Source organism: Phragmites australis, chromosome 8 (genome assembly GCF_958298935.1).
Source record: "Phragmites australis chromosome 8, lpPhrAust1.1, whole genome shotgun sequence".
NCBI classification, from domain to species: domain Eukaryota; kingdom Viridiplantae; phylum Streptophyta; class Magnoliopsida; order Poales; family Poaceae; genus Phragmites; species Phragmites australis.
Window position 1 is genome coordinate 4,608,336 of NC_084928.1, and position 71,487 is coordinate 4,679,822.

The following is a 71,487-nucleotide window of genomic DNA, read 5'->3' on the forward strand; positions in this document are numbered from 1 at the left end:
AACTATCGACTACGACTGAATAGAAAGAGGCATATCAACCATATATAAAGCGAAAACCTAGACCCTCAGGGAAAGAGAAAACTTATGCATCACAACTCAACGCAAGTATAAGATCATAAGAGATACTCTGCGATATCATCCTTAGTTTAACTTAGATCAGATCTATTCCCTATAATAGATCAATTTATACACATTATTTATACTAAGGGAATGTACACACATCACCATCCATACAAGATGTGATGGCCCAAATCTACCTATATCATGTGTCTTAATTCGTGTTCAATCCTTGATCTTAAAGCTACCCCAATCAATTACACATATTGTCAAAAACTTATATTCGACAGCATATAGCACCAACAAATTACAGCATTGCAGTAATTACAGTGATTTCACAAGGCTAACATGGCAACACCACTCGTATTATTCGTCAGCATCATATTGCTCACTCAGTAAACAACAAACAGCAGGTATGAAAACATTATCTCACGTTGTTCCGATACAGAATCAGTTACAATCGAATACAGGTTCAAATGTCTGTCAAAACTGTTAAAACAACGTAGTGACAAAGAACAACGAATGATTTCTTCATAAATAGGGTGGTACAACAACAGCTTGCGCTTCTTGGGAGTGTCTTCATATTCTCAACTCGTCTAACCTGTTAGACTTATTCCAAGATTTACCTTGGTAAATTTTCTGTTTCATCCTCCGCTGCGTTACACAGTTTGCCTCCTCCTGGAAGGGGTTTGTCCCATCAAAAACTTCCTTTGAATTTCGGACTTTCTTTGTCTTTCCTCGATCATACTCCTCATCCCTGGAAAGAGGTGAAGTGAATGTAAGTTCAGTTAGGTATTTGTTTCCTTCAAAGATGGATTAGTCTGAAGCCCAATACAAAATCAGGGAAGAAAAACTTGCAGATGAAAACAAGAAACACGACAGAACAATAATAGATTTATTCAGGATAAACCGCAAAATAGAAACTCACAACTCATCTAAGATGTAGCCAATGCTCTTGCGTTTTGAACGTTGCGACTCTGCAACCTTGGTATTTGGCACGTCAATGTCATCCCAGCATGGAACTGAAAAGCATGTAAACAAATTGCAGGTTAAAATTGGTGGCACAACAGTACATTTCATCTCTAGCACAGAACGTGCATCTGCGAAGAGAAAATGTGCTAACCAGTAGCTTCCATCAAGTCTGTCGCACGAATACTGACAGGTTGGGAAACTCCCAACTTAGCATCTACTTGTATCTCTGATTGTGTCTGATCTGCAGAAGTGCTTGGACCCAACTTTGAAAGGTCAGCCCTAGCAAAAGTTGAACTTGTACCAGCACCAACACAGGCTCCTAAAACCTTCTGCCTGTCTTCGGGACTTGCACTAGCATATGCACGTTTCCCCCGGCCGGAAGTACATTCTACAGCTTCAGATGGCACAGTTGCCGATGTTGATGTCGACTGCTCATTGATGCTGTCACCTAAACAAGCTATAGATCGTCTTCTAGTTCTCTTGCATTTCGTTTTCTTTCCTAGCTTTAGTGAGGCTACCAACAGTTGTCTGGACCCTAACCACATGTTCACAACAGGATACCTCACAAACTTTGACTTCAAATTCGCCTTTTTAGCTATAGTGCCATTGCATGAATCAGCCACAGCAACCTGCACAGAACCTCCAGAGCAGATCTGTCTTCCACAATCGACTTGTGAAAGTCCTGGTGCAATGTTATTCTGCATGAAGATAAATGCACCAAATGTAACAAAGATCAACTCATGTTTATCAAAACGATGGTAACTTATGATTTAGTCTATCTGCAAAGCATGTGTTTAAAAGGTATATGTGTAATAACAGAGGAACAGAAGATGGAAAGAGAGGAGGGTAGGACGGGGCTGATATACCTGGCTCAAAGGAAGTGCTTTTGCAGTTTCATTAGCTTGCTTCTGAGACTTCTGCAAGTCCTTCACTTTCTCACTGGAAGTTAGACATCCATTGCTAGGCATGACACCATTTGAAACAATAGCATCCTGTAATGTTACATGAAATAAAATAAGCTGTGAATTAATTGTAATTACAAACAAAATAAAGTGACCATTATAAAGCAAACCTTCTTTGACAAAGTCCGTGCAGTAAACCCTGTGTCTGTGTCATTTACATGGGCAGCTGACTTGGAAAATGTAGCTGTTTGAGGTTGAGAAGTTTGTGTATCTGTTTTAGACAATGTAGCAGCACCATTAGCCATGGGTGAGACAACAGAAATAATTTTCCCCGTGTCAGCCTTTGGTTGCAGTCCCAGCAAAGACCTGTGTGGTTTACCACTAGTATTGATAAGCGACACAGGTTGATGTGAGGAAGATGTCTCCTTCTGGCCACTTTCAGCAAATCCCACTGATTTAGTGGGCAAGGTAGCAGCATCATTTTGACGTATAAGAGTTTGCTGTGCGGAAGGCAGGACACTGTTTTGAGAAGCTGCAGCACCTTCGGTTTTTAAATCATTCTTTAAGCAATGGTCTGGTGAAATTTTGCCGAAAATGCTAGAGTAGCCATTGCTTATGTTGTGCATTATCTTATCACCAAATGGAGATGAGGAGCCATTCAATTTTGGTGTTTTTACACCACTTTGGATTATACCATTCAGACACGAGATTTTTTCAGGAGTTTTCTTTGCTGGCACATTAGCAGTGCCATTATCTTTGCGCACCATTGAGTTTCCAACACTGTCACGTACATAAAATAACATATAAGCCTTCTGTTTCAATACATCAGCCTCCCGAACTTGGCGTACCTGCAGTTGATGTCAATAAGAATCAGTACAAGGACTCAGAGGAGAAACCAGAGTCTGCAAACTAGCTATGGGGCTCGAAGTGAAAGTAGTACCCATGATGCAATATAGCTCAAGCACACGATAGGAACAATTTTTTGTTTCCTCACTAGAAATGCAGAGTACATAATCCATAATTCTTATGTTGCTAATTTAGCCAATGTGTTCTTCTCCAACACAGTGAAACCAAGATAGTAATGTATCAAAGCGGGATAGTAGGTGACATCAACGACAGGCAACCACGAATAAGTCTCGGGTAACACTTCAGAAAAAACCAAATGGCTACATTGGGCTAAGTGGCATGGACATGGCCAACAAAGAAATAGAAAACTCAATCATAGTTGTTACGGCAGTGTGGTGAGGCATGGCAACTCATCACCTTCACACCTTTACGGTGCATATAGCGCGTGGCATGGCGACGCCATACACACATCGATGTGGTAAATACACACATTAGTCTAGGATATTAGGAAATTATATTGGCAAATGGCAATGTAAATGCAGCTCAAAAGTTATCTAGGATATTAGGAAATCAAAATAGCCATGCTCTGAAAATGTGTGCTACAATGCTATCAGAATTCAGAACTAGTGCTATACTAGTATACTGCTATCAGAAATTCAGAATTCACAATTGCTAGTGCTAGTGCTAACTGAAGTGCCACCAGCCTACATGAACTGGTGCGACATATGGTATTGAGCAATACTACAGAAGTGTTAAAACAGAGAAGAGAGAACAGAACACAAAACACTTGGTTAGTTAGTTGAGGACTTGAGGGGCTGGCATGCACAGAAGATCTTGTTGCATCCAACCTTCCACCATGAAAGCAGCCCAACTTGGCCCAATCAGTCTCTCTATGCAGCCCCAAAACAGCCACCCCCACCCCTCCCCCATCCCCTTCATTCCCTTCCCCCAACTCTGTGTGTGCGAGCACAAACGAGGAGCGCAGATCTCCATCACTACCAACTTCCCCCTCCATCTCTCTCAACAGCGACAGATCAGATCTCGTTGGGCAACGGCGGACACTGCAAGCCACAGGGGCAGCGGCGGACAACGAGGAGCGCAGGGAAGACGGTTGACGGCAACGGTCGATCCTGTTCGTGTATGAAAATAATTGTTTGGAAACCTACAATTAATAAGTGCTATCAACGTTACAAAGTATTAATACACCATTATTTTCTTTCACCTATATCCAATAACTAAAATCAATCTATATCTACTATAATAATTAGATATAGAATACAAGTGTTATGCATGAGCTTTTGATATCTACTGTTCACAAGTCTTAATCATACAGCTCAAATTCGTACTTAGACCCCAATAATTACAATACGTAATCAAATTCCTTGATCTCCTCCCCCCAGGCAACAACCAATCTCCTCCCACGCCTCGCATGGTCTCATCAACCTCCGAGCCCGCTTTGCCATGCTGCGCATCGAAGGTTAGCTTAATCTCATGTACTTTCCTTTCACTTCCTTTCTATGTCATTTACTTTCCCTGTGTAAAGATGTGCATGTTTTGCTATCTTCAGTTGAGAACAATGTTCACCTAAACGCTAGACGTAGACAGTCAGTTACCCCGTGACTAGCGACTAGGCTGTATAGACAGCAACTAGACGGACTTGACTCCTTGGTTCAGGACGAAGCCAAGCGAGACATACGATAGACGAAGGAAGCGCCCACCCAGCAGGAGGGCTAAAACCTGTAGTTTTGTACTATAGCAGAAAAAATGCAAACAAATATATTTTCAAGTGAGTTTTGAGGCATACCTTCCAAATACATTATCATCGAGTTCATCAATCAATAATCATCATAAGACATAAGATGACCCACACACACAAGGAGATGATGCCCAGGCTACAGGTGATGGACCAGTGCCTGAGCTAGCTATGGTGGTTGCAGCACAGGTTGCTAGAGCGCACCATCTGAGGGGAGCTAGAGCATAAATCCGGTGCAGGAGCATAGATAGATCCAAGGATTAGGGCTAGTACTTGTCCACGGCAAGGGATTTATAGAGCGAAGGGGTGACAGTGCGAGCACAGATGACAGCGTGGGCGCGTCAACAGGCGACGGCTTGAGCACAGCCATGGGTGACGGCTCGAACAAGGTTGTAGGCGCATGCGACCGGCAACAGCGCGGGCGCAGGCAACAGATCAAACAAGGCCACGGGTGTGGGTGACAACGCGGGCGTGGGCGCAGGGAGCTGCGACCAGCAGCACCGCCATAGATGAGAGGAGAGACTAATGGGGAATTGATGGATTATTTAGGTTTCGTGCGGTGCGGGGAATAGTTTCGAGGCCAAATTTTGGTCCCGCGAACAACCAAAACAATCCTCCCACGCGGACCTGCCAAACTCTGCATCGCCAAGACAGCCGCCTAGTCACGCGTGTAGCCTACTAATCGCTTCCAGCCACCATCTTGATTCACTGACTAGTCCGTCTTTAACCAGAGTTGACCATCTAGACGATCTAGCCGTTTAGAGTTGCGTCTAGGCCCTAGACTAGACGCCAAGAATTCGACTAGCGACTAGTCATCATCTAGACGCGTTCGACGATCGTCTACACGAAGGGATGGATCCTCATATTTTTGTTTTCAATTATTTTTTCCCATGAAAATTATTGTCATCGTCACAATATTATTGATTCCACGTGTGTGTAAGACGTGTGTGGTTACTAGTCAGTGAAATGCTTCATGTGGTGGATGGATTTCAGATTAACTTTGTTAAGCATGATGGTGCTAGGAACTATGCAATCTCTTTGGAAGATATCCCTCATCTAAAAAGTTCCTATCCCATTTGGATGGGGACAACAGAACTGAACATGAAAATGCTTGTCCTAAAGGCATTGACTAACCTGGTGCATGAAGACATTAAAGTCGTCCTCATCAATGTTGTCGTCCACAGCCAATGCAATTGCATATTCTTCATGCTTGTGGAGAGGGTTTCCAACCAGCGAAACCGAAGCACGAGGGAGTCTTTCTGACCCTCTTCAACAACCATCTCGGGAGGTATTAATCGCAAGGGATCAATAGCAATGTTAGCCATAGACGTCTCCAACTCCTGTTGAGGTCGAAAGAGGCAGGAAGATCGAGGTTTGATGGGAGATGATCAGAGTTAGGAGTGGAGGGGTCAAATTGTGGAGAGGGGAGGGCTTTCTCACTCGGAGTGTTTGACGGAATGTGGCTATTATTAGAAGGTGAAGGTGTTGAGGTACAAGAAACTAGGCCTCCCCAATCAGCAAAAGAGTTGAGGCAAAGATCCTTACGATCCGTACGAAACAATATGAATCGTTGATGAAGTTTTTTCTTGATGCAAATTTTTGCTAAATGACCATAGTTAAAACATTTATTGCACCTTATTTCCCTCTTACAGTCTCTGACAAAGTGACCTAAGCCCAAGCATTTGCAACATCATCTAGTAGAGGAGAAACGCTTTGGTAACCTGACCTCTGGGCGCTGCTACACCTAACCAGAATCCTCCGCAAAATTGCCTTGCTTAGAGATAGGAGCTATGGGCCTTTTTGCTTTGTTCGAGAAATCCCTTTAAGATAGGGATTTAGAAGATCACGGTCCACAGATATCCTCCGTGCCGGCAAGACTGACCAATGAGAAGAAAATGTGCTTTGTCTCAAGATATCACTTAGAGCAAGCTTCCTACCAAAAGGAGCTATAGCAGGTTGAGTAGACCAATGAGAGGAGAGCCTGCCCTGGGACAACGATTTTTGTAAGTCTAGAGAAAACTTATTTTCAAGTCTTTGTGGCTTAGTGAATAGAGAGAGATGTATGTGAGGGGTGTGGTACTTTGATAGCCCACGGTTGTCGCATTGGTTGCATGTTTTCAAGCACTCGACGTGGATCATGCGCGAGTTCGGGAGTTTGTTACTCTTGGAGACCATTGTTTCCTAGACGGCTTGGTGGAGCGATTGCCGGTTATCTCCTCAAATGAAGCTTGTGAGGAGACCCAGAAGCGGTTGCGGAACTCACCATCTCTGAAGTGGAGGAAGAGTTGACCATAGTGAAAACCCAAGCTCAAGTGTGACCAAGCTTAGTGAGGAAAAAGATTGAAAGAGACCAAGCTCAAATGCGATCGAGCTTTCTCAACAGAGACGTGGGGATATCGGTGGATATCCGAACTTCGATAACAAATCAAGTGTCTTTGTGTCTTCTTTACATTTGTGCTTATTCGCTATAGGCTTGCTTGCAATTCGTTCTATCTCATTTTGTATATCTTGTATAGAATTAAATTGCATGCTTATATCTTCATTTATGATATCAATTCTTGAGCTCTCTTGCATAATTTGCTTAGAATTGTTGTGCTTGTCTATCACCCTAGGATTTCATTCCATCACACTTTGTTTAGGGTGTTAGAGCACTAGTTGAACCTAGCATTTCAGGTTTACACTGAACCCGAAAATTCCGGATTCTGTATAGGCCTTTTCAAAATCTCTGAACCCGAAAGTTCCGGATTCTGTATAATCTGCTGTATAGTTTTAAATTTAGAAGAGAATGACTATTCACCTCCCTCTATGCAACATTATTATCCTTTCAATTGTATCAGAGTCAGATCTCTCTTTAAGGGCCTTACCAACTAGAGTAAAAATGTCGCCTAATGAATTAGTGCATATTATCATCTTGAGATATTTCCATATACTATTATTTTCTTACAATTGGTAGTGATACAAATGGTAATATTTGTTGATCAACTTCATTTCAATCTTTACTTCTACGTGATTTCTTTCCTTGTGAAAGATTTACTTTAACTTCTATGTTAGAAAATTTGCCTTTAACTTCAATAAAGATATAATTTTCCAAACCTCGATTTTTTGGAAGCTTGCTATCTCAATGCGTGTATCTTCATCTATATTCTTACTTAAGTTTTTGAGCATGAATGTAATTCATTTTTTTATATGCTCAAATCATTGCTTAGTTCACTTGTTGAACTTTACGAGTGATCATTTGTTGATCTTTTTGTCTTAGAAGTAATTTGGACAACTCTTTGATATTTTGCCTTTCATTGGTATCGTCATGTCTTCCATATTTTTTTTGTCCAAATTATATCTTTATTGAATCTTGAAAGTGACGAGCACGTTTGTTTGATTTAAATACTAATATCTAGCATGTTTGTTTTCCTTGATCCAACATATAGAGTAAGTCTCTCTTAAGAGCTTTTAATAGCTATAAGGTGTATAGAGTTTTCTTTTGTTTCAATTGATATATCAATTAGTATACACTTTCAATTGTTATCTAACTATCGGTATGAACTTCAATTGTTATCAATTCCATATCAATATGCGCTGTTTATTGGAGAGTTTACTCTATGAGGTGAGATTTTGCTAACCTCTTATGACCTAATGAGTTTAGAGAATAAATTGTACTTAAATGAGTTTTAAGTACAACAGAGATGCATTGGATACTTAGGCTAATCATAATGAAGGTCTTTCCGAAAAGAAGATCATTTTAATTGGGATTCATAAAGATTATCTTTATCTTTCAATTGATATTCATAAAGAATATACTCTCCTTCAACCTCAATTGGAATCAAAAGGACCATATCAAAGTAAAGCTAAACACGTATAAATAATGATCTACTACATCAATTCAATGTCATTATCGGTAACTTGTTCTTAATTCATGCATTTAATATCAAATATTCAATCTTGTGAAGATTGCATCGTAGCATGAAAATAGCTTGCAAAAATCTGCTTTTCATGCAAGTGCCTAAAACCCTCTTTATTACAAATATAAGCAATTTGAAGTAGCATATTTTTGTGAGAACTATATAATCATATTTATGATTTATCCAATCTCAAATATACAAAAGAATTCATATCAGATGCTTCAGTTGCTCTTATATGCCACATTGATGAAATTGACAAAATCTTTTGCTTTGGATTTATAGTCCAATTTAAATTGTCTCTATTGAACATATAAGCTTAGGAGATGTTAACTCTATGTGATAAACAAAAAATTCGTTATAATGTAAACAGTTTTGCTATGTTCAACTTTAAGCCTAATCCAGTGCACTTGTGTTTTGGATTATTCATTTCGAACTAATGCTTGACTTGTCTTCAATTGACATATGTTTCAATAGGTATGCCTTAGATTTTAACTGGTATCTTTTGCAATTCCATTTAATATATATTTCAATCGGTTTCCTTTTATCATCTCTCTTTTGGCATCTCTTTAAATCCCTTTGACTCTTTGTATGGTATGATCTCCTCACATGATTCATAAATGGATAAGTGCATTTCACTCAAATTATAAGAAATGCACATATCATGGGGGAGCTCATACCATACATAGTCATGCACTAGCTTCTGATGATTCCTTTTGTAGGATAGAGCTAATGTGCTTTGGAGTAAACTCTCTCTTTTTAGTAAGTACTTAAAATTCTTGCCAAATTGACATCAATTGGGAGAATTCGTTTCGATGATTCTATTTTGGTATTAATATCAATTAGGGAAGAATTTAGATTAGATATTATATTTTGTAAGAGAGTTTTGCTCATAGGGAAGAATTTATAATAGATGCTATGTTTGTTCAGAGGATGTCAATTGGAGGAGTTTTAAAAAGCAAAACCATGCAATTCTTTTTTGTTTTTGAGTTTTTGCTTTGCATGAGCATACTCATTTTGATATATATTTTGTCATGCTTCGTATGTATAAAGGAAACTCCATTCAAAATTTGAAATAGATAATATATACAATTATATTCAATATTCATTTACACATGTATAGATTATGGGGGAGTTTTCTATATATATATATATATATATATATATATATATATATGTTTAGTTCTACTAACATCAAAACATTAGTGATGTTTGATACTAGTATAACTAGTTTTGATAACCTCACATATCTTTGCGATGTTTGATGTTTCCAAAACTTATTCTTTATATACATTCATCTTCGGATTAAATGTATACTTAGAACTTTATTTTTTTCAAATATAACCATCTAGTAAGATTATCATCAATTACTAAAATAGGAAAGACTGAAAATGCATCTAGCCCCTAACTGTGGTTTTAGTAATTAATGACAATACCTATAGACTAACAATGGTGTTGAGAATTGTTAGTAGGTTTACATAGGTGGTGCATGGAGGAGATACATTAAGATGGATGAGTTCTAAGTGATGCTCGGGTAAGTTAATGATAATACCTATGAACTAATAATATTGTTGAGAATTATTAGTAAGTTATTCTATAGGAAGATGCATAAGTGATAAAACATAGATTCGTTGAGAAATACTATGAGATCAAGAAATGCATCGATGTCTTTGAGTTCTTAATGATGCTCATAAGGAGAACAAGAAGCTCAAGAAGTTTGACAATAAACGTAAAGGCAAAGTTACTTGCGGAAGATCAAGTAACTAAATGTATAGCATTATCAATAGAGTTTTATGGACTAACATATATGCGATGTGCTTGAGAGGTGAGTGGGATTAGGTTTCATATTAAGATTGACAATAAACGTGAAGGATAAGTTATTTAAGGAGATCAAATAACTTAAGGTATAGAGTTGTCAATTATGTTTTATGAACAACACATGTATTTTGTGGTTGAGAGCAAATTAGGGTTATGTTCCATAAGAAGATATGAGTTGAATTGAGATATTCAATACGCCAAGTTGAAAAAACAAGATCAAGACAAACTTAGTGGAAACTTATATGCTTGATGCATGTTGTTCATGCCTCAGTGGTGAACAAGTAAATTCATTGAAGGTGTCGGATACAAAATAGCTTCCTCTGACAGGACAGTGAAGGACAAGCAATACTCGAGTGCGATGGACCATCCGATGGTGAAGGACAAGCAAATGGCTTGGCGCCGAAGGACCAATGCGATGGTGAAGGACGAGTGAAGACTCTGCGCCAATGGACCGTGCGAGGCCATGAGAAGCTATGGGTGATTCGCATCAATCACATGACGATCAAGAAGGGAAGCGCAGATGAAGATCGTCATCAAGCTCAAGTGAAGAGCTGATGACGAGCCTTGAAGAGCTACGAGAAGCATCGAGATTAGGATGATGTGTTCGTCAAGTCCGATGGAATTGCTTAAGGCAAATGTATAACTAGAATAGTTTTTCTAGTTTTACCGGTCTCAAAGAGTTTGGTGGGAGACCGGGTTATAGTATCGATTGCCTACTATCAATAGGGACTGCCTAAAGCGTTGCTCGATTGTGGTGTCGAGTGCTCAAACCATGTGCTTAGTGCGGGATAGGTTTATATTGAGAGTTCGCTTTAGGAGTCTGGTGGCGGAAGTGTGTGGAAGTATCGGATGTGTGGTTCCGAAAGTTCCTAGGGTGCCTTGAATGGCTTAAATTTGTGTGCAATCCAAAAGTTTCGGGTTGTACCTGGAAGTTTCGGGTAGCCGAAACCTTCGGATGAGCTCCGAGCAGGGGTGCTTTGTTTGGGCTCTGTGAGGAGATCCGGAAGTTCTGGGTGGGTCCGGAACATCTAAATTCTTGTGAGCTTAACCGGACCCTCTGGATGGAGTTCTAGTTAGGGATCCTCTGATGTTGTGGGCGTGTGCAACCCGAAAGTTCCGGGTTCTACCCGGAAGTTCCGAGTTAGGCCAAAATGTCTTGTAACAGCTAGTTTCTAGCCGTTGGGATTCTTGGAACCAAGAAGTTCTGAGTTGTACCGGAAGCTCCGGGTTGTGCAAAATCTGCCCAACGGCTAGGTTTTGAAAGTGGGGTATAAATGCCCCTTGGCCTCCTTGCGTGCATAAGGTTGCTTAGTTGGCTTTGTGCTAGTGGTGTGAGGTGTTTTGAACTTGATGTTCCAAATTTGAGTGCTCCTCTTCCCTCTAGCAAAATTTGGTGAAAATCAAGCCTTAGTGTCTTAGTGAATAGAGAGAGGTGTGTGAGGGGTGTGGTACGTTGGTAGCCCACAGTTGTCTCATTGGTTGCGTGTTTTTGAGCACTCGGCGCGGATCGTGCGTGAGTTCAGAAGTTTGTTACTCTTGAAGACCACCGTCTCCTAGATGGCTCGATGGGGCGATTACCGGCGATCTCCTTAATTGAAGCTTGTGAGGAGACCCAGAAGTGGTTGCGGAACTCACCATCTCCAGAGTGGAGGAAGAGTTGGCCATAGTAAAAACCCAAGCTTAAGTGTGATCGAGCTTGGTGAGGAAAATAGTTAAAAGAGACCCGGCTCAAGTGCGACCAAGCTTCCTCAACGGGGACGTACGATATTGGTGAATATCCAAACTTCGGTAACAAATCAATTGTCTTCGCGTCTCCTTTACATTTGTGCTTATTCGCTATAGGCTTGCTTGCAATTCATTCTATCTCGTTTTGTATATCTTGTATAGAATTAAATTGCATACTTGTATCTTTATTTCTGATATCAATTCTTGAGCTCTCTTGCATATCTTGCTTAGAATTGTTGTGCTTGTCTATCACCCTAGGATTTCATTCCATCACACTTCGTTTATGATGTTAGAGCACTAGTTGAACCTAGCATTTTAGGTTCTATGCTGAACTCGGAAGTTCCGAGTAAAACCCGGAAGTTCTAGATTCTGTATAGACCTCTTCCAAATCTCTGAACTCAGAAGTTCCAGATTTTGTATAATCCACTGCATAATTTTAAATTCGGAAGAGAACACCTATTCATCCCCCTCTAGACGACATCATTGTCGTTTCAAACTACAGACTAGTGAATCCTCACTGTTGTAAAGACATTTTGAGGAATCAATGAGAACTTAAGTGTGCATTTCAGAAAACTAAATCTTGATGATACACCAAGTGTATGTATTTTGTGAGGCTTCAATGAAGCTTTTGAAAAGTACAGAACAAAATTCTGGACAAAAAAATTCTGAGTTAATGGAGTGCAAGACTTAAATATGGTAATTATCTTGAAAACGGAAACAAGTAGTTTGAGAAATGTTAATTACATGGACTCTAAATGAGTCTGCAAGCTAATGCTAGCAGTAGCACTGTAAACAAAAAATGAATGAGTAAAGCTCATGGAAAGAGTAATGCCATACTAGACCTGGTTATCATCAAGATTGTGCCACATCCCACTGGACGTACGAACGAAGCAATAGTAATGACCTGATTGAGTGTTCCAACCAGCATGAACTAAGACACCATAAAGACTGTATTTAAAATCTGTACCCTGCACAAATGATCATAATGAGTAATAATACCAAGAGAGCTAACTGAAAACGCTAATGAATAAGAGTACCAAGAGAAGCTAATTGAAAGTGTTCAAGGTAATGCAAGAACATTCAGAACAAGTTGCTCACTTTAGAATCACTAACAAATGGTGTCAAGTCGAGAATTGGTTGGAAGTCCACTTTTTTGTCAATCTTTTCACGAGGGTTGAACGGGCTGAAACGCTTCAGATGAATTGTCAAAACATTTGGAGTTTTATCAATTGTAAACCTCTTCTTTGCTACAACTTTCTGCCTGCAGCGTTCGCACTGGTATTGCTTTTGACCCCCATCTAATAGCTCTTCCTCAGTGAAATTTTGAAGTGCCCGCACCAAAGTAGTGGCCTTGGCAATATCAAGACTGAGATCCAAGAAAGGATCAAATTTGTTGGAACAATGTGAGCATCGTGTGCATTTCACCTTGAACAACATATACATGGCCAATCAGTGATGACTATGGAAATGAGGTTTCTTATGCCAGTCTCGGTGTAACTAAACAAGGCACAGAACATACCTGACTTCTAAGGCGGCCACCAAATATTTTGTGAACTAAGCTTTTGTCATAAGCACTTTGAGACTCGCTTGGTACTCCAGAAGGTAAACAGCATTTATGCATGGACTCCAGCAAATTAACCATTAATTCATGTGCATCTTCTTGCCTTGAATTGCGGAAACTACGAGAAATGCCTATTTTGCAGTCAAAGATCCCATTCTGATCATTGGATAAAAGCTATATGAAAGAATTTCCAACAGTTAAAATGGAAAGAGGCATTCCAGTTAATGAGCAGAGAAAAGGATACAGCGCAAGTTCTTGACAAATAGTGATGGTGTCACTATTTTTCCCGTTGACTGAAGAGCAGTCTTGACGTGATTCTGAAGAGCACATAGTGCACAAAATCCAGCAGTGCGACCTTAAGGGAGGAGAAAAGGCATCAGCAACAGCTAGAGGAGAAATACCTTGCAGTGGAAATAGATGACTATCTTTATGCTTAATTAACAGGATGCATCAAAGCAAGCACTCGTTTAGTTTTCCTAAAAAGGTTATGTCATGCAAAATATTACTGCAGCATCATTGCTACTCCATAGTCCCCACAAAGAAATACATCAAAGGACAAGAGCCCGATGGCAGGGATTAAGATGATATACAAATCAGTACATATTATCATACATTCATATTAGTAATGTTTTCCACTATACAGGAAAGGATGCAGTATGGCATCCCATGTGAAATCTGGACGTGGCAGGTAGGTGCAAGCGTCAGTGAGTACATTTCCTGTCAATTTCATGCAGTATAGGTACAAGTGCAAAGCATTTTCTCACTATCACACTATACCGTAACTAAATAGGGAACAAGCTTTATAGGCAAGAATTTGATGCCTCCCGCTAAAAACATTTATTATGTGCTTCTAGTATACACACATATGCAAGGCACATGCTCAACTACAAAATATGGACCTCACATTGCAGTGAAACAGTGAACAAACATTCAATCCAGAAATAGACACATATTATCTACACTTTGAGATTATTAAATTTGGAAATACAGGAAGATCAATTAATAGGTAACACTCCACACATGAGGTGGAAACAACTTCAAAAACAGTAGGATGGTCTGCCAAAATCTACTGGAGTAGACCAAAATACAAGATTAGTGGTCTAGAAAGGTATCAACTATCAATTGATATTCTGTACAGAGTTCAGACAGGTGAACATTACAGTAGTTTCTTTTTGAAAAATGGACTTCTTATCCATCATCTCTGTTAAAGTATGGCCTTTTCACCCCACGCTGCATAACTCACTGCTCCAAACTCCAAAGTAGAATGATGAACTTTTGTAAGAATTTTCCAGTGGATGAAATAGGTGAAATTTTGTCTCAGAAAAGATGGGATTGCACCTCTGATCGGTTGAACCAGATTCAAGCCAAGAAATAGTGAAATTGTCCCAAGGGTGTAAAAGGAATAAACATGTCTTGATGGTGTAAGATTGTAGGTATTGTTGTCTTTGGCGTCATAGCACTACTCATGAATCAGTAGCGTAGAATTGGTAGTATATCTTAACTTTTAGCTGCATGTAATAGTCAGTTCAGTTACTGCTATTTTCGAAATCCACAAGGTCGCATGCGACACTGTCATCTGATGCAACATGTTGAGCCGGCCAGTTGACGGTAGCAACAACACTTACATGAGGACTTGTGCTTCCCGCTCTGCAAATAGGCTGCGAATGGCTCCGTGTATGTCAAGCATTGCAGAACAGAGTTGAGGTAGCAGGTGTTCCCAAGATTTTGCAAACCAGCACCCTGCGAGACATCAAGGGACTGCAATTTAACAAAGCATTGCCCACCTACCCAAAATCGCAGCTCCTTTTAATTCCAATTACCCAAATTGATAGTTCCGGTGGCAAACACACCATGCACTACTGCTATACCGCCCAAACCCCTATCAAAATCGCAGCTTTAATGGCCCAAACCCCACAAAAGAATGTAACTTTCTGCACTCACAATTCTCCCTAGGTAGATCCTGGCGACGCTGAGCTCCGGATCCATCCCGCCGGCCTCCCCTTTCTCCGGCCTCCTCGCCTCCCCTTCGCTTCTCCCTACCGCCGCAGCAAACGGATTCAGCGTCTCCATCCGGAACCCACCTCCCCCGACAGCCAACGCCGAGTGCGGCCTCCACGCGAGGTGGAACTCTATCCTCCTGTGCAGCACCCCCTCCGGCGCCGGCGCCGTCGACACTTCCGCCATACCTAGGGTGACGCGCCTTAGCTGCACCCGTACAGTACTACGAGATCCGGCACGCGAGGGGTTAGCACTTCGCCTGAATTTTTGGGGGAATTTTTTCGGACTAAAACTTGCTGGTTCGATCGATAGGGAAGGGGAGGATTGGTGTGCGGCGCTTCTTTTTTTTCGGCCGCCGTTCGCGACGCGAGGGGGAGGAGGATGTGGGAGGCGGTCAGCGGAGCTATAAACCCTATACCCCTAACGGATGGACGGCTGGGATCGGAGGGGTAGGGGGGACGACGCGATCTGGAGCGTTGGGTTGTAGGAACCGAACTATATATTTTTGTGGCATATCTACACTTCGAACATTCTACAAAGAGCAGTGCTTCTAAAAGTAAAAAAGAAGAAGAAAAGAATTTCGAATTTACAACTATTTATTCTTTGACTTGTTCGATGAAAAAGTCTCCTTCCTCTCGGTGAAAAACCAAAATATTGATCCCTCCATGTTTATAGTCAATACATTTTCATTCTAATTTTGAATATACACAAGGATACAAAATGTTTATATGTTGTTTTTCCCTCTCTTTTTTTGTCAAACTACACATGTGCTTGCCGTAAACCTTTAATCTTAGCTTTCTTCTACCCATATCTAAAATCAATTGAGCATGTCGGAATTTCACGTGGACTTAGCAGTAGTACAATCCCCCTTCACGGTCTCCCACCAAAAAAAAAAGTGTATGATTATGTCCTTTGACTAATAGCATTACTATATATATTAGAGCAGTGTGGCTTGAAGGCCAGCCACGGCGTCCACGTCGTTCAATTTCCCTCCTCATCCGATCGCAGCATCATGTGGTCTTCGTTGCGTTTGGGGCCGGGGTTAGGTGGGGGCTTGCGATTTTTTTCAGCGGCTACTCGGTACGGGACGCGTATCGGGCGTCAGTTCGTGCCTCTGCTCCACCAGTGTTGTCCTGCGATCCACCTTGGCAAATCCCCCTCTCCTCCTACCAGATCTGTCGTGCATGTATGACGCCCTCTACCGCGTCTCCCTTTGCTAGCAGCCGTCGAGGAAGGGGAAGCCTAGGAGCATCGCCAAAGTCACCCCGGGGACCTCTTCGCTAGCTTGCTTGGATTGGATATGTGAGGCTAGAGCTGGGGAGAAGCTCACCATCACAAAATCCATCGTCATCGTCCACCTTCGCCCCTGCAGAGCGCTGGTGATGCCACCCTCCCCCCTCCTCACTCTCTGTAGCTCTGCCTGCTCACCCATTCGAGAAACCGCCACTTCCTTCTGCACTCCTCGCTGCCACCACTGAATCACTCTCTCCAGTCCTCTCCTTCCTCCCCGACAGCAGCAGATCCTTTCTCGTCAAGGATAAATGACCAGTTGATTCAATCATAACCATCATTTTCTTTCCATTTCTTCTCTAGCTACTGAATGAGCCCCTTTCTCTATTCCTCTAATTTCTCGATGTGTTTGTGCTTTGCGATCATTAAGCGAGTTGTTGCATGAACTTGATAATCAAAATGTGATTTGGGCTTAGTTACCTTGCCGTTGTACTATTGTTTCTTGCAGACCACCGTGGTTTATTTGTTGGGCCATGGATTCCCATGTTTACTATTGGCTCATCCATGCTAGCCTGTAACTAAAGAAGTTTATCGATCTTTTACCTTCACATAGATTAAGCTAGCCCATGTTTAGGAAAAGCTGATAATTTTATTAGTTGGTATATTGCTCATAACAATGTAAGCGTCATGTAATCAGTATCCAAATTTTTGCTTCATTTAGGGATAAGAGATTTGCATCCATGATTGATGAACTTCAAGAGATGTTGTAACGTATTCGCTTGGGGATGAAACTAGCACGATTGTTATTACTTAGTTGTAAGTTATGGTTGCTCTTTGATGCAAGGGTGACCTCTATTATTGTTAGTCAGTGAATTCCCTCTTTTCTTTTTGGATTGAATTGACCATGGTTTTCTTGAAATGGCATGTAGTTGGACACCAGCTACTTCTGCAACAAGCAACTAAGATCAAAAGGTCTGGTTTGTTAGATTTTTGCTTCTGTGAGATATAAGCATTTGCATGTTCTTTAAAGATCAAGACTTATAAAGTCCATGCAGTATTGTGAGGGCTATGTCGAGGGTATCAACGGATTAAGGTGCGTGAGACTCCTGAATTTTTGTTTTAAACAGATCATGCAATTAAATTATTCACTTTTTATGGAGCAAGCAGTAATCGTGGTCTACATTTTGTATTATGATATGAAATTAGTTGCCAATTGAGCTTATTCATAAAATACTCTCTGAGGAAAACTACTTCGGTGTTAGACTGCATTGTAATTTCTTCATACCAATTTTAGTTTTCCTAAGAGTGTTAATTATGACAAAATCTTGCACTTGCTCATGGGCCATTTGTCAACGATCATAACTTAATGATCAACAATGCATTCATGATAGCTCACGAGACCTCATGTGTTCACCTGATTTGATTTCGTGAAACATCTGTTTAAGAATCATTTGTATATGTTGCAATCGTCATTGGATATTTCATTTACTTAGCTATTTGCTAAGCAGAAGAAATAATTGTTCCTTCTTTGAGTTGCATCTTAGCTTTCCTCACTATCTTAAAGTCCAATTTTCCTTTGATCTAGATGCATTGTTGCATAGAGCATGATTCATGTTGATGAACATAAGGCTAAATTTGGAGAAGGTTGCATAAACAGTTGTTGCGTCACGGAGGTAAAATTGTTCCTTCTCGGTGATGCATCTCAATTTAATCTACTATGTCACCAAATTTCTTTTTTTCAAAGATTCTATCTCATCGAGTTCCTTATGCTCCTCCACGTCGTCTCATCCACCTTTCCACCTCTCCTCACCCCCACCCTAGGCAGCCGTAGTGCCCTGACTTTCACGGAGATGTAGCTGCAAGCCCAAGCACCCAAGGGGCCATAAACCTCTTTGGTGCTAATTGTGGTGAGGAATTTGCCTCAAGGTACATTTGGGTTCCTCTCCCGTGATCCCTAATATGGTTTACGCTGATTTCTATTTTATGTGGTCTTCTTTACATATGTAACTTGACAATGTAAATTAATTTTGGACTTGCTTCGGTGACCACCAGAACAAGGTATTTTGATCTAATCACACTAGCCACTCATTTGTTGCAATGCATCAACAGTACAAACACTCATGCTGGCATTTTTTTCATGCTTCTATCATAGAGCTAATGGGGCTACCATTAATTAATAATGTTGCATTACTTTGTTTTTCCGTGTGATAAAGCCTTGTTCATCTTGGCAGAACATGGAGGTTCACTTTTTGGACAGAAGGGTAGAGGGCAACAAGATTTCACATTCTAATGTGCATCTCGAAGCAATCAAGAGAAATTATTGATATATATGTAATCTCTACTTGCTATTGCTTTATCACCTTGATCAATTTGTTAAGTCTGACCTGAGAAGATGCGTAGTTTAAGTCAACAAAAACCGAGGGTATACCCTGTTATCTAAAAAACGAAGAATGCATTTATAGAATCAACTTACGTTGGCAATCGCTTTTCCTCACTTTATGGAAAGATCACATCATCTGTATATTAAAAGGGGGAAAGAGAAGAAGGAAAGTTCAGTATGTTTATCAGCAATCAATCATCGCAAGTAGGATGAACTATCCTCATTCACAGCATAGATTACGACAACATCTAGGCAAGCGACGGCGTACAGTCAAGCAACGACGTACATGTTGCTCAAAACTTTACTAATAACAGAGCTGAAAATTCAAGGAATCATAAGTCAAGCAAAGGAATGTGCACATAAGTAAATAAGATGATAGGCTCTTCAAAGGAATGTAAAATGAACGGTACCTCAATTAATTGTTAGGTTCTAAGAGAAAAATGGAGATATTTTAGATGAATCAAATAGCTATTGTTATACAATTGTCATTAACTAACTTAAAATACAGTCGGTAGCACAAGATCTATTATTACAAAAAGTAATAGCTGTGTGTGGGAAAAAAACAGTTACAAAAACAAAAATCAACCAAAAAGAAATAGGTTGAACTATTGCTACAACAATACATTGTGCTGTCATTAGAACTTCAACACGCACATGATTAGTTATCAAACAAGTCCCGAATTAATCTGGACAATTTATCACCAACTTAACTGGAATTGAAAAATAATTAATTGTTTACTCGATTGAAGGCAAGCAAATTTTGTGGCAATTAGTTCATCCTAGAATGAACAACCCCAAATCAAATGGAAAATAAATATGTTAAGCAGAACATTCTGTATTGTACTGACAAACAAATACTAGTTGACCTTGATGCATACTTTCTGGATCAATACAATGAATAACCACACATCACAATTATAGTGAACCAAAAAGGTCAATATTTAGGAACAAATGAATAAGAACATGACAGAATTGTAAAATGAATAGAGTAGAACGTGTCCCTTCTCTCCTAAGAACATGTCCCTCATGTGCACAAAGCTATTTATCCACTTCAAACTGGCACTCGAACCGGTTGGACCATTGAAAGGAGCACCTGAACGGTTCAATCACCGGTCCGGTCCTAATAACTATAATATAGATACTCCGAAGAACAACTAATTTAGTGTGAACATTTCAAGTGATAGATTCTGAATCAAACAAAAAGTATTGGTTGCTCAAACAAAGTGCGAGAAGGTTTGTACAATATAAATTACAGAGAAGAAGCTAGATGGGACATGTGGTGGGCAAAAAGGCAAGACACGAAAAGAAAAGAGAGAAATTGGCATCTCACTATGCAGTATACTTGTTTAATCATTATACTACTTTACTGAACAAAAATAATAGCTGAAATTGGCATCTCACTGTGCAGTACTCACGCCATGGCACCCATGCGTTTTCGCACCACGTGCAATGCATCTTCAGTGTAAGATCTAGTATTGGACATTAATTTTACCATAGGAAAATAATGAAATTAAATAACCTCCCAAAAGCAAATTGTATTGGATCTCATCTGTTGTTACGGAAAGATGAGGACGACAATGTTGTGCACCTTATGGTATGCCTCTTGATATCATCCATGCTATTGTCCATTGATGAGCACATGGCTCGAGGAAAACCTCTGGCGCCTGGAACTCAAATGGCAACTCATGCTCCCGAGAGAGGGCACAGGGGATGAGAGAGCTAATTCCAGACATGTATGAGAGGGCACGGGGGAATCGCTCACCTGAGAAAAGGAAAGGGAGGTTGTCATTGCGAAGGAGGGGCGTCTGATCGCCGTAGTGTCGAGTTGAAATCACTGCTGCGAAGGAGGGGTGCAGCATCGATGTTCGATCACGACGGACGATGGGCTGTCGCGGCAGCTCGAAGCAGCGCGGCGTCGAGGTGGGATGGGGTGGCGGCGCGACGAGCGTGGGGGAAGGGCGCGCGAAGTGGCGGCGGTGATGGACGAGCACGTGAGAGTGTGCGCGTAGTGGCAGTGGTGAGAGACGGGTACGAGAGGGTGTGCGCGGAGTTTACGGCGACGAGGGATCCTCTGCTGTTTGGAAGGGCACATGAGGGGGCACGATGAGCGTGGTAGGGAAGGGAAGGGCGGCGGTTCATTTGTTTTTTTTCATGGGAGAGTGGAGGCATGGTTTTTTATTAGATGGTGGGTAAAATAAAACTGAGGATATATATATTAGAATTTTTTTTAAGTAGGAGAGATTGAGGATTTTGGATATTTTAATGACAACCATGAATTATCTCGAAACGAAACGGTAGCTAGGAGCAAGACGCACGCAGCCCGGCCCGTTCCATGCATGGAACCGGTCTCCTTCCAGCCCCGGAGCAACATGCACGCACGCGCGCGCGCGCGCACCCACGACGACCCGTTAAACAACCCAAACGCCCAAACCAACCCCCCAACCCCCAGTGTATCACCACCGGGCTCCGCCTCTGCTACTGCGCGTCACGTTCTCTCCCCTTCCCCCTCCCCCTCCCCCTCCTCCTCCCCCTCCCGCCGCCGCTGGACGGTTCAGCGACCCTGCGGCGCGTGGCGACCTTCGGTTTCCCGTTCTTAGTCGGTCCCTCCCTCGAGGGAGAGGAGGCGGCGGCGGAGGCGCCTGCGGCAGATGTCGCTGTTCCGACGGCTGTTCTACCGGCGGCCGCCTGACGGGCTGGTCGAGATCTCCGGCAACATCCTCGGTACGTGCACTTTCTCGGTCCAGTACTCGGTGATTGTGCTATTTTAGCTGGGTGTGTTTGTGTGAACCCGCGTGCTCTCTCGCTCTCGGCTTGGACTTGTTCGTCGGGGGTTTCTTGGAACTAACGCGTCCCGCGACACGGAGAATCCTGTTACTAGTACGCACTTGTTCTGGCTTTATTCCCCATATCAATTATGAGAAAAAATTTGGTTCATTTTGGGTTAGAGCTGCAGATTTGCTTCGGAGAATGGAGATAACTTTGCCCAGATTTTGTGGCTTTGTGCTGGTGGGTTCGGTTCATCTTTTGACTTGACGAAGGGTCGCGGAAAGGCCATTGCTTAGCTGTTGCTAAACTATGCGCTTGACCAGAATAGGGACACCGAATTGACCAGAGTAGTTGGTTATTATGTTGCCATTTTAATTGATCAGATTAGTTGGTCGTCATCTTGCCATTTTAATTGATCAGATTAGTTGGTCATCATGTTGCCGTTTTTTCCCCTTCAGGATCACGTCCTCGTTTTGATGTGGATCAATTCCGTTGGGCGCAGCTTTTACAAGATTTAGCATTTTGGATGCAAATTTGAGCTTTATATGCTTTGGAGCACGGGTTGCTTCTTATGTAGCACATTGGTTAATCTAGATGAAGATGGGGAGCTTTGAAGCTTGAAGGGCCATTCTCATGCAAATACGTACCTGAAGAAAAAAAGGCAATTATTTGGGAAATGAACTTTTGCTCATTTAGGAAATATGTGTCATCAGGAAGTTTTTCAGAGACACTATCAATCAGCTTATTGTGTCCACTTAAAATTGTCACGGCTTCTTTTTTTTTTTGTCTGATGATGAAATTGGCTTCCCAAAACTTTTTTTCCCATTTGATATCCGCTTGTAGCTTATGGCATAACGACTACATTTTCTTTCCTCAAATATGCATTCATCATTTTTAAGTCAAATAGACTTTTAATTGAGGTCAATTTTGTTCCTGACGTGCTTATGCAAACATTCGTCAACTCCCATCGAGCATGCTTTGTACATTTTTTATAATCACTGTTTAATAATAGAATTGAGATTGCTCCGTCTCTGTACTCCCTATCAGATGCTGACTATTGATCGCTTCTTTGCTTTCCAGTTTTTGACCACTGCTTCTCTATGGATCTATTTGAAGAAGATGAGCTGAGGCCATATATTGGGGGCATCTTAAAGCAGCTACTTGGCGGCTACTCCATCGACTCATTCATGGTATTCAACTTTGAGGGAGGCAAGAAGGACAACCAAATTGCTAGCATTTTCTCATACTACGACATGAGTGTGATGGGTTACCCACGTAACTATGAAGGATGCCCCTTGCTCACCATGGAGATGATTCACCATTTCCTGAGGTCTAGTGAAAGCTGGCTCTCATTAAGCCAGGACAACTTCCTGCTTGTACATTCAGAACATGGTGGGTGGCCAGTCCTTGCTTTCGCATTGGCAGCCTTACTGGTTTACCTCGGAAGGTATAATGATGAGAGGAAGGCTTTGGAGATGGTCTGCAGACAGGCACCAGATGGGTTAGCTGAGCTATTCTCACCACTTGACCCAGTGCCTTCTCAGCTGAGATACTTGAAGTATGTGTCAAAACGGCACGTATCACAGGAACTGTGGCCTCCTGTTGACAGAATGCTGAATTTGAATTGTGTAATAATCAGGAAGGTACCAAATTTTGATGGGCATGGTGGATGTAGGCCAATATTCCGGATTTATGGCCCAGATCCCCTTGCGCCTAATGACAGGAGTACTAAAGTTCTATTTTCAATTCCAAAGACAAGCGATTTTGTCCAGCTTTACTCACAGGTATAATTTTGTTTGGTTATCAAGTTACCATTAATCACACATTGGTCTTTTACAGTATGCCTGTGATGTTTGTCTATAATGCATTGGCTCAGAAGTTCAGCGTTTAACATTGTTGCTGATCTATTCTAAAAATACTTACAAGCTTACAAGTTTAGTTCAGTTATGTTTCTACTGAGATTATGAATAAGTTCAAACTTCAAAGCGCTTAATGTTTATCTTTTGATTATTTACTTTATCGGGTTCCATTTTTCCAATTCGTACAGAAGATGTACATTTGACTTAAAAGTTTATATTGGATATCTGTACTGATCGTTGTATGACATCTTCAAGCTTGAAGCGCTGAACTGAAGTGAATTGAACTCTTGTTTGCAAATTCAGGAAGATTGTGAGATAATCAAGGTTAATATTCGGTGTCCAGTTCAAGGAGATGTTGTAATGGAGTGCACCAGCCTGGACGAGGATTTTGAACATGAAGTTATGATGTTCAGAGCCATGTTTAGCACGGCTTTTATTGAAGACAATCTGTTGCTACTCGATAGGGACCAGATTGATATTCTGTGGGACACAAAACATCAGTTTCCTGCGGACTTCAGAATTGAGGTAATTGGATAATTCCAGCATCTTATTCCATTAAATTCCTTGGCCGTTTCACCTTTGTATATAGTTATACATCATTTTTTCCTGATAATTATAGGTCATATTTTCGGAGATTGATGTGACCACATCAATTTGCAAATCTGAGTTATCTTGTGAGGAGAAAGAAAGCCTTTCCAAGGTTAATGATGCCTTCAGTCATCTGGATTGGTCTAGCAAAAGTGATCACATCACAAATGATGAATCAGAACAGAAGAGATTACGCAATGAGCATGATGGCTTTGATGTGATACCCCTACAGGAAACAGAAATCAGCAACATCACAGCTGAACTTAACTTGCAAGATAGCAGAACTGTCGAGATTAATCAGATAGAACCAGGAGATGACCATTCTTCTGCGCCAGAGTTTGAGGGTGGCAAGCATTCTTTGCCACAACCTGAAGTACCCGAGCCGAACTCCCAAGAAGGTCAACTCTTCCAGGATACATCTACACGGGAAAAGCCAGAGGTGGATAACATCAAGAATGAACCCGGTTCAGAAATGCATTCAAAGAATTTCAGAGAAGCTAGTGATGCTGCAGCCGCCGAATGGTCTGACACCAATTCAGATGTGTTCCTGTCAGATACACCCTCAAGCAGCGCTCCGTCTAGCCCGCCAAAGTTCGACGAAGATGTCCTGGAAGCTGGAATTGTTGTAACACAATGACAACAGCTGCAGATATGACGAGTGCACGGCTTCTACTGTAAATGAAAAAATCTCATGAAAAAAATGTACTTACATACATACACCTACGGTAAAAAAATCTCATGAAAAAAAGAGAGATGATTGTCGAGACCATAAGCAGTACAGTTCAGTTCCGCAAACATGCATGAAATATTTCAGATCTCACCAGATTTTGACATATGAAATTATGAGATGAGATCAACCGCTGACGTGCTCGGCATTTTTTAACGTTTTTTACGATATGAAGGGATTTTATTTATCAATAATGTTTAGCGGTACAACAGAAAAATACCAAGCATTTGATTCACTTCCTTGGTGGCAAAATCGGCAAGGAGCACGCAAAGGCCCAATATGGTACTGCTCGCCTTCTCCGACCCACGAAGGAAAGAACGGAATCAGTCCTAGCTCCAATTAAACGTGGGCCTTCCACACCGACAGCCCACCACAATCCAAGGAAGAGATCACGGGGCCCTAGCTCCAATTGAACTCGCAGAAGCGGCAGCCATGGTGGCGCGCGGAGCACGGCACAACAGCTAGCTCGGAGATGGCGCCACCGGAGGACGGGGCGCGGATTGGGGACGGGAACACCAAGGAACTCGCGAGGCGCAGGGAATATATCAAGGCAGTGCATCCTACTTCTTTTCAAATAAATATTATTTTTTAGAATTTGATTTTGTTTTTAAATCGATATCGTTTTAGTTTTTTTTAAGTGGTGTTTTATTAGAATGCTCATATTAAAGATGGTTAGAAAGTAGAGTTTTAATTTAATGAGTGTAGTTGATTGATAACTTATATGTTAGTGATTACATGTCAGAGAAATTGAGATAGATGAACATGTTATAAAAAAAAATTACTATAACTTTATTCTATGTATCAAAGATTAAAATAATATCTAAAAAGAACAAAGATAGTATTCATCATCAGCCTTAGGGTTTTGGTCTTCCTCGGGATCCTGCTCTGCAGCCTCCTCGTCCCCGGCGTCTCCCGGAAGACTCGGACGTGGCTCTCGCCGTAGGTCGCGGACTGCTGGCTGCTCCTGGTCATTGTCGGCAGCGGCATGTCCTACGTGAGTCTATTCGGCTGGTACATCCCCTGCAACGGGCAGAAGAGCGAGCCAGAGACCGGCGCTGATCTTTGCTGAAGTGGCATGAAAGTACAGGCGCAAGTACAAAATATTTTCACATGTTTGCCAATAGCAAACATAGAAAAACAAATACTCCTTACGTTCAAAAATAGTAGGCATACTTGTTTAGATTCGATCTTCAAAATTAGATTTTGACTAAATTTTTTTATAAAATATATCATTTATAGCTAAAAAACTATATAGTATAAAATCATTTTAAATTGTGAACTTAGCTGTATAATTTTTATACATTAGATGTTTTTATAATTTATTAAATATTAATCAAAGTATATAAAGTTTAATTTTTTCAAAAAAAATATGTCTATTATTTTTGAACAAGGAAGTATATTTTATATGGAACAGGTTGAAAACAAAATCAAGGGTAAAGAACAAATAAAGGTGCACATCACACTATACTACAAAGATCATTTCTAGCTACTTGGGATTAACCATTTCTCGATGACGGAAGCACAGAGAGAGAATATTACCTAGGTGACCTAAGTTGAAAATGATATTTTTATGACTCCCTTAAAAAAGGTGTGGGATGCAATCTTTCAAATGGCACATAATAAAGCCCCAGACCTTAACGGTTTTCTGGTAGAGTTTTACTAGCCCTTTTAGAAGGTCATCAAGAAGGACTTGCTGACCTTATTCCACAAATTGTATTCTAGGAACCTTTTGCTGCACAGTCTCAACTTCAGGCCAATTATGCTTCTACTAAAAATCAAAGAGGCATGTCGTGTTTAGAAATACTGGTCAATTTGTCTGTTAAACATTAGCTTTAAGATCTTCATAAAAATAGCCACCAACCGCATAAATAGTGTGGCTGACTGGATAATTCACCCCACCAAAATAATCTTTAATGGCCAAAACATCTTGGAAGGGGTTGTTATCTGACACAAGAGTATACGTGAACTCCATCGTAAAATGTTAAATGGGGTTTTATTTAAAATAGACTTTAAAAAGGCGTATGACAAAGTCAAATAGCCTTTCATGGTATAAGCTCTACAGATAAAAGGTTTCTCGTCTAAGTGGTGTTCATGGGCGAAAACAATCATTTCTAGGGAAAAATGTAGCGATCAAAGTTAAGGATAATATCGGGCCATACTTTCAAACAAAAAGGGGTTATATCAAGGGGACCCGTCTGGCTGATTCTATTTAATATCATCATTGACATGTTAGCAGTACTTATTGAGAGAGCTAAAAGAATGGATAAATTGGTGAAGTAATACCACACCTTATTGAGGATGACATATCTATCCTCCAATATACTGATGATACAATCATCTTTTTGGAACATGATCTAAAAAAGGCAAAAAATATATGAAACTCTTCCTTTGTGCTTTTGAGCAGCTTTCTGGTCTGGACATCAACTTCCATAAAAACAAATTGTTTTGTTTTGGTGTGGCTCAATATAATGCCAACCAATATGCTAAATTGTTTGGTTGAATTATGGGAGAGCTTCCCTTACAATACCTGGGAATTTTAATTCATTTTCAAAAGCTCATGATACAGACCGGAAATGAGTAGAGAAATGGTTTGAAAAGAGACTGAGTAGTTGGATGGACATGTATCTATCTGTGGGTGGTAGGTTTGTCATTCTTAATTCAATACTAAGCAGCCTCCCAACATAAATGATGCATTTCTTCCTAATTCCACGAGGGTTACTTAACAGATTGAATTACTTTTGTTCTGGATTCTGTTGGCAAAGTGACAGTTATAAAAAGAAATATCGTCTGACGAAATAGAGTGTCATGTGCTAACCTAAATATCAGGGTGGATTAGGCATAGAAGACCTCGATGTTCAAAATACTGCTCTTCTATGTAAATGGCTCTTTGAGCTTTTGACCGAAGAGTGGATCTGGCAAGATTTTATTACGAAACAAATATCTAAGATCAAAATCTCTAGCACAAGTTAACCGGAAACGAAGTGACTTATTTTTGGGATGGACTGATGAAGGTGAAGCAATATTTGTTTTGCTTTGGTACCTTCAACATTAAAGATGACTCGCAAATCAGGTTATGTGAGGATAACTAGTTGAGAAGTTCGCCACTACTAGACCAATATCCAAGGTTGTATAACATATAACGAAACAAACAAGACACAACTGTCAATGTACTACAATCCTAGTGATCGAATGTTTCATTTTGGTGGGATATGATCAGCCCAAAATTAATTGCGTGGAATAAGTTGTGTCCATACCTTATCAACATCACTCTATCACAAGACCCCGACGAGTTTCTTTGGAACTTGAATCAGGCTGGAAAATTCTCTGTGAACTCTCTTTATTGGACACTTATATATAATGATGCAACTAGAATGAACAGATAACTGTGGAAACTAAATGTACCTCTAAAAATAAAAAAAGACTCCTATAGTATTTACATAAAGGGGCTCTACTAACAGAAGATAATTTAATCAAAAGATAATGGTGAGTAAGTCAAAAGTGTTGCTTTTATTATAAAAGTGAGACGGTTAAGCATATCTTTTTTTATTGTCATTTCGCCAGATCTACACGGTTTATCATCTAGAAGGCTTCAAACCTTTACCCACCGTGTAGTGTACTAAATAAGCTTGGAAATTAGCTTTGTGATCTTAGTAAACAACAAAAAGCCAAAGCTATGGTTGCAGCGGTAGTTTTTTGTTGGTCTCTATGGCTGTGCTAAAATAACATTATCTTTAATTTTAGGAAAAATAATTCTCCTTTACCCGTTATTTATACTTGTATGTGCTGGCTTCGTACATGTGCCGTGCTACAGTGACAAGAGCATCGAGATATGGTGGCAATGACATGTGCGTATTTGAAGCAGGTGGTCAGAGAGTTCTTTACCTCCCTCAACGAGAGTCTATACTTCGGATTGACACCCCTCCACCATAACCCTTGCATTGGATCTTTTTTCCTCCTTTTGGGTTATGCTTCATGTACTTTTGTCATTGGCCCATCCCAAGTTCTGTGTTGTTTGTAAAGTTGACTTTTTTCAAACATGTATGAGAAGTTTCAGATCTCTCAAGATTTGGGGAGAAATGTGATAACCGGAGGCCGAACTTCAAAAATTTCTCTTTTTATGTCAATGAGTTCTTGTTAATTTGGGTGTGACTAGAAATGTTGGCAATACGGGCTATGATGTGATGAATATGACATATGTTAGAATATATGGGTTTGGCCAATTATATTTGAAAATAATTCATAATAAATTTCAAATGTCCAACAATTGAAGTGAGAATGTAGTTTTTTAATCTCATCTTGCTAGTGGAGGTGGAGGGAGACCAATTTAAAGTGAGTGTGCCCTCTGTCCCATTAGCTCATATCGATAGGAGGATTAGAAAAACATACGCGCACACTCGCCTCACCAGGCTGGGTGGGGGTGAGGGAATAGGCCTACGACACCGGGAGATAACAGATAAGCTTTTTGTGAAGCGCTCGTCGTGACTCCTTATGATCTACTTCCTCTACATTTTTTTCGTCATCGTCTCATCAAATAGGTTTGTAGTTTGGGACACCATTGCCAAATTTTCTCATTTATAGAGAAATTTTACCACTACTCTAAAACATAAGACACAATGAGTTTTACTGGTTGGAAGGGTTAGTGTGGAGGCGTCACACTGAGATTGATTAGCGTGGCAGCAATAAGCGATGGCAGATTCGGCGGCAGGGAGCCATCGTTGACGAGATTATTCTCTGGTTGATGTTTATGGACAAAATATTGCTAATGAGTTCACTTCGTTTCCACGCCAGTGTATGGATCCAACGAGGGGAAATCTAGGGGGCGTCCTGATGAGGTGGAGGAAGTTGATGAGGGCAATGGTGGAGTGAGGCGACTTGATTATGGGTTCACATGCATCCTACTTCCGGTGTCAATTTATCTCTTGATCTACATTTTTAAAAAGAAGTAGTGAAGTTGTACCATCGATATCTTGTCAAATCACGTCTCAAATAGCTAGGTGTGGTGCCTTCTCTCATAACCCAAGGTAATGCATTTGGATGCAAACTGCGTGTTAAGCTGTTATTCATGTATAATTGGAATTGATCTAATTGTTTGCCATCTAACCTTACAATAACCATTATCCTTGCTTGAAGATGATTGCCAATGGTCATAGATGATCCTTCTGTCCATGCATGAAATGATCAAAAGGTAAGAATTCAATTCCCTTGTTTTCTTTTCTTTTTTGGTCTGAGACACACGGTAGTCGGTAGCTGTCAGTTTACGTCTATTGTACGGTTGTTCATAAAAGAAAAATGGGGGCAACCTGTGTTCTAAAAAATGACACTATACCTAGTTGTCATTTCGTTGCATCCATCGATATTCATTTCAGTTGTGTCATATTCTCTCTATTTTCACACTTTTATCAGGTATCAATTTAAAATTTTCGAGTGTTCAAAATCTACTAGTTTTTTACTGTGTATTATATGGAAGTGTTTCGTCGGTAAATGGATGTTACCGGCATACAAATTTCATCAGTTGGCAGCATGCCGTTACAAACCCTAAGGACTTATTGAAGCTTGACATGGGTGAAGAGATGTTAGAGCTATGTGCACCTGTAGCATTACCTGGGAGCTCCGTCCCTGACTGTGAACATCAGGGGTGTGCCCACTAAGGATGATGGGTGTACGGATGTACATCTAAAATTTTATGAAAAAAATTATATATGTAGTCAACCTATGGCCTCTTATGGTTGACCTAAGCTCCAGGCTCTAGCGGTTAGCCCCATCTAGCAGCAAAGTCCACGACTCACGACTCCACTCTCCACCACTCGACGGCCCACCCGACCGAGACTCTTGGAGCACGGTGGCGGCGGTGCGTCAGGCGCCGCCAGCGCTGGCACGTTGAGTGCAAGGTGTGGCGAGCGCGGCTGCGGTGTGGCGAGCGCGGCCACCCGTGCGTACGAGGCGGGGCGTGGCGGCGGCAGCGCATCGGGCACGAGAGCCTCGGCGGTGAGTCGTCTCGAGCTGCCTCCCATGGCCCTCCCACCATGTGTTTGTTGAAATGTTCCTTGGGCTACTTTTTGCTATTGTATGCTCCCCGGAACCTTGCTGTCGACGAACTAGTAAATCATTTTTTAGTGACCTGTAATATGTTTGATTTTGCTGTAACTTAAATCGGTGAAGCCGCATATTTACTTGGGTTTGTTTAGTTGTCAACATATGCGCCGTGACCCGTGCACACTCTGCAGACTGCAGGTACAACAAACATCTCGGATACTTATTTGACAAAATTATGCAATATCATTATAACATTTTTAGTTTGAAATGAATAATTCTAGGTCTTTAGTTTGAACCTGGGACTGGAATCATTGTTGCGAGTGATTTGTACTGCACCGTTTGGCTCTGCATTGTGCAATTTTCAGTGATTATTTATTGCAGTCAGTGGCTTATCAGATGAAAAGTTAGTACTGGGTTTCGAACAGTTTACAAGTGATACGATCGAGTTCAAATTATCTCGAGATTCGGTTGTGAATTTCTTGGACCCCATCTGATTCTAGCAAATTTTTTGAGCTGGAAGCCTTTTGCTTCCCATCTCTTGAACATCCCAAAGCTCTTTGGTAGCTAACTGCTGTGAGGTGATGAGGACGCGTCAGTGCGATGTCAGTGCATGGCCTCCCGTCTATATTTATAGGTGCTTGTAATTTTTTTTCTTGTTTCAGAGACCTAATTGAAACAATTATTTCTTTTGCGAAAGGGTAGGGACTATATTAAAATTGTGAAACAGTACACCCCATTTTACATGTGGCCATCCAAGGTTTGGGGTCTCCTTTCCGGATTTGGTGGGAGGAGTGAACTCCGACTCCAACGTCTTCTGGTGCTTTGCCCTGCTACTGCAGCGACATGCTGACCGGGAGATGGCTGGAGCTGAAGAAGAAGAAGATTAGGACCTGCAAAGTTCATATGTGCAATTTGTTGGTACACTCTGATTTAGAACAACAGTTTATAGTAGTTTGTTGATACTAGAATATAGCAGTTCAAGTTTATTTGTGCTGATTTATTTAAGAATGTGTATAAAGTACTGAATGCTATGTAAATTGTGATTTATGCAAATTATAATTTCAATTTTTTAGTTCCTTTATATTACTTTAGATGTTGTTATTATTATGAACAATTTTTACTTTGGATCTTGTCGTCGATTAATATTTATGATTATAAAAAAATTAGCTATATATAATAATATGTACATCTAAGTTTAAAATCACGGGTCCGCCATTGGTGAACATGATGAACTTCAGTTGATAATCAAGAGGAGAACATTCACAAAAGACAAGCCAAGGCCATATTTGTTGTCAATACATGCAAGCGAAATGTCATCTACAGTCTATTCATGATTGAATAGTTATGAAATTTATTGGTACGAGCCTCGGTTGTAGCATTAAGCTATCAGCTATCATCATTCTGTTCCATGTGATTCTGCCACAATAGGTTCAAAACCTAGTTATTTCTTTGTTTCAATTATTCGTTGGATACAATATAATACAAAGACTTCAACAGACCAGTGTGGGGTTGAACCTAAGGCGGTGGCTAGACAACGAGGTAATATGATGTTTTTTCTCCATAGCAACGCATGCAGTAGTGGTTAGGAGACGGAGGGGACAAATCCAATAGCCCTTGCGCACATACGAGGTATTAAGATGGTTTATTTGCGCTGCAATTCGTGTTGAAGAGATAGATAAAAAAAAAGGAGATGTATGAGAGAATTAATTGATGGATAAACATTAGATAAAAAAGATAAATAAACTGATTAATCATGTGTGCACAAGGGCATGCGAGATTGCATTTTCTTTAGGAGACAGTGGGAGACGGCAGCGGATTCTGTGGTGGGAGCCGCCGGAAACAGGGAAGACCAGGCGTGAGAAGGAGAGAGAAGCGCTTTCCGTTGTTGGGAAGAAGAAACACATGGTTTGTTCGATGCGCATCCGACGGCCACACTCGTCGACTGGAGCTTTTCAGTCGAGCGAGAAGTTAGCCCTGTAATTATGCAAGAACACACCATTTCACTCCATTTCAACTGGTTTAGGAGGACAAAACTAGCTACCAACATAGGCATTCACGTTGCTAAGTATGGGTGTATTCGTTAACACAACCGACACTTAAAGTTAAAGGTACATACACAGGCATAGTTCATCATCACCTGCAATTCGACAAGAAGTCCACAACATAAGCCACTGAAATAGTTTGCACACCATGTACTGCTAATCTGTTTCCGGAAGTTATAGGCTAGCTCTCATGTATAGCCCAAGGCTGCGGGGACGATGGGGCGGGGACAGGGAGGAGGATGCCCTTCTCCCGGAAGCACACGACGGTCTCGTAGAGGGCCTGCGCCGCTGGCGTGAACTCCAGGCCTAGCTCCCTGAGCCGCTGGTTGGATATCTTGTAAGGCTGCTTCCTCGGGTTCACCTCATCAGAGCACCTGCAATGCAAGAACAACAGCGAGTAAGCGATCTGCGATACAGCAGTAATACCAGCTTCGCTTCTGTTGGTAGCTAGGTGCAGAGTGCAATTGCGTTCCTGAAGGAAGAACAGATAGACTATCGGTTCAACGGGTCAAGATCGACTCATGCGACGGCAGGAATGATTCCATTTAGATAGAACTGAACGTATGACTTGCTGAATTATTCAGAGCAGAAGGCATTGAACTCTTAATCACTGAACTATTCACACGTGATTCTCATTCTAGAGAGATCGTATATACTTGTGCGTGATCTAAAAGTACGTGTGTGTACTTACCGTAAGATCCCTAGAACCAAAAAAAGTTCTCTCTCTAACTAGCCTCCTCTTTGTCTTCCTCGTGTGTAAGCAAAAAGTCAAATGTTTAACACGTAAGAACCGGCAACATATCTTTTTCTCGAATACGTAGAAGAATCGACGACATATATGTAATCAAAGGGGGATTAATCACAATCACATCTCAATAACTAATGATTAAGTCTCGTCTAAAAAAAGTCCCAAATATGTAGCCAAGAAGACTAAAATGTTTAGCCTCTTGTCGTACGAGCGGGAGACTCGGCAACAGATTTCACAATCGGTTCTGCAGTATGTGCTACGTAACTCCACAGGCAACATTCTCAGGCTTGACAAATAATCGGTATCCACCGCACTTGGTATCCAAATTGGCAAATCGTAACCCATCAGATTCAAACATAGTAGTACTGTAGCACGTAAGCACTATCCATTGACAACTCGATATCCTTTTATGTTTCTTTCAGAAGTTTGAAAAAAAAAAGGACAGAGACATGCATGCACCGCACCTGTTGCAATGCAAGCATGCATGCAGAGAGACTGTGCCACTGACCTCTCGGGGACGGGGAACTCCGGGAAGAACTTGTGGAGGATCCTGACGACGTCCTCGCGGTGGAGCACGGCGTCGGAGCACAGGTAGCGGCCGGCGGCCGCGGGCGCCTCGAAGACGCGGACGTGCGCGTCGGCGGTGTCGCGGACGTGGACGTACGCCTGCACGGCGTTGGCGTACGTCTTGACGGACCCGTTGAGGTACTTGAGCACGTGCATCAGGCTCGCGTTCACCGCCGGCTGCAGCGCCGGGCCCTGCACCAGCACCGGGTTCACTACCACCAGGTCCACCCCGCGCGCGGCCGCCGCCTCCCACGCCGCCTGCTCCGCCACCGTCTTCCCGTAGCAGTACCAGTTCTGAGTGACTCCACAACGGCAACGGCGAGCACATGCATGTGAATTAATGGCGTCCATGATTAATTGTAAGTCTGCAACGATCGATATAGGAGTTCGTACCTTGGTGTTCTTGCAGAACTCGAGGTCGCTCCAGCACGACTCGTCGACGACGGCGTCCGGCGCGCGGTTGGGGTCCATAGCGACCGCGCCGATCGACGACGTCATCACGACACGGCGGACCGTGCCGGCCTCCGCCGCCGCGTCGATGACGTAGCGCGTCCCCCTCACCGCCGGCTCCACCATCTCCTCCTGTGCGTGAGATCGACCACTTAATTGTGAGCTGCATGCATGCCATGCGGCTGTACTCCAAGGAGAGAACTAATAAAGGCCATTGAATTAATCCCGGAACGCTGAGGTGGAACACATGAATTAATTTGGGATGGTAAAACGATTTATCTCCTTCGAATACAAAATAAAAAAAGCACTCCTCTAATGGTCACTGAGTAGTGGGCCTAAGTGGACACATTGTGAATTTTTAAGGATTTCATCTCTAAATTGCTTTGGATTCCATGTTTAATACTTCCTCGAGAACGAAAGAGATCTTTTGTTTTGAAAAGTCATAAAACTAAGTTTTGACTGTTAATTTCTTCTATAATATGTTATCAATTGTTATAAGTTTAACATCATAATAAAAATATTTTAATTAAATCTATTGAAGCAAAGTTTGTATATTAAACATATATAATTTAACTAATTATCGGTTAAAACTTATAAAGTTTGATTTTCCGAAATAAAATACTTTGAACATTCTTGAACAGAAATAGTATCACGCACTCATGAAAGAATCAAGAATTAACCATCCCTACGGGCCAGATTATCTATCCGTTTTCAACTACACAACGTTTGGGTTCCTCCCGGCTTACGGGGTTACGTTACACGTCCTTACCGGATCGTCGGTCACCGGCGACGCGGTGTGGAACACGCCGTGGCAGCCGGCGATGGCCGCCCTCAGCGCGGCGCTGTCGAGCAGGTCGGCCCCGCACAGCGCCAGCCTCTCCGTCGCGCCGGGGAGCGCCCTCAGGTGCGCGTTCTTCGCGTCGTCTGCCATCTCGTCAAACCAGAACGAACCGATCGATCTAGCAGCATCGAAAGAACAGCACCAGATTGCTACTGCAACGAGTATGTTCGATCGGTCGACGTACCAGGGTTACGCACGGTGCCTCTGACGGTGTAGCCCCGCTCTAGGAGGAGCTTGACGATCCACGACCCGATGTACCCGCCGGCGCCGGTCACGCACACCGTCTTCCCGCGCCCGGTCACCGCCGCCGCGCCATTGCCGCCGTCGACGAAGGTCATGGCGCTCCCGCGGCTACTGGGTCGCTGTTTCTTGGAGGTGAAAAGAACAGAAAGGGCTCTCTCCCTCTCTCTTTCTGTCTCTCCTTGTGTGTGTTTGGTGGGGTATTTATAGAGATCGCTACGAACCAAGAGATCGAGTTGGTAGTGTGACACACAGGATCTCTCTCCTTGGATTCACCTCCTTTCGGTGTGTTCTTCATTGTTCTTCATGGCATTGACATGGTCTACGCTCACTCCAGAGTCCAGATACAGTGACGGGTACATGTCAATAACCCACAAGTTTTGGTACACTCACTAGGACGTTTTTTTCCAAGCTTACTACCAAAGCAAAAGTGACATGTCAAGGCATAAGATAGTACATGCATAGAAGCTATTAGTTATGCGGTTTGTAGTACTCTATTCTCTAGCAGTATTACTAGCTGTAACTTCCTAATTCTTCCTGTATTAATCACCGGTATATATGAATGTTGTAGCATGATTATTGATGATCCGATTCCGGCGGCTTAAGTGTTGATGATACGACGTCCAGTTCGTTTTGAAAAGGATCCAGCTAGTAGAATAATCGCCTAATTCCTTGTGTTAGCAGCCGATAACATGGTGCACAGGTGCAGTGGTACTACTTGGTTCTGCTCCCGATTTCTAAGCTGCCGGACGATTTCGTGCTACTTTCCTGAAGCACATGCTTCGACAAATTTACATGCTAACGTGATGGTATATGGGGGAAATTTCAGTGCAAACCAATTCTTCGGTGCAAACCGTGAAAACTCTCTAAAAAACATGTTTAGATGCACCCAAAAAATCGGAAAAAAATCACACATGTACATAAGGGGGTGACACACATGCATATAAAAATTCAAGGCTAAACTCTTTTTAGTTAATGAGATATAAAAATGACAAATCGGAAAGAAAGAGACAAAAATGACAAAAATCAGTATCACCCCCTCATGTAAATCCGATTTATCATTTTTATATCTCATGAACTAAAAAGAGTTTAGCCTTGAATTTTTATATGCATGTGTGTCACCCCCTTATGTACATGTGTGATTTTTTCCCGATTTTTTGGGTGCATCTAAACATGTTTTTTAGAGAGTTTTCACGGTTTGCACCGAAGAATTGGTTTGCACTGAAATTTTCCCCGATGGTATATTGACAAATTTACATGCTAACGTGCTCTTAATTGGATTAATAGGGGGGAAAGTTCATTGCTGGGATCTGTAGTCAGGTAGTACCAGGGGTGGATCTTCAAGGGACATGGGCTCATGTCCTCCTAGCCTCTGATGCTTTATGAAGAGGAAGAAGAGATAGGAGAGAAGAAGAGGGGCATTTAAGGGAGACAAGAAGTAGATGAACCTGCTAGCAGTCCATACTGCATCCTCCACTGACTACTACTTGTCATTAAAAGGAACTTTGTGAGGAAAGATTCTCATTTGCGGCATCACTGTTCCTTGCTAAAGAGGTTTTGTTGGAGGATAATTTTTGACAATAAGTCTAGAATATATCGGACGATGGGCGTGTTGATCTATATTTTTGTGGGTGTGTATTGAACGAACTCAAGAATACAAGGATTTATCTAGTTTCAGACGTCCCGTGAGATAACAATCCTATGTCATATTTTTTTTATGGATTGGATGAACTTGTTACAGAGTGTGTATTTTTTACAAGCCAGGTCCTCCCATCACTGAACGTCGTCACTCTCACCAACTAGGCCATCCCGTAGTATTAAATGCTACGGGACAGGTCACTGCTCCACCAGTCTGTCCACGTCCTCAATCGCTGAAAGGGAGTGCATGGGGAAGAAAACCACTTGAGTGGATGTTATTAAATGTGATCCAACTAGTTAGGTGAGTATCTGCCCTGCGACCAACACGGGTTGGTTGTAGGGTTTTGCTTTGCGACCAGGGGGTTGGTCGCAGGAACCCCGCCCTGGTCGCGCGATGAGATTGTGGTCTTAAAAATATCTACTGGCAACTAACATTTGTCGGTGTGGGGCCCGCCATGTGGGACACCTCTTTATCTATTACACCAATAATAACTCCCAAGCTCCATCGCGGATGAGGCGAACTGAGTGGTTTGCCGTAGTGGACCGTGGTCGCTGTGCGACTAGTGGTCGTTGACGCAACCCACTTTTGTGGTTGACTCAAGAAACCACATCCTGATGGGAGGTTAGAGAGAGAGAGAACGTTGGAGGGAGAAAAATTAATTACCGTCGGACCTGAGGGAATTTCGGTTCCCCATGTGCGGCCTTTCGAATTTCGATTGCCTATTGTTCCCAATGAGTCATTTCATCACCTCCCTTAGCCTCCAAGCCTTCATGCTCATAGCCCTTCATCTCCGTCTCCGTTCTTGCCCTCGCAGCATCTTCCATCGTCATCCGATGGCACGCACTGGCAGCGACCTCGCCTTCAACAAATCTAAGTGCAACACGGCGAGGTTGCGGCAGATGCACGACGCTGACCTGCTCACATGACACCTGACCTCAGGGTACCACTCTGAGGAGAGCGCACATGTTCCTAGTCCGGGGGAGAATGTCATGTTCATCTCGCTCTTCATGGCCGGTCTCATGCTGCCCTTCTCCAAGTTTTTCACCACTGTCATCTCCTTCTACAACATCTGTCACCTCAATCTCAACCCCAACTCCATTCTCATGCTGAACATTTCCACTCATCTGTGTGAGAACTTTGTTGAGGTCAAGACGTGCCTCGACCTCTTTTGGTTCTTCTATACTTATCGGTCGGTGACCGGGCTAGCCACCAGAAGAAGCGGGTTTCGGCTCCGCGATGGCTCCGTGGACTCCTACATTGAGGTGGACCTCAAGTCATCATGATCGGGTTGGAGGGAGGAGTGATTCTACCTTGCGGCGGACAACCTCTAAGTGCCGAGCGCACCGGCGTAGGTCACGGATAACTGGGGGAGTTCACCCACGACTACCCCGAAGCTACTGACCCTTGCCAAGCGGGTTGGTCAACTCCGAGGGGCCGGGATGACGGGATCGGATGTCATCTGTGACTTCATCAAGTGCCAGTTGTGTCCCATGCGGAGGTAAGCACACCCAACATTTCAGTACTCTGGGCCGAACTATGTCACCTGGGAGAGCTTCACAGGTAACCCTGCTGCCGCTTCCATGGTGTCGTTTCTTTAGATAAGTGTGCGACTTCTCACATCTCCTAATTTGTCCAGATCTAATGACTATATCGTCGACTCGTAGGTCTAAAACCCGATATCATCTGTACCGAGGAAAGATGGTCCTCCAACCGGCACACTTACACTGTGTGACCTCACTCCATCAAAGAGAGCATGGCTCAAAAGGGTAAGTTTGGCATTTCCAAAATTCCCGCCCTCAAGCCTTTTTGCGAGTTAGACTTTCACGGTTGCAGGGTCTCCCTGAGGTCAACGTTCTATGCCCAATCATCAATGAGGTCCTGGAGGTCTCAGATCAGGCCACCCCAGCGAGAGAAATTCACCGCGACCTCCCCTCGGGTTCCTAACAGAGCACGGACCCGCCTATTCCTAGCCTATCTGGGCGCACTCCGACTCATCTAGTCATGACGATGGCTAGACTTACGGGCAATGCTGGTCATAAAGGGAAGCAACCGACCTCGCCCTAAACCAGCTGGGGGTGACCAAACTACTTGCAATTGATTGTTGGCCCTGGGCAGAGACCCTGCAAGTGGTGTCGGCCAGCAAGGGAGCGACTAGTCTCGCCCTCAGCTAGCCAGGGGTGACCAAATCATTGCTCGTCAAGCCTCCACACAAGGGGAGAAGAGATCAGCGAAGGATTCGGCTTCCGCGGAAGCGTCCAAACGCACTCGTGGGACACCAACCGCCCGTATCCCGACGGTATATATGCCCTCCTCGCCAGGTCAACTCAGTTGCTTTTCGAGGATGAGAGTTGTGCTCACCACTCCAATCATACGGTAAGTCCTCCGATTAGGTGTAGATACTTCGAGTTCTTTCTTGACTTCACCATTTGATGTCACTACAGGTCCTCTACCCTGGTCGCAACTCCTCCTCCGGTGCCTCGGATGGATATTCTAGCCCCGAGCTAGCAGTGGCCCCGATACCGGAAGCACTGGTCGTGCCCCCGCATCTGTAGACCCTACCATGGAGCCCGTTTATGCCTCTGACCTACTCTCCCTAGTCGCTAGCCTCCCCGCCTCTATTAGCAAACTAATCGATGAGAAGGAGATGACAGACTGCAGGTGCGCCGAGTTGGAGAGGCTGGTGGCCAAAGAAAAGGAGACAAGGCGCACGGTTTAGTTGGAGAACACTACGCTTCAATATGAGAAGGTTGTGTTTCAACAGGAGAAAGCCACTTCATCGCTCAACATTCGAAACTGATGGAGGATGAGCGAATGACACGCGGCTTTCTTCAGGATGCCTTCATCGCAATGAGGGCCCCCCTTGAGGAGCATCACGCCGGAAGCCACTGAGCCGAAGGAAGAAACTGCACAGGACTGGACCTACTCTATCGGTGTCCTGGTGGAAAAGTTCACCTAGCTCCCGAGCATCCTGGCGGCAAGAGCAGCGAAGGACATGGTGCCACCGGCAAAAGCTGCAGTGGGGTATGTTCTCTAGTGCTACCACTGTAGTGACCCCAATTTCAACCTCGAGATTGTTAGGGAGGGGGTCGTGATTGCCGGTTTTGAAGCCGAGGCAAGGCTACAAGCGGAGTTCCAAGGGGTGGTAGAGCATGTAGGTTCTCTCTTCCAGGTGGAGACCACCGAAGAGTAAATATCATACTGTAACGTGGGTTTGTTTTATACCTGAATGAAGCTTTTAATTTATTTGATGGGCTTGTGTTGCTGCTGTGGCTGTAGTGCTTCTACATTGACCGTACCTTCTGCTCACGCCAAGCCCTCAGCCCTCGACCACTCTCATCAATGACTCTCTCGACCAACACAGTTAGGAAATGGTAGCGGAGTGTGAACTTAGTTTCGTAATCGAGTGAGAGAATCTGCAGGTCGATTTTTGAGGTGTGCTAGTCTTGCCATAGACTAAGTCACGTGTAGTCTTAGACTAGTCGAGTAAGACCCAACCAGCTGACTCCTGCGTGTTTTGTGGCCTGTTTATACGACTAGTTTGTTGGGAGGAACTACTCACGATGCAAAGAGACTTGGAGTGGATGACGAGGGAAAATGACCAGCAGCAGGTGTATTTCTATGATTGCCTTAATCGGATGTTCACCCCCTTTGACATGCTACTTCGTTCCACCGGCATTCAAGTTTGCCCCACTCCTAGGGACACCATGACTGGTCATATCGACTGATTCTTAGCAGCCTCTGAGGAGCGGGTGTACTTGAGTAGAGGCATTGTGAGACTATTGGTGACCACCTTTTCGAGGTCAGAGTCTACGGTGCCTACTTTTCCCTTGCCTGCGTCAACGAGCACTTCTCCGACCTCGACCTTTTTTCAGCTATCTCTGAAGGCTTCGCAGGTGCTCGGAAGACTACGGAGGAGCTCCACGATCTTGCAGACACATTTCTTTTTGTAGCTCGCTCCCTCCTTTGGACCATCCAGTTTGAACTGCTGAAAGGCATTTTCGGATCCTGGTGATAATAAGCAGATTATCAGAACCAGCCCCCAGGCAGTACCCGAGTGGTCACTTTGTAATACAAGGACCAAATTTTATATAAATTTTCCTCGTGTTCATATGGTGAGTAGGCTAGTTACTTCTAAAGGGGATCAAGGCTTTCTGTACCACTCGCTAGCTAGGTTTGTGGTGCCTAGGACAACCCTTAGCATAACAAACCCTTCGGTGGTGACCAGCGCTTGACCCGAGTTAGGACTTGTGGCCTCGTGATCGTTATCCCTCGGCCGCCCATATCCCTGACACTGTGCGAGTTGTTGTTTTCATTCATTCCCTCCCAAACGATTTGGTACTCACCACATGAGAAAAAGGGCAAAAAAACAGTAGCATGAAAAGGACTACATATCCTAAACTGTTCTAGCCCCCGATCGTCTGGTCGACAGAAGGGCTGCCAACCAGGCGAACCTTTGAATCAGAAAAATTTATAAGCCGAGGATAGCTAGGTATTGTCTGGGAGATCCTGCAAAATAGATTGTTTGGTCTTTAAATTGAAGAAACTTACAAGCCGAGGGCAATTCGTTCTTGTTCGGGAGATCCTGCAAAACAGAACAAACAGGCTCGTGCTCGAGCAGCCCTACACATAGAACTTGCACAGCTAATTTATTTTCCAAGAATTGTGCAGTTCATGATGTCCTCCATAGCTAGCTTGACTGCACCAGGTTGAGTAACCTCGACCACCGTGTAAGGCCCTTCCCACTTGGGGGAGAGCTTGTTCTGGCCTGCCTTATTCTGGATTTTCCTTAGGATGAGGTTACCTACAATCAGGGTTCGCTCCTGCACCTTGCGGTCGTGGTAGCGCCTGAAGCTCTGTTGGTATTGGGCTTCTTGAATTACAGCGTGATTGTAGAACTCTTCAATCAGGTTTATGTCATCCTCGCGTCGAGCCACCTGGTCGTCATCCAAATATCTGGTTACTCGAGGAGAGTAGAGGGTGATCTCGGAGCAGAGCATTGCTTCGGTGTCAAAGACCAGGGAGAACAGAGTTTCGGTCGTGGCTTGGATGTTGATCGCATGTATGCATAGTGGGCAATGGCCATGAACTGGGCCATCGCTGGTTGCCTTAGGATCGTAGTGTAAGTGGTCCCAAAATCCGCCACATCGAATATGACCTTCTTAGTCCTGAAGTTGTTCGGCGAACCGAATGTGATGGATAGCTGTATCTACCCCCAATGGCTTGGATGAGGAGCCAAGGGTGATCTCGAAGAAGGGAGAAGATAGCTTCAATGCACTCCTTGAAATCTGCAGCGCATCTAGCTCATCGATGAAGAGGAGGTTGATGGAACTCTCTCCATCGACCAGTATGCACCCCATTCGAATGTTGTGAACCATGGCTCAACCGTGATGGGGTAGCGTCCAGGCGCTGGACACATGTCGGGTGGTCCGCCTGGCTGAAGGTGAAAGGTACCTCCGACTATTTCAGATGCAGACTTAGGCCCGGCATGGTTGCACATACCTCGTAGGCCACCGACTTACATACCTCGTAGACCACCGACTTGTACTCTCTAATAAAGGATTATGTCATGGAACCCCCAAAGATATGGTGGACCATGTGCTCGTTCCGCTGGAAACCCAAAGCTGACTGGTCGGAATTGCTCATGTCTTCACCATCGTCGCTGCACCTAGGTTTGCGACCCCCAAGGTTGTGAGGAACCGTCCAAATAATATTCTAATAATCACCAGGAGGATCATTATTCATAATCACAACCTCGATGATTAACCAGAATATCATCCCGGTAGTCCCGGCACGTGTTTTGTGCCCAAGATCGGAACACATGTCTTTTCAACATGTATATCACAATAAAGCTTAAGAAAGAGCGAGTAATTAACATTATATTACAAGTTCTTAAGCATGCAACAAGTTATCACAATTTACAACAAAAGAGAGCTAGGAGGAGACTAAAACCTGCTTTTGTGATGGAGCAAAAGAACTAAGCAGCGGAAGACTAAAAGCTATACAACAAAAGGGGGATGGAACCATATACCCTTAGGCTCCATCACAAAAGCACGACCACCCAGAGTAGGATGCACTACTCTTGCCCACCACCTGCATCGACGGGCACGAAGTAGCCAAACACCGCTTCTTCCTCGCCGACCTGTGAACCTGCATCAACTTAAGGGCAACACCCTGAGTATGAAGGTACTCGCAAGTCTTACACAATATGGTTATATAATATCTCGACTCTAAGGATTATGCATTGAGCTGTTAGCAAGAGTAGGCCACAAGGTTAAGTAAAACATATGCGGTAAGCAACCTAGACATATACGTGTGAGCACCTATACTTAACCAAACATACCATTTTACCCTGCAATAACAACTGAACATAATGCATCTGAAACAAATGTAAACATAGCTGTAAGAACCATAACCACCTCTGTCGGAGGGTTAACTCCTATCGCAGGGATCCTGAGGGACCCCTTTTTAGAGATTCGGCCGGGGGGGGGGGGGGATGATTCTGTATCCGCCTTGGATGATGAAACAGGTGGGAACCGGTCGGGCCGGTGGACACAGAGGAAGGCTATGGTGTTTAGACAGGTTCGGGCCGCGCGGAGGCGTAATACCCTACTCCTGTGTGTGTGCTATTGTATTATGAGAGCTCTTGGAATGCCCTTTCTGGATCTCCAACGCCCCGAAGCTGTGGGAGGTATGTGTATTACAATGGTATTTCTTGTCTATCTATTTGGGGCCCGGGTCTTCAAGTGCCGGACTCTCTGAGCTTGACGAACTTCTCCTCTGAAAGCTTGTGGAGCGTCCCGTCTTCCGGTCTGTCTATCGAGTCTTAGAGACTCAGCCTCTCGAGAGAGTCTATCTAGTCCGCCCCCTCCTTCCTGATGGAGTGCTCCCCCTCTTATACAACTGGGGGAGGCTTGCGTACCCAGCCGGGGGCACAAGTTCCCGTAAACATAAATAGAGAGCAGCTATCCTGACGCTATAGTTTGATGTTACAGGGGTTGACTACACGCTCCCTGAGCTGTCCCGTTGGCCTTCACATCCCAGCTTTAGCAGACGCAGGGGAGGGGGCCCGCCAGGCAGCCTCTGAGCCGCCCCGCACGCCGCTGGGTCAGAGGGAGTCTGACACAGCAGGGGGCAGGCTATAAGTCTTGCTGCATTGAATGCTCCCATGCCTCACTGCCAGGCGGTGGCAGGGACTGACGATAAGCGTGGGGGAGTGGTCGAAAGTGACAGGCCCTGCTCCTGTTGAGGCAGCATCGGGCCTCCCACCGATTGACATCTCACCACTGAGCCCTTGTGGGGTCCAGCGGTAAGGGGCTTCTAACGTCGTCGAGGGACTATGGGTGCCCGGGAGCTATGCCCGAGCACCCTCTTCCCGGTACTGTTCATCTTGGGTCGTTGGGGGACTCGGGTGCCCGGGGGCCACTACTCCTGGTACTGTTGACTTCGTGTCCTCGGGGAGCTCGGGTCCTCGGGGGCCACGTGTCCGTGGCCCCGAGCACGCCGCCGCCCGAAACTGTCTTCCTCAGGTCCTCGGGGAACCGAATGCTCGGGGGTCACTACTCTTGGCCCCGAGCACTCTGCCAGTATTGTTCATGTCGGGTCGTCGGGGGACTCCGAGCACTCGGGGGCCGCTGACCCGGGCCCTGAGCACTCCTTCCCGGAACTTGGTTTCTCTTGTCATCGGGGAACCTGGGTGCTCGGGGCCACTGTTCATAGCCCCGAGCACCGTCTCCCGGAGCTTGTCTTCCTTGGGCCCTCGGGGACCTCCCGGGGAGGTGACCCCTAAGGCATGGCGTCACGTGGCACTGCTGCTGACCTGGCCCCGGGAATCGGGGAACCCCCGATCCCATTTCGCCGACAACCTTGAACCAACATACCAACCATCTCGTACCACATCCCACATATCCGAACCACAAACCACATATCTGAACCATATAACCAAACCAACCATGAGAACTCTACGATCGGGTGCAAATGAAACAATAGCATGCTCATGACTGAGAGCGTGGAAGTTCGAACTGTTTATACACCCTGCAGGGGATACTCCTGGACCCACACGACTCGGGGACCATATGCCTTGTGCCACCCGCTAAAGTGCACACAAGAGGGTACCCGTGTCAACCTTTTCCAACCAGCCCTAACCGTGTGCGGCATGCATCGCTCGGCGCGACGATACTAGAACTACTCCCGGAGCAAACTAGTACCACTTATAAGCCTGCCCGCTCACACCGTCGATGTTCATGCCCCCACAAAGCTACAACTGCGATGGTATTCGGCTCACCTTACCATTAGATCGGCATGTGGTGAGTAAGGTAAGTGCTAAAGCTAACTACCCCAACGATCGGCCTTAAACGATGCAAGCGGCCTACGGTGTCCGAGTTCCCTTCCCGAACTGCCCCCGAATTTTCTTTGAGAGCAGATGACACCCCTAACACCGCCCACATCTCGTCTCATACTCACCACTCGACCAATCAACACCAACAACCCAACACGGTAACCATTGTGAAAGTAATTTAACCTATAGCTCACAAACGATGGGACGTTCCACCGCTCGACTTCTACAGAGGACCTATGCATTGCTAAGCATCTCGCATCACTTTTAAATTAGACCTTATCATGAATAAACCTAGGCTACAAGAACATAGATCAACAATAATTCAAGATAGAGACAATGCGATCAACATAGGTTCTACCCATAAAAACCTAACATTAACTCCCTATACATGCAAACCTATACATAAGCATAATTTATTAATATTTAGACTTCATTCAATACGACAAAGGTGCAATATGATAGATGCTTGCATTGCTGTTCAGGTGACTACCCAAAATTTCCTGCGCTCTCTTGGAACACCGACTTGACGTTCTCTAAAAAGAATAACACGTGCAATGCCATGAGTATAGATGAAATGCAACAATGCATGCCATAGGATGCGCAAAACATGTTAAAAGTGCAAACATGCGAGCTAGAACAAAATTGGGACTCAAACCAATTTGAAAAGTTGCTGAAAGTGCGGAACCTCCGGACATATGAGGACTATCCGCAAAATTATACGGAACATCCGGACATTGCGCAACTCAAGCAAACTCCGGACTATCCGGACTTTTCTCCGGATAATCCAGACATGTGCGGACCCTCCGGACTTTGTCCAGACACTCCGGACCTGGGTTGAATGTGTGTTTTCGACGATTTATCGATGAATTTAACTCCAAACTTGAATCTATGCTACATACTCCTGAGCATACACCATACCAAGGGTTCTAGACTAACTTTGTAGCCTAACCCCAAGAAAATCTTGAATATAATTCAAATTACCATTTTTCCAGAAAGTGCGGACCCTCAGCACTTTGGTGCGGAACCTGTGCACTTGTGCGGACTATCCGCATTTTTATGCGGATACTCCGCACTTCCCATAACTTCTCTTATTTGAGGAAAAAATTACCAAATCGAAATGTGATCTTTTCCAAACTAAAGAGGAACATGTTTGGGATGGTTTATGGAGTCTAGAATTCACTCATCAACCTAGCAACTCGATTCCAAGCTCAAAACTCATCTAAATCCTCATTTTTGTCCAAAACCTCAAAAACTCATGAACTTTGCTAAAACTCGAAATCGATCAACCAAACCACGAATTCTTGCCATGGGGAGCCTAAGAGACTTACTCAAGATGCTTGTGGAGCTGGGTGACCATTGGGGAGTGGAGGAAATGGTGGGAAGTCGAAGAACTCCGGTGTTCCTTGAGCTTCAACCAAGAACACCAAAAAAACATCAAACCCGACTCGAATCTTTCAAGAAAATAAAAATGAATTGGATGGATGAGTAGCTTATGAGCTCTAGAATGCAATTGTACCACATGCATACATTCAATCCTTCTCTAGAGCTCGAATTTGAGAAGAAATGGAGAGAGGAAGTGAGAGAGGAGTGAGAGCTCTTGCTCTTCTTGCTTAGACCGGTTGGAGCACGGGAGTGAGGGAGGAGAGAGAGGGAGGGCAGGTGGGCTACCCCTTTGGAGTGGTTGGAAGGTGTGGGGCTAGGTGGTTCCCACATGTTAGAGAGAAAGAGGTTCGTTTTAACAGCGACTTTAATTCTTTTCTCACCCGAATTTCTTTCTCTCATCCAAATGATTTCAAACGAATTGCATTAGTGTTCCAAATTATAATTACGCAAAATTAAATATAATGCTTAAAAAGCATGATTATGCTTAATTGCATAATTAATAATTTGGGACGTGACAAAGGTCCTTGACGAAGATGCCTCGCACTACCTTGCATTCGGTCAGGTCATGTGGATCAGACAGTAGCCTCTGCCCTTCTTTTCGTCCTTCCTCTCAAAGCGTCGACATGGTTGGCTAGCTTGCTCGAACGCCATGTGTAGTGAAAATAATTCTATTAGGCCATAATTGTGATTTTAGTGATTAATGACAATATAGTTATTGGGACTAATATGTTTTTCAAGAATATATGTTAGTAGGTCTCATGGATGAATACATCAAGAAACCACTGCAGCCGGGACAAAGTTTGATTGAATTGGAAAAGTCTCAGGAACATTTGCCCTACCGGAAGGTCCAATGCAAATGAGTTGAACTCACTGGAGTATTGTGTCCAAAGGCAAAGTGAAGGCTGATGATTTCACCGGAAGGTCCGGTGCTCTATGTGTTGAACTCACTGGAGTATTGCTGACAAAGGGGGAGAAGGTTGAGGACCTCACCTGATAGTCCAGTGATCTGTACTACGTAACACTGAAGCATTTCTTGCAGAGAAGAATGCGAGTGCAGAAGACTGAATATCAACTCACTGAAAGGTCTGGTGCTTGGTCTGTGCACACCGGAGCATTTCTTGCAGAGGCGACTGCAAGTGCGGAAGAATGAAGATCAACTCACTGGATAATCCGATAATCACGAAGATAGTTGCACCGGAGCATTTCTAGGAAAAAGAAGTGAAAGTTTAACTCATCGGATGGTCTGGTATGAATGTAATGAACACCGGATGAATGCACTAGAGCATTTTACACAGAGAGGCAGCAAAGGCTCAGGGATGGCCCAAAATAACTCACCGGAACATCCGGTGATGGATTTGAAGGCACACCGGAGTGTTCGGTCTTCACAGAGACTTGGAGTGAAAGTCCAAAGGCTAGTTTCTGAGGTCGTACTCATCGGATGATCCGGTGTTAATACTACTATTCTCACTGGATCATTCGGTGTTAACAGCTTTTCTGAGCCCTTGGGAAAATGGCTAGTTGGCTAGTTTAAGGCTATAAATACCCCTCCACTCAGTTATTTAATGGTGTGGCATGCTGTTGGAGTCTAGAGAAAGCTCATATACACTTGAGAAGACATCCAAGCCACCAAAGTGCTTAAAGTGATTATCCAAGGCAATTAAGTATAAGATTAGAGAGTGTTCAGTGCTTATGGGCCTAGAGTGAGTTGTAGCTAGGTGCTAAAACTTGAAGAAGGGATCAATGAGTGATTCTAGCTTGTACCGAGTGGTACGTTAGCACCTTGGAGTCTTGGTGACTTGCCAACATCTTAGGCCTTGGTGGCTCAAGATTGTTGACCATCCGACTTGGTGTGGAGCGCCTGCAAGACACGTGTACGGGGACGTGGAGACTCTTGTGTTGGTGACTCAAGCTTCGAAATGATCACGATGGCAAGTGATCAGAAGAGAGACTAGTGGTGAGACCATGCCTTGGTTGCTTGGTGGCTCATCGTATTTGATACCTTGTCTTGGTGACTTGGTAGCTCAAGAGCAATGACCGAAAAAGACTTAGCGACTATGAGCATATCCTTTGTGGAGCTCCAATGTGGATTAGGGTTGGCATTCATGCCATCGATACCATGGGATAAAAATCTCTTATGTCGAGTTTGTCTCTCTACATTATTTACATTTATGTATTTATATACTTGTAATTTACCTTTCTAGAGTATGTTGTAATCCTTTTGGACGGTAGAGTAGACACACTAGATAAACCTAAAGCACATTTAGATAGAAATTGAGATAGATTTATCTTATGAAGTTTTTGAAGCTAATTTGGTTTGGTTTCTAAGTATCCTAATCCACCCCCTCTTAGGACGTCACTGTTCCTCACACCATGACGTCAGGTGGTCCGGACTTGCACTTGTTCTTCATCTTCTGGTCTCTGACACCCCCTTGGAACGCTATAACCATGGACTCACCCGAGATCTTTGCTATGGTATTCCAGCATTCAGTGAAACGCCGAATGTACTCTCGCAGCGGTTTGCCATGCCGCTACTTGACTTCATACATGTCGTCCTTGAAGGTTTTTCTAGCCCCTATGTGTGGTTTTGGTAATTAATGATAATATATATGAGCTAACAATTGTGTAGAGAATTATTAGTAGGTTATTCCATATATGATGCATGGTGGTGTGAGAATGGATTAGTTGAGGAATGTCATGAGGTCAAAGAAATGCATCGATGTCATTGAATTCTAGGTGATCCTCGTGAAGATAAAGGAGAAGCTCAAGAAGATTAACGATAAGCATGAAGGCTACGTTACTTGTGGAGATCAAGTAACTAGGTATGAGATTGTCAATTGAGTTTTAAGGACTAACCCATGTGCTATGTGCTTGAGTGAGTGGGGTTATGTTCCATATGAAGATTGATAATAAATAGTGAATGTCAAGTTACTTGTGAAGACCAAGTGACTGAAGGTATAAAATTGTTGATTAGGTTTTATGGACTAACTCATGTGTTATGTGTTTAAGAGTGAGTTGTGGTTAGGTTCTATAAGAAGGCCTTAGTTGAATTGAGATATTCAATATGCCAAGTTGAAATAGCAAGATCAAGATAAGCTTAGTGGACAAGTTATATGCTTGATGCTTGCAGTCCATGCCTTGGTGGTGAACTAAATGAAGATGATGTGAAAACAAGTCTTCCACGCTTGGTACATAGGAAGCAATCAAGAGAGCTTCATTAAGCTTCCGAAGATTGAGTGAAGATCAAGATCTTCTCATGATGATCATTGTCACCAAGAGAAGAGGAGTTGATGACGAGCTTTGAAGAGCTATGAGAAGCGTCGAGGCTTGGATGATGTGTTCGTCAAGTCCAAATGGGATTGCTTAAGACAAAGGTATAACTAGAATAGGTTTTCTAGTTTTTCCGATCTCAAGGAGTTCTGTGGGAGACCAGGTTATAGGATTGATAGCCGTGCTATCAAGAAGGGCTCCCGAAAGCGTTGCTCGATTGTTGTGTCAAGTGCTCAAACTTGTGCTTAGTGCAGGATGGGTTTATGTTGAGAGTTCGTTTTACGAATCTAGCGTATCTAAAATGTGTTTAGACTTAACCCTTTGTTGTTGTTAACCTTAGTGGCAAAAAGTGGTTGTAGCCAAGCCATAGTGGTGTTTGGCATGTTCCATACGGTACCAAGTTTAATCTTGGGGGATTAAGCTTTGTAAAATTTGTTAAAGTATCCGAATCAGTTTTCAAAGTGTTCCTAGTTTGATCCTATACGGTTGGGATCATAAATTCAATGGGTATGTGGAGACCTTTGAATAAGCTTTCCATACAGTCCAAAATCATAAAAATCGGACATCGGAATCAAATGTTATCATCGTTTTTCTGAGTGTCGGTTGTGCTGATCGAACGTTCCATCTGATTTTAAGAAAGTTGTGGTTCTTGGTTTGGAATTAATTTTGGATTGGATGTTCCGATATGTTGTTTTTGCAAGATCTAACCGATGGGATTTGAAGGATCGGATGTTCAGATCAGTGCAGATTCTTTCCAACGACTAGTTTTTGGAGTTAGGGGTATAAATACCCCTTTGCCTCCTTGAATGGGGGCAAGTCTTGGGAGGGGCTTGAAGTTGTTTTTTTGGTGATTACAAAGGCTTAAGAGGTGTTGGAACTTGGTGTCCCACCTTTGAGTGCTCCCCTTATCTCTCTAGGATTGCTTTGTGATATTTAAGGCCTTTGTGGCTTAGTGAGTAGAGAGAGAGAGAGGTGTGAGAGGTGCGATGCCTTGGTGGCCCACAGTTTGTGCATTAGCTATGTGTGTTTGAGTACTTGGTGTTGATCGTGTGCAAACTCAGAAGTTTGTTACTCTTGATGACCACTGTCTCCTAGATGGCTCGGTGGTGGATTGCTGGCGATCTCCTCAAGTGAAGAATGTGAGGAGGCCCAGAAGTGGTAGCGGAAGTCATCATCTCCGGAGTGGAGGAAGGGTTGGCATAGTGGATATGAGGAGTACATTGTGCAACCTCGTGAGGAAAAGGGTTAAAAAAGACCTAGCTCAAGTGCGACCGAGCTTCCTCAATGGAGATGTAGGATATCGGTGGATATCTGAACTTCGGTAACAAATTATTTGTCTTTGTTTTTTCTTACTCTTGTGCATCATTTTGACATTCATGCTTGTATGCTTATTTGTAAGTGTGTTAAGTTAATTTTGTGATATTCAAATCTATCATTTTGCACTAATCGGATGTTCTGATGATTGTTCATCGAAACATCCAATGAAGAGTAATTTCAAAACACCCGATTAGAGTTCTCTGCATATCTTGTTAGATTTGAATAATATTTATCACCCTAGTATTTTAACATTAACAATTGTTAAGAGTGATTGTGCACTCGTTGAGCCTAGCATATTTATGTTTTTCACTTGTAAAAAATCTATTAGTTTATTTCCGCTACAAGCTTAGACCAACTATCAAAAGGGGACAGTTTATTTCCTGCTCTTGTCGGGTCTAATCCTCTTGTTTTCGGGTGGCCCTTCGGCCCCGAATTATGTTGCGGAGGTTGCAGTGGCGAAGCGAGTCATGTAGGTCAGCGAGTGGACTGTCCCAGCATGATAGGGTCTCATCGTACTCCATGTTACCGAGGGAGCATGGGTTCCCTACTACCGTGGAGCCCACTGCGAGACCTGCCGGTTGTCACCTTGACCACTCACTATGGTGGACGAGGTGGTGGCTGCTACGGTCTGGCGTCGGACAATCTCAACCAAAAAGGGTGAGATCACACAACTATAACGCTACTGGTAACTCTCTGATACCATCATCGGTGGGTGGCTAAGAAGTACTCGCGTAGTCTGTAGGTTCTGCGCGAGGGTCATGGCCTCGTAGTCGAGCCATTGACCACATAGCAGTGAGATATCGTGAGGGGGTAGCCTCCGAAGCTCGTGTTCTGTGTGAGACGCGATAGCCTTGAAAATGGCACTGCAAAGGTCACAACCTCGAGTGGGCACTGCTCTACATTGTGCTGCAGTTGCTAGGGCAATATAAGACCACCTCCATGCTTGGCGCTGAGCTGGTTTCCCTCTTGGCCTACGGCCTGGTGATCACCTTCGAATTCCATGACACAAGCGTCTCTACTACCCCGGATGCATGGGTTGTCATGCAAACTTCACATTCAATCTTTGAATCCTCGGACTCCGGCCTGGTGTCCACACCGGGCTCATCTGGGTTGTACCCCATGACGAAAACACCGCAAAGGTTGGGGTTCTCGAAATGGGACTCCGCGACCGTCATGGATCCGGACATGGGTAGCCCAACCCAGTATCTAAATCTAAAGAAAAATGTGAAAAACACGCCCCTACTTGGCACGCCAACTGTCTAGGTTTGATCCTTGACAATGAATCCTAGGTATATTGGACGACAAGCGCATTGATCTACGTTTTTCTTGGGTGTGTATCGAACAAACTCAAGAACACAAGTGTTTATCTAGGTTTAGGCCACCTGTGAGATAATAGCCCTATGTCATATGTATTTTTTTTTATGGATTAGGTGAACTTGTTACAGAGTGTGTGTTTTTACAAACCAGATCCTTCCCCTTTTATATACCAACGTAAAAAGTGTATATACAAACGGGCCACGCCAAACGTCGCGGTAGACCAACCCTTGATGAAGCCAACTACCTCTAGCCCATTATGACGTCGGATAGGTATGCCTGCTATGCTCAGGTCGTCCTGCATGTCATGTCCCATCACTAAACGTCGTCACGCTCACCAGTCAGACCATCCATAGCATTAAATGCTACGGTCACACGATAAGATCGTGCTCTTAAAAATATTTACAGCCGACTGACATTAAATGCTACGGGACGGGTCACTGCTCCACCACGCCTACCCACGTACTCGCTCGCTAAAAGGGAGTGCCTGAGGAAGGAAACCACTCGAGTGGATGTCATTAAATGTGATTCGACTGGTTAGGTGAGTACCTGCGCTGTGACCAGCAAGCGACTAGGCAGCTGGTGGCAAGAGCCTCGCCCTGGCTGCACGATAAGATTGTGGTCTTGAAAATGTTTATAGCCAGATGACATTTGGTGGTGTATGTCCTACCCCGTGGGGCACCCCTTATTTATTACACTGATAGGTTTCATTCATAGATCCTTCAGTTTCTCATAGAGAAGTACAAGTCTCGTAGTTGTTGCCCAAGATCTAGCTACGGAGCCATGTACATTTGTCAAGGCATATGGACCACCAAACGACCACTCCTTATCATGCGTATCTTATGATAATCATCGTATTTATCGCTCCAGAAAAACCAGAAGCAACCTTGGATGCAAGGGCTAGCTTAACCTGTTGCAAAGCTACTAACAAATTATTTCCCACTCTTCCTATTCATTATATGCCTGAAATCGGGTGAAATTTCAGGCGACGTTCACCTCTGACGAAAGTTAGGGAAGAGGGACTTCCAGGGTTCAGATTTAGGAGGATTCCATGGATTTGATACTTAGAAGAAACTCTAGGGTAGGCAGGCCGGCCAGGTGGGGTGGCGGGCACACCGCCAGTCACGGGAGTTGGAAGACCGCTGTCCTTCGGTGGGCCATGGTGGGGCGGGGGATCACAATGCGCCAGGTTAGCGCGGCAAGGGCAGCGGGAGCAGATTCGGTGGTGTCCTCACCAACGGAGATGGACGGGGGCGGGGGCGAACGTGTGAGGAAGAACAACGGCAAGGAAGGAAGACAAATAGTCGCACGATATAGCCAGAGGTCAAAGACAATGTATCATTCGTCGGATCCATATATGGTGACCAGGACCTGCTGACTGAAAAGAGTCTCGATCTCAAGCGTACAAAGTTTAGCAACTCTAGATGCATCCCCTGCTAGTCTACACCCCCTGCACCACACGCTTGCCGTATGCTGCCATCAACGAGTGTCGAAACACCACCCACGTTATTAGATATAGGGGTGCAATTGGATCGGATACAAACCGATATCGCTGATCCTATATATATATATATATATATATATTTTATTTCTCGGAGTCAGATCAGACACGGATAGTATAGAACAATGTCGGACACGGATATCGATCATTCCATATTTGCTTTGGACCCCTTCGGGCGGTCGGATAGATAGAATTTTAACACTTCATTTGCATCCCCACACATCACATGAAACAGTATATGGGTGCAATCAAAGTGAGCACAATGATAGAGTAATTGGTAAGATATGAACAAGAGCATTTAATATTATCTATCTACGGATGTGTGATAATCTATCTATATATTATCATGTTTTTAAGTGAAATCACAATAAGTTTTCTCATAATACCTAACATTCAGATACTTTGGATATCGGATCGGATACGGATGGATAGTGTCGAACAGTGTCGGACACGGTTATCGATCATCCCATATTTTCTTCAAACCCCTTCGGACGATCGGACAGTCGAGAAATATCCGTCTCATTTGCACCCCTACTTGGATGGACGGATGGATGGAATAGAGATGGCCAAATGGGCCTATCAGGTCGGCTCGACATGGGCCCATGTAGGCACGGTCCGGCTATGGCCTAGCCCGATAGGCCCATCTTCTGTAACAGGTTATGTCGTGCCAGCCCGCATGTCGCCCTCTCAGTCCACAACATGACCTGTTAGCCACCGTGCCATGCCGGGCTAGCCCCTTCATGATTACGGCACGACGGTGTGACCAGTCCGGTGGCACAGTGGGGCCTAGCGGGCACAGTGGAGACACAGCGTAGGGGCGAGCCAGTGGGCACGGTGGAGGCACAGCGTAAGGGTGAGCTTGCATGCACATTGGAGGCACAACCGGCCCGGTAGCACTCTAAAAATAGAAAAAATAAAAAATAATAGCTACAAAATTTCAAAAAATGAATAAAAATATAGAAAATAAATAAAAATGAGCTTTATTGATTGGTTGCATCGTTAAAAATCTTTCTACTAAAAGAGAAAAGAGTACAACATATGGCTATGCTTCAAAAATTACATGGTTTCATTAGAAACCCTAGAATTTTACTTGCAATATTTAATATGCTTCCTCAAGTGCCTCATTCCATTTGTAGATATGGCACCTAATTTATGGTTGCATATATTACACTTAGCAAATCTTATATGTTCCCTTTTAATTTCTCTAAAGATCTTCTCAAAATGTTACCACACCTATAACCATGCACGCGAGTTCTCAGCGTCTTGATCCATGAATGAAAATATATAATTGATTGTTGAAGTGGGCAAGTGGCTTTGGCTAGCAAGTAGAAAAAGAGAGATGTGTGGCCAATGGGAATGGGATATTGGGATCACTGGGAGTTTGGCATGGACGAATGGTGACTATTTATAGGCCAAGATGAGAGATGGGTGGTGGGTCCCGGGTCACTTTAAAAAAAATCATAAAAAATAAAAAATAATAGGGAGACATAATAAATTCTAAAAATGAGCTTTATTGATAGGTTACCTCGTTAAAAACCTTTCTAGCAAAGGAAAAAAGAGTACCACCTAGCTCAGAAAAAAAAAACACGTTCTCATCAACATCTAGATACAAATTTTTAAATAAGTCTTAAGCTAAGTGTTCTCTATAGTGTGTTGCATTCGTGCTTCAGCTTGTTCCCAGTCTTTTACTATAAGAGTATTTCCACCATCTCACTTGTGAGATTCATTCTTCTCTCTTCGATTATCCTTCCAGTAAGACTGAAGGCAACCTCAAAAGAAACTATAGATACGAGAACCGTTAACGAATCTCATACTAACAGCGAAATCATTGGATAACTCGTCTTGTGCTCATGCCACCAATGCAATATGTTAAAATTTTCTTATTCACGGCTAATAATGTCGATATCGATGAAGGTAGTTAGCTCCCCTCCGGATGTTGGAATTCTAGCTCTCGTAGTCATAGACGATCATGACGAAGAGTCTGAACTTCTTGATGAAGAATCTCCACCAAATAATTTTTTTATCACGTTATCGTTTTCTTACTATTGTAGGTGCTAGTGGAGGTAGTTGCAGGCGAACTCCGACATACTTTGTTTCATATTTAGTATAAATATTGAATAATTTAGAACAAATATTAGTACAATAAGTAAAATAATCATAGCCAAGAGTATTACCTAGAATTGTGAGAACTCTATAAAAGCCTACTATTTTAGCTCTAGTATCTAAAATAAAAGCAAATGCATATAACAAAGTAATTTCTTTTCAATATTTTAAAAAATTTAGATTTCATAGGAACTACACAATCTCTTAGAAGATTGTTCTTTTCATAGCTATTTAAATGAGTAGTAATTTCAACAATATTATACACTACTAATCAAGATGTTTGATACTAAACTCCTGATAAACTCACAATTGAATAATAAAAAATTTCAAAAAACTCTAGCATTCTTTCGGCAACATACCAATGCGCTTCTGTGAGTAAAGTTTGACCCCCATGCTGATGATAGTGTGTATGAATAAATACATCAAATGTGCTCTTATATGGTATAAGATATTTTAGCATCAAGAAAGTAGAGTTCCATCTTACTGGCATATAAAAAAACTTACGTGGACGCACACCCATTGCAACATAATACTGCTTATATGCTGCAATTCGTTGATTAGAGGAGTTTACAAAAGATATTGTAGTACGAAAATCGTCTATGTACTGCGACAACCTCTTCAAACCGGATTTTACTACAAGATTGATAATATGTCAAGCACAAGTTGATGTAACAAGAAAAATTCATCGTATGTACTAAACAACGGAGTAAGAATATCCATCGCTCTAGAGTTTGCACCGGCATTATTTAAAGTGATAGAAAATATTTTATTTATAAGACCAAAGTCTTCAACTACTTGAGATATTTTTTTAGCAATATTTTCATCGTTATGCGCGACATCAATCAATCGGAAACCTATTATTTACTTTTCTAATTCCCAATCATTATTAACAAAATGAGCAACTACACTAAGATAATCCTCTCTAGCCTTACCTGTCCATATGTCCGAGATCAAAACAACTAAAAATATACATGTTTGTAATATTTTTTTAAGCTTGCTACGACACGTATTGTAATATTTTACCATATCTCTACTATTTGTTTGTCTAGAAGAATGCATAAACCTAAGATTATGAGCTTGTTTAATGCAATCTTCAAATGCAGCGGGCTCACCGATGTTGAGTGACAAATCCGCTCTTCCAATTAAGCGGCATAGCTCTTTTTGAGCATTGGCAGAGTCATACTCCTAATAACGAACAGAGTCGTCAGGGTTGTACTGCATCACTGTCTACTTCATTGCTGCTCCACTTTTTCGCTTGCAAGTTGTGGCATGCCTCTTCAAATGTCATGTTCCACCTGAGTGTTTTGTAGATAATTCATGTTTACAAATATAACGCCTAGTATACCTGACACTTACCTCATCATCCTCTCTGTAGAACCTTTCAAAGTCTTGCTAAACTTTAGAAGTATCGGCTCTTGATATGTAGAGCCGGTACTTACTGATGCATGTGCACTTGTAAAGCCTGACGATAGAGATGTTGTTACATCACCTGCATGTGAATCGAGTCAATCATCACTGTAATACTAGTATCAAAGGGGTCGTAGTCCCCTGTAAGTCCTTGGAGAAAAAATCATGAGCAATGGATGTATTATGATCATGATCACTTGCATCCATGATCAATGTTGAATGGCACTAAAAAAATTTAAATATTCAGAGTTAGAAATAATCAAATAATAAAACAAGAATAAACAACGATGCAAAAAATCACCAAGGTTTCTTCAAGACAGCATGATGATATTTTTTAAATTGCTCAGATTTTTAGCAACAAATCAAACTAATTTTGTCAAATTATTGTAAATTTTTAATAACTTTGAGACAAGAATGAGAGGAGGAAACAAGAGAGTAAATGATGTTTTTTATATTTTTTTGAATTTTTTGAGCCCAAACAATCACAAAATAACTAGAAAAATAAAAAATAATGGGTTAACTGGTTAAACAGAGCTCATTTAACCCGTTAACATGGCGTGCCCCCACGTGCCTTCATAGGCTGATCCCATGCGCAATGGCTTTTGACCGGCCCAAGCGTGTTGGTCGGGCCTTGCCCCCGTGTGCTCGAGCGGAGGCCACTTCCGTGACATTCCTGCACGGGCCGGCCATGCCTGCACGGGCCGATCATGCCTAGTCGAGCTGAGGCGTGCCGAGCCATGCCATGCTCGACATGCGATGCTCGTGGCGGCCTAGGCTAGGTCGTACTTGTGTCGGCTAGAAATAGGTAGGTCGTGTCGTGCCGGTCTGTCGTACCGCGCACTAGACCTAGACACAACCCATGGTCTAGTGCCGTGCGATCCGGCCAGCTCAGCTCAAAGCATGCTAGACATAGACCATGTCTACAGTCTCATGTCTCATGTTAGTCTACTTAGACATAGCTTATTTGAACATATTTAGTTGGAGACAACCAACCACCTCGTCTGTCTGTCGCCACCAACCCCGCGTCCCCGTCGCCGTCGCAGGGTACAAGCAGGCCGCCTTGCTGAACAAGGCAGCCATCCCTGAGACCGGAAAATGACGGAGGGCTTGCCTCGTCGTCAGAGGAGCAGAGACGGGCAGCGCTCGCGCGTGCGTGCGTACCGCCGTTGTTGGATGTGGCAAATCGGGGTAGACAAACGCTCACTGGCTCACTGCCGACTTCGGCTTGTTGGATCGCGTTGTCTCTTGGAGATGTAGCGAGTTGCATTATTGCATATCTGTCCTGGCTGCCGGTACGGTGCTGGATGAGGAAGGAATCCGGCGAGCTTGGCTGCTTGGGGACGGTACACGGTGGTGGACATGGGGACATGTGGAGGTGGGGGTGGAGGCAGCTGGAACTTTCCAAGGCGAGAGATTGAGCCGGAGGAGACGGCCCATATTCCACTGCGTCTTGTTCCTTTTGGTCGCGAGGGCCACGCGTAATGCTGATGGGGTAGATTATATCATCCTCTATGTCACCAATTTTTTTTAAAAAAAATTCTGACGATTTTAGTAGTGTTTTTAAGGTTGAGAGCATTAGAATAAATTGTTTTTATGATTTTTAAACTTCTCATGTCGATGGGCGATTTTTACTTCTCACCCGTTCACTGGTGGGAGGCGCTTATTTTTACAAACTTTCAAAATGATTGTATAATTTTGTAATTTTTAATCTAAAAAATATACAAATAAAAAATTCCTAGGGTGTGTGCCACCATGGTCTAGAGGAGCCCACGAGTGGAGAAGCTGCCACTTGCCGTCATGGCATCATGCGTCCGAACGCGTTGGCTCCGGCACTCGCTGACCCGCCTCGGAGCCAAAATGGATGTCGCCCGGCCCCGCTATCCCGTGCTGCTCCGCACGCCCGCCCCGTCTAAGGATAGCAGTTCTACCTACAAGTATCGTGCCTAACGAGCACGGGCATGAGTCTAAGTTTTTGCCGGCACAACGGGTCGAGTACCGTAAAACAACAAATCAAGCATGGGCTTTATTTTCTACCTACGGGTACCCATAGGTATACCTGATAAAAACAATGTTGGCCTAGCCCAATAATCCTTAGCCCAACCCATGGCTAAGCCTAACCCTTTGGTTTCCAAATTTCCTTCACTGAGGAGCTGCTGTTTACAGCCTCTCTTGGTTGTCACCTCTGGAGCCGACTGCGCCACACTCTCGCATCCCCCAGATGCCACTCAGCCATCGCACGCCCCGCCCCTAGCCGACCGCCGTCGCACGCCCGCTCCATGCTCGGCCGCTGAACATGCGGCCAGATCTGAAGCTGTGCGCACGCGCGCATGCCATGGAGGGCGGCAAGGAGGTGGCGAAGTGCCATGCGGCCAGATTAGAAGTGTGCTTTTACAACAAACAAAGTATATGTGAGTTGCTTTTAGTTATAATAGTGGCTGTTTGGAATCTGGGTTGTAGTGACTGATGTGTTGTAGTCGCCGAAATCAGGTGTTGTGTCAATCCATCTATATCGGTCATAGGATCCTAATCGGATGGCTAAAACATCGTCTTCAACATCCCACCTCCTTTCTCTCTCCGCGACTAGCTCCCCCGCCCCACCTGTCTCCTCCTGTCTTCAACGTTGTTCCCACCATTAGATCCACGCCAATCGCTTGCCTCCGCGCTAACCAAAGAGCTCTTCTAAGCCCAGTAACGAAAAAAAGCCCTCCTAACCCCCGCCGCCAGCCGCTATCGTCTGACTGAGAAATCACGCTCGTTTTCTCACATTCACCAATGTTCACACCCATCCCTTGAAATCTCTGACGACTGATCTCTAGGAAGTGTGAATATAATTGTGATGTGCAGCAAGGAATGAACACAGGATTACAAAGACGAGGACATAGCATTCGTGAAAATCCCTACTTAAACTGAAATGAGATTATGATATGGGAAAAATGCAAAAAAAAAAAAACCCAATAGTCACTTGGATTTTGAATTTCGCCCCCAAAAATTGTTTTGTTGCAAAAAAACCACTAAAAGTTTGGTTTCGTTGTAAAAACACCCCCAAAAATTCAAAAAAAAATTAAAAAATCACAAAAAATTCTAAAAAAAACTAGAGACAATTCTAAGACCTTTTGTGAAATTTTATTTCAAAAATAATATCCTTTGCATCATATTTTATGGAGAGTAAGTTTGAAAAAAAAGAAAAATGTGCAAATCATTTATTAATTCGAGTTAAATGCATAGTTAATTATTTACTAATCCAAAAATCATGAAACAATTTTTTTAGTCTTCTTACATGATCCTCTATCTTCTAAAAATACATGAAATCTTGAAATAGTTATTGTAACGTGCAGGATTGAGTAAATGTGTTGCAGATAGATTAATTCATAACTAATCCATAACACCTCCAAAATTAGTGAAACCACTTTTATCAGTTTACTTAAACAATTATTTGTATAGGAAAAATAATTGTAGACATGAAAAAGTTAAAATAACATGAGTTAATAAATGAGCTGCACATTTTTCTTTTTTTTCCAAACTTCCTCTCCATGAAATATGATGCAAAGAATATTATTTTTGAAAACAAATTTCACAGAAGGTCTTAGAATTGTCTCTAGTTTTTTTTTACAATTTTTTTATGATTTTTTTATTTTTCTGAAATTTTGGGGGGTTTTTTTCCAACAAAATCAAATTTTTGGGGGATTTTTTGCAACAAAACAACTTTTGGGGGGATCAAAATCCAAGTGACTTTTAGGGTGGTTTTTGCATTTTTCCCTTATGATATCGTCCAGCTTGATCATTAGCCTGACGAGTGAAAATCCCTACTTAAACTGCAACAGAACCACCAAAAGGATTGCTCAGATCACCGAGTCAAGCATTATAGCTGTTAAGTCTGTTACAGAAAACATGGGATTATCCCGAGATCCGAGCAGTTGGAGTGAGAAAAGATTTCTAGCTGCATGCCCCAAGCAAGTCTGATTCTTCAGAAACGAGACGACTACAGCACAGACACGAGCTCTGAAAAGTTAGCAGCAGCTCATCGTTCACGACGGACCAGGCTCCTCCTTCCCTCTGTACAGCCTCTGCCGCCGGCCGGCCGGCCGGTCTACGAGACCGAGTACCGCCGGTTCTTCGACGACGAGCTGGACGACTTGGACTCCAGCGGCTTCGCCGACGACCGCGGGCTCTGTGAGCTGCCGGACGTGTCCGACCCCTTACCGACGACCTCCCCGGGGAGCTTCCCGCCGCCGATCCACAGCTTGTCGAAGATCCTCCGCGACCGCGACGACAGAGACAGTCTGCTGCTCTGGTTGGCAGCGCTGCCCCTCGCCACCAGCCGCCGGCCGCCGTCGTCGTCGCCCTGGTCAGCCAGCTTCAGGCTTCCCAGCTGCTTCTTCAGGGCACCAGGGGTCGGGGGCTCCGGGAGCGCGCGGTCCTCCTTCCAGTCGTCGTCCTCCAGGCGCGCCATGCACCGCGCCACGCTGCCACCGTTGGCTGCCGCGCCCGCGGCCGTGGCCCCCGCGGCACCCAGCTGCTCGAAGAAGAGGACCTGGACCACGACGCGGAGCGGGAGGCGGTCGTTCTGCGCCGCGTGGATGCATGCCCCCTTGGAGAGCTTCTTGACGTCCATCAGGCTGGAGATCTTCCTCTTATCCATCTTGGGTAGGCTGGGATGCAACTGAAGATCACAAGGGCAGAAGAGAAGTGAGAAATATAAACGAACTGATCTTGATGGCTTGAGAAAGATGAAAACAAGATTTAATGTACATTGTCGCCATCAAATTCAAACATACCTTCAGAAAGATATCGATGGCGGTGTACAATCCATCATGCCTTGGTCTAGCTGATTCAGGCATGGACATTGCCAACCCCACAAAGCTTGAAACTGACAGATTAGGATCAGAGGCAACCTCAGCTAAGTACCTGTCAACAAGCCTGCATAATGCTAGTAATGATTCGTCATCCACATTCGTCTCAAACATATCTTGATCAAGGTTGTTGAGAAAGATTCCATCTTCAGCTACTCCGGCGCGCCTCATGTACCTACTGACGAGTGTCTGGACTAGTTGAACATCATAAGTGGTCTGAGCCGGCGGCTTGGACGGGATCAGAAGATCACTGGCTGAAGCCTTGTGTAGCTGCAAGACAATCCTGTCCATGAATTCTTCCTTCAGGAGCTCTCCAGCTCCTATCAGGACAGTGACTTTCAGTAGCTTCAGGAAGAATCGGCACGAACATCCCGAAGATCCCTTGTCCGAGGGCAATAGCCAAACGATGGTTTCAAGCAGATGCTTGTATGAAGTGGAGTAAACATCGTCGACCAGCGTGTCACAACATTCAGGAAGCCATCTAGCAGCATAAGCCTCGAGAGCTTCTACAACGGCATCAGAAGGGATCCTTCCTCTGGACTTAACCGCAACCATGGCACGCCTGTAAAGGTCTACATCCAGTTCACACAGATCTTCAACCCACCAGTCCTTCGGAACCGCCTGCGAGCTTTTGCGAGTTTCCACTATCTCATCAGAGGATGCAGATTTCCGGTTGTAGGTGTATGACCACATTACATTTGATGGGTTAACGATAACTTTGGTAGCGATAGAATCTATGCATCTTCCAACCAACTTTAGCTCCTCAGACCATGGTAACAATGCATCAGTGGTCTGCAGCGCTATGATGGAGTCCTTCCAGCTTCTGAAGATACCAGAATTCAGGAACACTTCGATCTTAAATATCAGATTGCTCTTCTCGACATCCTCGGTCATCCCAAGGTACTCTGCTGCGCACCTTGCAGCAACAACACTGTATGCATTGAGGGTCACAACCATGCCATAGCAGAACTTCGCGCAGATTTCAAAGGTTTTCACTCCACCAGGAATGTCTTGTATGACAACTTCATCAGTGCCGTTCTGACTGGCCTCAATTATCATCCTCTGTAACAAGCTACTCTTGGAAAGAAGAGGGAACTGCAAATAGACGGTAAAGCTATCAAAATTACAGAGACTAAGCTCTCAAGTTTTTGTAGGAAAACGGCAATCATTGAACATTAGACATTTCTAGATTTTCTGTTGAGCAGATTCAACAAGTGGACTTCTTTAATTGCAATGTACGTGCATTGTTGTCACCTAGTAGCATAGAGGAAACTCAGGGAATTGACGAATGGTCTAAAGAAACGGCATGAAAGATTTTGAAAGCAACAAAGTTCCAAATTACAAGTGGCAGCTGACAAAAGATGTTACTATAGTAGCATCTTCTAGTGTGCTAATAGCTGTATATTGGCGGATCCATTGTTTCAACTCTCAAGTACTAAGAGTGGCTTAAGACACAACAATATAATATACTTTGGTTCATAACTGAGTAAAATGGTACGGAGTTACCTTGTGCAGATAGAACCTTGCTTCATCGACATGGATGACGATATCTGACGGAAGGTGGGACAGCACATATCTGCATGAGATCAACTTGGTCAGAGTTACATAACTGTAAATGAAGATGCATCGCAATAGAAAATAGCACATGACAGAAAGAAAAACGTTGAAAATTGCATGGGCAAGTAAGAAGAATTAGATTTCCTGCTTGCCAAAAAGGCTAAAACTGGTGTTCTTGTCAATTGGTCAGCAAGCATTCCATGACAATGATGGTTATGCTACAGAATTTCCAGGTATTTATCAGAACATGCAAAGCAAGTACTTGTTGGTTAACACATAGAAATGGCATCTCCTAATCAGCACAACACAGCAGGTAAAACTTTCAGAGTATTTCAAGTACATGCACAGTTTCCCTTTTTTTCAAACTTTCTTGTACTTGTACTTACTATAATTGAAATGGATGTAGCTCTCCTGCTTTCCGTAAGTGAGAGAGAGAGAGAGAGTAATTCCAAGAAACCAATTTTTTTATTTAAAAAAACTCGCTTTCTGGCTGTATATTCGTGTTCGGTTCAAGACATACAGGTGCACTTCAACAAATAAAAAGAAAAACTTTGCTAAGAAAACGAAGGCAAGCCTTTTCAGCTAAGGAATAAATGTTCAAGATCCAGTAGTCTTGGCCATGCCCATGTGGTTCTAGCCTTCTAGGCAAAGGGTAAGAACATGAATCAAACATACACTTAGATTAACTACCATCTTTTCAAGTAAAATGAGAATCTTGTGGTCTTCATCACAACTAGTAAAAACAGAACCTTATGATCCTCACCAGAACAACCACAACTACTATGTTTTGTTTGTTTGTACAGCCAAAAGGGACTTTTGGGTGGCAAAAGGTTGGGCGCCTTGGTCAAATGCCGTGCAGTGAAACCCACGTAGCTCACGAGCACTCGAGCAGCAGCAGCAGCAGCAGCAGAAGAGTTTCTATAAGACCGTAACCCAACGAAAAGGCACTCTTTTTTTCAACAAATCAAGAGCTCACACAGACACGCGCGCCGAAAGATTCATACTTGCAGAAGAAGCGTTTTTATTTTCAGATAGCACAGCATTGTTTTGTTTCTGCAAATAAGAGAGGAGACCTAGGAATCGACCAAGAAAACATCTAGGGCGTAGGAAATCAACAACAGGCTTGCTATTGCGCCAAACCAACTGACATTGCATTGTTCATGCCAAGACAGAGAAATGAAATAAAACAAGGCAAGAACTTTTCTCCCTTCTGCTTCTTCATTAAAACGAAAGCAAGAACTTTCAGTGAAAGAGAAGAAGAGAGTGACCAAGAACATGCCTTTCCTTTGGATCATGCCAGCCGCCAAGAAGTAGAAACGGCTTGCAATGGCAAAGGGAGGAGGAAGGGGACGAGCTCACCTGGAGCCGCTGCCGTTGGTCTGGAAGGCGTCCGGCTTGGAGCCAAGCTTCATGAACTTCATGGTGAAACACAAGAGGCTCTCTCTCTCAAACTCTTCTCCGCGACAACTTCTCTGCAGCTTCAGCTCAGTGTGTTCCTTGCTTACATTTCACGACTCCTGCCTGCTGCACCGGTTCTTTCGTTGCTCTGTTCAGGGAGCAGTGGAGACCAGCGCAGCAGCTAGTAGGTCGTAGTCCCAAGAAACACACACGGGAGCAGAGAGAGAGAGAGGAGAGGGGCGAATGGTTTGGTGAGAAGAGGGGTGGTGGCATTTACTCGTGGCTCTTTACTGCTACTCGTGCCGCGTTCGCCTACCCTAGCTGAGAAAATTCAGACTATGTTAAGGGGATTCTGGTCGCGGGCGAAAATTTTATTGTGAAGGGATTTTTGTTCTCTTAGTGTTTTAACGGATTTTTTTCATAATTTTCGTTATGAAGGGATTCTCAGAGTCATTTCCTTCAGGATGGGATTCTCTCTCATTTCTCTTCGTGATTCTCCTCGAAGTGAAGCTGTTGGAGATGAAATAAAATAAAAGGAATATGAACGGGGAAGAGAATCGGGAATGAAGGGAATATGGTTAGAGATAGTCTCATCTCCAACCATATTCCTTTCATTTCGTTCCCTTTCCGATTCTCTTTTCCGTTCTCATTCTTTTTATTTTCTCTTATCTCCAACAGCTTTCTTTCGAAGGAAATCGCGAAGTGAAAGGAGAGATAATCCCGTCCTGAAGAGACTAACCCTGAGAATCCTTTAGTGACGGGAACTATAAAGGGAAACCATTAGAACACTGAAGGGAACAAAAATCTGTTCATGACAGAATTTTTGCCCGCGACAAGAATCCCTTAGGCGTAGTCTAAGATAAGCAATCAAAAAACGACATCAGGGAGCGAGAGATTCACATAATACCACCCTGCAACTCAGTTTCAGTACACCACTTTCCCCCTCTCTCTTCCTATTTCTTTTATTCTCCAGCCTAAATTAGCATGCACTATGATCTTTTTGCCCCTGCAATCACAACTCACAAATTTTTACTCCATATTGGTTGGATCAAACCAGTGATCAAAAAATTAGCAACAATGCTATCTGGTTTGGTCAACACTGCTATCTGGTTGATCTAACCATTACGGAGTGAAAATCCGTACGCTGTGATTGTATGAGCAAAACGGTCATAAACATGCTAATTTAGGTTCAAAAATAAAAGACATATGGAGGGAGAGGGAAAATTTTGTGCTAAGACGAGTTACAGCTTATAGGTGGCCTTCTGTCTTCTGTGGACGTCGCATAGTCCTTGCGCGGTGTTTTCTTGTCTTAAATTTGCTTTGTTTCTTTGTCACATGGAAAGTATTTCCGTACTTTAAATAAGCTTTTCGTTCCTTTGAATTACTATTGGATGGAGATTTGCTTAATATCTTATCCTGCAGAAAAGCTGCAGGATGAAAACATGTGTTGACTATGGTGTCCAAAGTTCGTGTTTTACGCATGTCGCTGTCAGTGTTACTCACATCACAGGTGAAATTATTCATCAGTTATTAATGATTGTCTTTCAGGAACCGGATTGAAAGTTTAGTGTGATTGGTCTTAATACCCCTTGAGAGTACAATCTCGCGTCACAACCAAAATAGTCCATCCAACACAGAATCAATTGGGCATGTTTTGAACTCAGGATTTTATGAGTTTGACAAAATTTTGATAGAATCCCTACCTTTCAGACGCATCCTACCCTTGCACTGAAGAATGTATAGAAAGGATTCAGGTGTGTGCAGCGCGAGCATAGTAACACAGAGTGCGGTTGCGGGCACAAGTTCAGAATGGTTACCAGTATACAGCGGCAGGAATGCATGGTTTCAGTTTCAGGACTTTGGCACGGTCAACGCGTAGACGCCAGCTCCAGCCTACTGGCCTCTGGCTTGGTCTTTTTGGTGTGCTTAGTTACTAGAATGTTCTCCAACTTAATCTGATAGATATCTATAATCTTATAAAGAAACGTAATCACTGTTACAGTCAGATCCGACGGATATAAATATATAGCATTATTCTGGTGTGAGAGTGATTCAAGCTTCACTCTCCAGCCTAGTCTAATAAATAGATACTCAACATTCACTTATATAGACGGATCTATTGTTCAGTGTCGTAAAATTATTTTTATACGAGTAAATAATTATGATATCAATTATTATATCAGCTCATGTGGCATCATATTTAGTCAATCAAAAACTCAACTTAGCTTATCTACACAAATAAAAAAACTAAACAATCTTCTTTTCAATAAATATGATTTTACTCAACCTAATTTTTAATAAATATAATTTTACTCAATCTAATTATAAATTATAAGATGCATTACTGAGAAATCTCGTCTTGTAAACCAAACACACTGCCTATACTATTCCGTAAGCGGTGCTACTGACATCCGGTCGCACTTCCGTCCGTGGGTACCACTGTCAGCGAGCAACACTAGGAGCAAGGATATAGTGCGGCGCATACAGCTGTTGCTCTCCATGTGGTTCTGCTCTAACTGAGAGTGTAGCTGCGTGATACTGGTCGGCAGCAGCCTCCAAATTTAGCCCCTGTGCAAAAACTGTGGCCGCTGCTGCCGGCACAGTGGCTGATCATGCAAAGGGGGAAAGGAGCTGCAAGTGTTTGTTGGGAACCGGCGATTGCCGATTGGGGTCGGCACCAGGCAGGAGGGGGTCCATGGCCTTGGCATGCACACAAGGGGCCGAGGCATGCATGCAGGATGCAGCAGCAGGGGCTGCCTTTCTCGCCCTCCACATTTTGGACCGGACCCTCTAGTTCTTCCTTTCTTTTCTGATAGCATCCTGTGCGTTTTTCTGTTCCTTATACATAGTTTTTTCTTCTATCCCTTAGAGCATTTCCAGCGGAGCGGATGAAAATATGCGGCTCCAGCAGACACGCTATTTGGATCGGCATCATACGCTATCCCCACTCCAACAATCGGCAAATGTAGCGGCCTGAAAGTCCCTCGCTATGTCCTGTGCACGTCGTGGGAGGATACAAGCAGCAAGTTTTTGCTACTGTGCAGGACCGGATGAACAGTGCCAAATTTCCTCTAAAATCAAAATTGTGATCTTCTGTTGCTAAAAAATTCTAAAAAAATTTATACGTGTTCCATAATACATGTGACTAATTTCTAAAATTATTTTCAACCCTAAGTTATATGATGAAAAATTGAGTTCTTACTTAGGGATAATTTCTAGGATAGAAGACTAGTATTTCAAAAATCTTAAAAAAATTACTAATATTCTTCTTATATGATGGATTAATTTCTAAAATTATTTTTAACCCAAGATTATATGTGAAAAAATGAGTTACTTTGTAATGCTTCATTTATACGTATTTTTATCATTTCATGTGAATAGTACCAAAATTTTAAAAAAAAATCAAAATAGTGGTCTTATATTGCTCAAAAATCCTAGAACTATTTGTACGTATTTTATAATGTGATGACTAATTTATAAATTATTTCTAGCTCTATGTTATATAGTGAAAAAAATGAATTCTTTATAGCCGTTAAACAAAATAGTCGTTGGAATATAGCTGTTGAACAAAATAAACATTAGAATAAAGCCGTTGTAAGAAATGGTCATTATGAATAAAATATAGTATATGAGATATGAAGAGTAGGATTTGGTTAGTCTGCTGTAGTGTGTAGAAATATAGAGTGAAAATCTTTTAAAGTGGATAGCTAAATAGATATATAGCCAGCCAAATTTGGTTAGTCTGCTGAAGTTGCTCTTATAAGGAGAATTTATGAAGTTCTCATTTTTCACTACTTCCTCCTGTGTGCAGTCCAAAGCAATAAACCAGACAACGCATATATCTCCCTACAAGACTGACGGTCACAAAAAAAAAATGACTTAGGTGATGAGGATATTGTTTTGTTTTTGGTGGGTTCTTCTTTTTTTTTTCCTATTCCCCGTGTGCATTTTGGTCATACAAAATCCATAATCAAACCATATCTTTTTTATGACAATAAGAATTAATAAAGTTATCTTTATCCGGAAAAAGATGTAAGTGTAACACAGATGGTAGCTAGAATGGCTCAGTCTATTAACTTAAACTCTGCATAAACTGCACTGGGTTCCACCTCCACACCAGACCTTCTCTGCATCAAATTTTATATTGCATTTTCTCTGCATGCACGGTGTACTTGGAATTAGATGTGATAATCAACCAAACATCTCTGCCACAGAGATGAATTCAAAGGGAAAGTTGAGAACAGGGGCTTGAGACCTCGAGCTTTGGCTTTGGTGATGTTGGCCAAGTCGCGGATCCACCAGCAGACGAGACTAACGAAAACGAAGTAGAAAGCGGTCTGTCCTCCGCAGTGGGGGGCTCGCCGAATCTCTTTTCGGGTCACGCAATCGCTGGTAATCATGGTGGCTGCAGCCCAAGGACCGCATGATATAGTATTGGAAAAACTTTATGGTGTTTTAAGTGTAATTTGGGTCATCTATCTTTTAAATGGAATAATACAAATCGGTTAGAATATTTTTCTTCATCCAGAGGTAGTTTAGGAAGTATATACTAGTATAGTGAGTATAAGAGTATTTTTGAAAAAAAAATAACATGTAAGTAATATTGTACAAAGTGAGACTTGAATGGTTATACCAGTTCATCAAAATACAACTTTAGCTACTATTTTTTATTGTAATATATTTTTAAAAAGCAAAAGTATAATATTATGAAAGTACTTTTCGAGACAAATCTATACTACATACTATTTTTAAATATTCAAACTCAATACATAAAAAGTAATTTGTAGCTAAGGTTTAAAACAATTGACTACACACAACTCAAAACAACACTTGTTTTAGACTAAAGGGAGTACATATGCAAAAACCTCATACTATTCCTACTCCTACACATATATAGGTCTAGTGTATATGTGCATGCTCGCGCCTACAGCTAGGACTTGGGCCCTGTTTTTTTGGTCAGCCCATGCACGAAAAGGCACGACCCAGTCCAAGCATGACACGACATGAGTACAGACAGGCTAGGCTGGCCTGACATGATTCATGGGCCACGCTAGGTCTTGATACGAGACAGATGGGTGGCTCGGTTCGGCACGACAAATGAGTCGTGCCTGGACTGGCTCAGCATGAAAATGGCCCAAGGCACGGTGGCCTAGCCCTTGTGTGCAGACTACAGACTATTGAGAGGTCAAGGTAAATTTACTATCGGTGCGTGATAGTGTGGTTGGGAGATGGAGAGCGCTAGGTGACGCGATAGGAACCTAAACCGAGCTCCAGCTGGCTCTCTGTCTGCTACTATGTGGACATATCCAACTCCAATTCGGTCTCACATGCCACTAGATCCACAAAAGCGAATCAAATTAAAGGCAAGCCATCGATGCAAGCATGGCTCTTATATGCACATGTTGTTTCTGCCACATGCC

At 43.2% G+C, this 71,487-nt stretch overlaps 4 protein-coding genes across 7 annotated transcripts; 1 reads left to right on the forward strand and 3 right to left on the reverse strand.

Moving 5' to 3' along the window:
• Positions 1-390: 390 nt before the first annotated feature.
• On the reverse strand, positions 391-15,922 carry LOC133926371 (ubiquitin carboxyl-terminal hydrolase 23-like). Of its 4 annotated transcripts, XM_062372294.1 has the most exons (12): positions 15,153-15,267; positions 14,866-15,035; positions 14,688-14,769; positions 13,772-13,882; positions 13,486-13,658; positions 13,065-13,391; positions 12,809-12,934; positions 2,102-2,779; positions 1,896-2,021; positions 1,181-1,727; positions 986-1,079; positions 391-814 (listed from the first exon to the last, which is right to left on the reverse strand). In XM_062372294.1, exons 5-12 carry the CDS (start codon positions 13,606-13,608, stop codon positions 637-639), a joined length of 2,199 nt encoding a protein of 732 aa, XP_062228278.1. In that variant the 5' UTR covers positions 13,609-13,658; positions 13,772-13,882; positions 14,688-14,769; positions 14,866-15,035; positions 15,153-15,267; the 3' UTR covers positions 391-636. The 4 variants fall into 4 exon arrangements, with proteins under 4 accessions (XP_062228278.1, XP_062228276.1, XP_062228279.1 ...); XM_062372292.1 differs by lacking the exons at positions 14,688-14,769; positions 14,866-15,035 and adding an exon at positions 15,469-15,922; XM_062372295.1 differs by having other exon boundaries at positions 14,688-15,035.
• A 5,597-nt stretch (positions 15,923-21,519) lies between these two features.
• LOC133926372 (formin-like protein 6) lies at positions 21,520-25,171 on the forward strand. The gene is made up of 4 exons (XM_062372297.1): positions 21,520-21,856; positions 22,982-23,685; positions 24,064-24,285; positions 24,380-25,171. Exons 1-4 carry the CDS (start codon positions 21,784-21,786, stop codon positions 24,983-24,985), a joined length of 1,605 nt encoding a protein of 534 aa, XP_062228281.1. The 5' UTR covers positions 21,520-21,783; the 3' UTR covers positions 24,986-25,171.
• An 8,160-nt stretch (positions 25,172-33,331) lies between these two features.
• On the reverse strand, positions 33,332-36,182 carry LOC133927545 (cinnamoyl-CoA reductase 1-like). Its single transcript, XM_062374015.1, has 5 exons — positions 35,941-36,182; positions 35,685-35,839; positions 34,859-35,047; positions 34,407-34,759; positions 33,332-33,524 (listed from the first exon to the last, which is right to left on the reverse strand). Exons 1-5 carry the CDS (start codon positions 36,092-36,094, stop codon positions 33,332-33,334), a joined length of 1,044 nt encoding a protein of 347 aa, XP_062229999.1. The 5' UTR covers positions 36,095-36,182.
• A 25,843-nt stretch (positions 36,183-62,025) lies between these two features.
• On the reverse strand, positions 62,026-66,301 carry LOC133926373 (BTB/POZ domain-containing protein NPY1-like). The gene is made up of 4 exons (XM_062372298.1): positions 66,029-66,301; positions 64,619-64,688; positions 63,038-64,207; positions 62,026-62,922 (listed from the first exon to the last, which is right to left on the reverse strand). Exons 1-4 carry the CDS (start codon positions 66,088-66,090, stop codon positions 62,350-62,352), a joined length of 1,875 nt encoding a protein of 624 aa, XP_062228282.1. The 5' UTR covers positions 66,091-66,301; the 3' UTR covers positions 62,026-62,349.
• Between the last annotated feature and the right edge of the window lie 5,186 nt (positions 66,302-71,487).

Bases quoted from the DNA above. Each gene is read 5' to 3' on its own strand.
- LOC133926371 (XM_062372292.1), bottom strand. From the start codon at position 15,711: ATGGCGGAAGTGTCGACGGCGCCGGCGCCGGAGGGGGTGCTGCACAGG. The intron at 2,780-12,808 runs GTCTAGTATGGC...CATCAACTGCAG, and splicing joins ACAATCTTGATGATAACCAG to GTACGCCAAGTTCGGGAGGC. The intron at 1,080-1,180 runs GTTAGCACATTT...CATGCTTTTCAG, and splicing joins AGACTTGATGGAAGCTACTG to TTCCATGCTGGGATGACATT.
- LOC133926372 (XM_062372297.1), top strand. From the start codon at position 21,784: ATGTCGCTGTTCCGACGGCTGTTCTACCGGCGGCCGCCTGACGGGCTG. The intron at 21,857-22,981 runs GTACGTGCACTT...TTTGCTTTCCAG, and splicing joins GATCTCCGGCAACATCCTCG to TTTTTGACCACTGCTTCTCT. The intron at 23,686-24,063 runs GTATAATTTTGT...TTGCAAATTCAG, and splicing joins TTGTCCAGCTTTACTCACAG to GAAGATTGTGAGATAATCAA.
- LOC133927545 (XM_062374015.1), bottom strand. From the start codon at position 36,094: ATGACCTTCGTCGACGGCGGCAATGGCGCGGCGGCGGTGACCGGGCGC. The intron at 35,840-35,940 runs GTACGTCGACCG...ACGAGATGGCAG, and splicing joins AGGCACCGTGCGTAACCCTG to ACGACGCGAAGAACGCGCAC. The intron at 34,760-34,858 runs GTACGAACTCCT...GGAGTCACTCAG, and splicing joins AGTTCTGCAAGAACACCAAG to AACTGGTACTGCTACGGGAA.
- LOC133926373 (XM_062372298.1), bottom strand. From the start codon at position 66,090: ATGAAGTTCATGAAGCTTGGCTCCAAGCCGGACGCCTTCCAGACCAAC. The intron at 64,208-64,618 runs GTAACTCCGTAC...GTCTATTTGCAG, and splicing joins CAAGGTTCTATCTGCACAAG to TTCCCTCTTCTTTCCAAGAG. The intron at 62,923-63,037 runs GTATGTTTGAAT...TGTGATCTTCAG, and splicing joins CCATCGATATCTTTCTGAAG to TTGCATCCCAGCCTACCCAA.